This window comes from Theobroma cacao, chromosome 7, assembly GCF_053813885.1.
Source record: "Theobroma cacao isolate CCN51 chromosome 7, ASM5381388v1, whole genome shotgun sequence".
Classification (NCBI taxonomy): Eukaryota; Viridiplantae; Streptophyta; class Magnoliopsida; order Malvales; family Malvaceae; genus Theobroma; species Theobroma cacao.
In genome coordinates this window covers 30308453-30380541 of record NC_142645.1, presented here as the reverse complement: position 1 = coordinate 30380541, position 72089 = coordinate 30308453, and positions in this window count along the sequence as shown.

The following is a 72089-nucleotide window of genomic DNA, read 5'->3' as shown; positions in this document are numbered from 1 at the left end:
GAAATTTTTTGATTAAAACAGATTGTAATTGATTGTTTGCCTCGGGAAATATGGAGCGAAAGCCATCCATTGTCAAGAAAAGATCATTTATAGTCACTCATGCCTAGAAAAGCCTTATTACTCGGTTTAAATGCCTTTATAATCCCATTATTGAATTTATTTTGAATTTTTTTTACATTTTTTGATTAAAACATATCGTAATTGATTGTTTCCCTCGGTAAACATGGAGCAAAACCCATCCATTGTCAAGAATAGATCATTTCTAGTCACTTACGCCTAAAAAAGCCTTATTACTCGGTTTAAATGCTTTTTAAATCCCATTATTCAATTTATTTTGAATTGTTTTTACATTTTTTGATTAAAACAGATTGTAATTGATTGTTTGCCTCGGGAAACATGGAGCGAAAGCCATCCATTGTCAAGAAAAGATCATTTATAGCCACTCATGCCTAGAAAAGCCTTATTACTCGGTTTAAATGCCTTTATAATCCCATTATTGAATTTATTTTGAATTGTTTTTACATTTTTTGATTAAAACAGATTGTAATTGATTGTTTGCCTCGGGAAACATGGAGCGAAAGCCATCCATTGTCAAGAAAAGATCATTTATAGCCACTCATGCCTAGAAAAGCCTTATTACTCGGTTTAAATGCCTTTATAATCCCATTATTGAATTTATTTTGAATTGTTTTTATATTTTTTGATTAAAACAGATTGTAATTGATTGTTTGCCGTAGGAAAAATGGAGCGAAAGCCATCCATTGTCAAGAAAAGATCATTTATAGTCACTCATGCCTAGAAAAGCCTTATTACTCGGTTTAAATGCCTTTATAATCCCATTATTGAATTTATTTTGAATTTTTTTTACATTTTTTGAATAAAACATATTGTAATTGGTTGTTTGCCTCGGGAAACATGGAGCAAAACCCATCCATTGTCAAGAATAGATCATTTATAGTCACTTATGCCTAGAAAAGCCTTATTACTCGGTTTAAATGCCTTTATAATCCCATTATTGAATTTATTTTCAATTTTTTTTACATTTTTTGATTAAAACATATTGTAATTAATTGTTTGCCTCGGGAAACATGGAGCGAAAGCCATCCATTGTCAAGAAAAGATCATTTATAGTCACTCATGCCTAGAAAAGCCTTATTACTCGGTTTAAATGCCTTTATAATCCCATTATTGAATTTATTTTGACTTGTTTTTACATTTTTTGATTAAAACAGATTGTAATTGATTGTTTCCCTCGGAAAACATGGAGCGAAAGCCATCCATTGTCAAGAAAAGATAATTTATAGTCACTCATGCCTAGAAAAGCCTTATTACTCGGTTTAAATGCTTTTATAATCCCATTATTGAATTTATTTTGAATTGTTTTTACATTTTTTGATTAAAACAGATTGTAATTGATTGTTTGCCTCGGGAAACATGGAGCGAAAGCCATCCATTTTCAAGAAAAGATCATTTATAGTCACTCATGCCTAGAAAAGCCTTATTACTCTGTTTAAATGCCTTTATAATCCCATTATTGAATTTATTTTGAATTTTTTTTACATTTTTTGATTAAAACATATTGTAATTGATTGTTTGCCTCGGGAAACATGGAGCGAAAGCCATCCATTGTCAAGAAAAGATCATTTATAGTCACTCATGCCTAGAAAAGCCTTATTACTCGGTTTAAATGCCTTTATAATCCCATTATTGAATTTATTTTGACTTGTTTTTACATTTTTTGATTAAAACAGATTGTAATTGATTGTTTGCCTCGGAAAACATGGAGCGAAAGCCATCCATTGTCAAGAAAAGATAATTTATAGTCACTCATGCCTAGAAAAGCCTTATTACTCGGTTTAAATGCTTTTATAATCCCATTATTGAATTTATTTTGAATTGTTTTTACATTTTTTGATTAAAACAGATTGTAATTGATTGTTTGCCTCGGGAAACATGGAGCGAAAGCCATCCATTGTCAAGAAAAGATAATTTATAGTCAGTCATGCCTAGAAAAGCCTTATTACTCGGTTTAAATGCTTTTATAATCCCATTATTGAATTTATTTTGAATTGTTTTTACATTTTTTGATTAAAACAGATTGTAATTGATTGTTTGCCTCGGGAGACATGGAGCGAAAGCCATCCATTTTCAAGAAAAGATCATTTATAGTCACTCATGCCTAGAAAAGCCTTATTACTCGGTTTAAATGCCTTTATAATCCCATTATTGAATTTATTTTGAATTGTTTTTACATTTTTTGATTAAAACAGATTGTAATTGATTGTTTGCCTCGGGAAACATGGAGCGAAAGCCATCCATTGTCAAGAAAAGATCATTTATAGCCACTCATGCCTAGAAAAGCCTTATTACTCGGTTTAAATGCCTTTATAATCCCATTATTGAATTTATTTTGAATTGTTTTTATATTTTTTGATTAAAACAGATTGTAATTGATTGTTTGCCGTAGGAAAAATGGAGCGAAAGCCATCCATTGTCAAGAAAAGATCATTTATAGTCACTCATGCCTAGAAAAGCCTTATTACTCGGTTTAAATGCCTTTATAATCCCATTATTGAATTTATTTTGAATTTTTTTTACATTTTTTGAATAAAACATATTGTAATTGGTTGTTTGCCTCGGGAAAGATGGAGCAAAACCCATCCATTGTCAAGAATAGATCATTTATAGTCACTTATGCCTAGAAAAGCCTTATTACTCGGTTTAAATGCCTTTATAATCCCATTATTGAATTTATTTTGAATTTTTTTTACATTTTTTGATTAAAACATATTGTAATTGATTGTTTGCCTCGGGAAACATGCAGCGAAAGCCATCCATTGTCAAGAAAAGATCATTTATAGTCACTCATGCCTAGAAAAGCCTTATTACTCGGTTTAAATGCCTTTATAATCCCATTATTGAATTTATTTTGACTTGTTTTTACATTTTTTGATTAAAACAGATTGTAATTGATTGTTTGCCTCGGAAAACATGGAGCGAAAGCCATCCATTGTCAAGAAAAGATAATTTATAGTCACTCATGCCTAGAAAAGCCTTATTACTCGGTTTAAATGCTTTTATAATCCCATTATTGAATTTATTTTGAATTGTTTTTACATTTTTTGATTAAAACAGATTGTAATTGATTGTTTGCCTCGGGAAACATGGAGCGAAAGCCATCCATTTTCAAGAAAAGATCATTTATAGTCACTCATGCCTAGAAAAGCCTTATTACTCGGTTTAAATGCCTTTATAATCCCATTATTGAATTTATTTTGAATTTTTTTTACATTTTTTGATTAAAACATATTGTAATTGATTGTTTGCCTCGGGAAACATGGAGCGAAAGCCATCCATTGTCAAGAAAAGATCATTTATAGTCACTCATGCCTAGAAAAGCCTTATTACTCGGTTTAAATGCCTTTATAATCCCATTATTGAATTTATTTTGACTTGTTTTTACATTTTTTGATTAAAACAGATTGTAATTGATTGTTTGCCTCGGAAAACATGGAGCGAAAGCCATCCATTGTCAAGAAAAGATAATTTATAGTCACTCATGCCTAGAAAAGCCTTATTACTCGGTTTAAATGCTTTTATAATCCCATTATTGAATTTATTTTGAATTGTTTTTACATTTTTTGATTAAAACAGATTGTAATTGATTGTTTGCCTCGGGAAACATGGAGCGAAAGCCATCCATTGTCAAGAAAAGATAATTTATAGTCAGTCATGCCTAGAAAAGCCTTATTACTCGGTTTAAATGCTTTTATAATCCCATTATTGAATTTATTTTGAATTGTTTTTACATTTTTTGATTAAAACAGATTGTAATTGATTGTTTGCCTCGGGAGACATGGAGCGAAAGCCATCCATTTTCAAGAAAAGATCATTTATAGTCACTCATGCCTAGAAAAGCCTTATTACTCGGTTTAAATGCCTTTATAATCCCATTATTGAATTTATTTTGAATTGTTTTTACATTTTTTGATTAAAACAGATTGTAATTGATTGTTTGCCTCGGGAAACATGGAGCGAAAGCCATCCATTGTCAAGAAAAGATCATTTATAGCCACTCATGCCTAGAAAAGCCTTATTACTCGGTTTAAATGCCTTTATAATCCCATTATTGAATTTATTTTGAATTGTTTTTATATTTTTTGATTAAAACAGATTGTAATTGATTGTTTGCCGTAGGAAAAATGGAGCGAAAGCCATCCATTGTCAAGAAAAGATCATTTATAGTCACTCATGCCTAGAAAAGCCTTATTACTCGGTTTAAATGCCTTTATAATCCCATTATTGAATTTATTTTGAATTTTTTTTACATTTTTTGAATAAAACATATTGTAATTGGTTGTTTGCCTCGGGAAACATGGAGCAAAACCCATCCATTGTCAAGAATAGATCATTTATAGTCACTTATGCCTAGAAAAGCCTTATTACTCGGTTTAAATGCCTTTATAATCCCATTATTGAATTTATTTTGAATTTTTTTTACATTTTTTGATTAAAACATATTGTAATTCATTGTTTGCCTCGGGAAACATGGAGCGAAAGCCATCCATTGTCAAGAAAAGATCATTTATAGTCACTCATGCCTAGAAAAGCCTTATTACTCGGTTTAAATGCCTTTATAATCCCATTATTGAATTTATTTTGAATTTTTTTTACATTTTTTGATTAAAACATATTGTAATTGATTGTTTGCCTCGGGAAACATGGAGCGAAAGCCATCCATTGTCAAGAAAAGATCATTTATAGTCACTCATGCCTAGAAAAGCCTTATTACTCGGTTTAAATGCCTTTATAATCCCATTATTGAATTTATTTTGACTTGTTTTTACATTTTTTGATTAAAACAGATTGTAATTGATTGTTTGCCTCGGAAAACATGGAGCGAAAGCCATCCATTGTCAAGAAAAGATAATTTATAGTCACTCATGCCTAGAAAAGCCTTATTACTCGGTTTAAATGCTTTTATAATCCCATTATTGAATTTATTTTGAATTGTTTTTACATTTTTTGATTAAAACAGATTGTAATTGATTGTTTGCCTCGGGAAACATGAAGCGAAAGCCATCCATTGTCAAGAAAAGATAATTTATAGTCAGTCATGCCTAGAAAAGCCTTATTACTCGGTTTAAATGCTTTTATAATCCCATTATTGAATTTATTTTGAATTGTTTTTACATTTTTTGATTAAAACAGATTGTAATTGATTGTTTGCCTCGGGAGACATGGAGCGAAAGCCATCCATTTTCAAGAAAAGATCATTTATAGTCACTCATGCCTAGAAAAGCCTTATTACTCGGTTTAAATGCTTTTATAATCCCATTATTGAATTTATTTTGAATTGTTTTTACATTTTTTGATTAAAACAGATTGTAATTGATTGTTTGCCTCGGGAAACATGGAGCAAAAGCCATCCATTGTCAAGAAAAGATCATTTATAGTCACTCATGCCTAGAAAAGCCTTATTACTCGGTTTAAATGCCTTTATAATCCCATTATTGAATTTATTTTGACTTGTTTTTACATTTTTTGATTAAAACAGATTGTAATTGATTGTTTGCCTCGGAAAACATGGAGCGAAAGCCATCCATTTTGAAGAAAAGATCATTTATAGTCACTCATGCCTAGAAAAGCCTTATTACTCGGTTTAAATGCCTTTATAATCCCATTATTGAATTTATTTTGAATTGTTTTTACATTTTTTGATTAAAACAGATTGTAACTGATTGTTTGCCTCGGGAAACATGGAGCGAAATCCATCCATTGTCAAGAAAAGATCATTTATAGCCACTCATGCCTAGAAAAGCCTTATTACTCGGTTTAAATGCCTTTATAATCCCATTATTGAATTTATTTTGAATTGTTTTTATATTTTTTGATTAAAACAGATTGTAATTGACTGTTTGCCGTAGGAAAAATGGAGCGAAAGCCATCCATTGTCAAGAAAAGATCATTTATAGTCACTCATGCCTAGAAATGCCTTATTACTCGGTTTAAATGCCTTTATAATCCCATTATTGAATTTATTTTGAATTGTTTTTACATTTTTTGATTAAAACAGATTGTAATTGATTGTTTGCCTCGGGAAACATGGAGCGAAAGCCATCCATTTTCAAGAAAAGATCATTTATAGTCACTCATGCCTAGAAAAGCCTCATTTCTCGGTTTAAATGCCTTTATAATCCCAATATTGAATTTATTTTCAATTTTTTTTACATTTTTTGATTAAAACAAATTGTAATTGTTTGTTTGCCTCGGGAAACATGGAGCAAAACCCATCCATTGTCAAGAATAGATCATTTATAGTCACTTATGCCTAAAAAAGCCTTATTACTCGGTTTAAATGCCTTTATAATCCCATTATTGAATTTATTTTGAATTTTTTTTATATTTTTTGATTAAAACATATAGTAATTGATTGTTTGCCTCGGGAAACATGGAGCGAAAGCCATCCATTGTCAAGAAAAGATCATTTATAGTCACTCATGCCTAGAAAAGCCTTATTACTCGGTTTAAATGCCTTTATAATCCCATTATTGAATTTATTTTGACTTGTTTTTACATTTTTTGATTAAAACAGATTGTAATTGATTGTTTGCCTCGGAAAACATGGAGCGAAAGCCATCCATTGTCAAGAAAAGATAATTTATAGTCACTCATGCCTAGAAAAGCCTTATTACTCGGTTTAAATGCTTTTATAATCCCATTATTGAATTTATTTTGAATTGTTTTTACATTTTTTGATTAAAACAGATTGTAATTGATTGTTTGCCTCGGGAAACATGGAGCGAAAGCCATCCATTGTCAAGAAAAGATAATTTATAGTCAGTCATGCCTAGAAAAGCCTTATTACTCGGTTTAAATGCTTTTATAATCCCATTATTGAATTTATTTTGAATTGTTTTTACATTTTTTGATTAAAACAGATTGTAATTGATTGTTTGCCTCGGGAGACATGGAGCGAAAGCCATCCATTTTCAAGAAAAGATCATTTATAGTCACTCATGCCTAGAAAAGCCTTATTACTCGGTTTAAATGCTTTTATAATCCCATTATTGAATTTATTTTGAATTGTTTTTACATTTTTTGATTAAAACAGATTGTAATTGATTGTTTGCCTCGGGAAACATGGAGCGAAAGCCATCCATTTTGAAGAAAAGATCATTTATAGTCACTCATGCCTAGAAAAGCCATATTACTCGGTTTAAATGCCTTTATAATCCCATTATTGAATTTATTTTGAATTGTTTTTACATTTTTTGATTAAAACAGATTGTAATTGATTGTTTGCCTCGGGAAACATGGAGCGAAAGCCATCCATTGTCAAGAAAAGATCATTTATAGCCACTCATGCCTAGAAAAGCCTTATTACTCGGTTTAAATGCCTTTATAATCCCATTATTGAATTTATTTTCAATTGTTTTTATATTTTTTGATTAAAACAGATTGTAATTGATTGTTTGCCGTAGGAAAAATGGAGCGACAGCCATCCATTGTCAAGAAAAGATCATTTATAGTCACTCATGCCTAGAAAAGCCTTATTACTCGGTTTAAATGCCTTTATAATCCCATTATTGAATTTATTTTGAATTGTTTTTACATTTTTTGATTAAAACAGATTGTAACTGATTTTTTGCCTCGGGAAACATGGAGCGAAAGCCATCCATTGTCAAGAAAAGATCATTTATAGTCACTCATGCCTAGAAAAGCCTTATTACTCGGTTTAAATGCCTTTATAATCCCATTATTGAATTTATTTTGACTTGTTTTTACATTTTTTGATTAAAACAGATTGTAATTGATTGTTTGCCTCGGAAAACATGGAGCGAAAGCCATCCATTGTCAAGAAAAGATAATTTATAGTCACTCATGCCTAGAAAAGCCTTATTACTCGGTTTAAATGCTTTTATAATCCCATTATTGAATTTATTTTGAATTGTTTTTACATTTTTTGATTAAAACAGATTGTAATTGATTGTTTGCCTCGGGAAACATGGAGCGAAAGCCATCCATTTTGAAGAAAAGATCATTTATAGTCACTCATGCCTAGAAAAGCCTTATTACTCGGTTTAAATGCCTTTATAATCCCATTATTGAATTTATTTTGAATTGTTTTTACATTTTTTGATTAAAACAGATTGTAACTGATTGTTTGCCTCGGGAAACATGGAGCGAAATCCATCCATTGTCAAGAAAAGATCATTTATAGCCACTCATGCCTAGAAAAGCCTTATTACTCGGTTTAAATGCCTTTATAATCCCATTATTGAATTTATTTTGAATTGTTTTTATATTTTTTGATTAAAACAGATTGTAATTGACTGTTTGCCGTAGGAAAAATGGAGCGAAAGCCATCCATTGTCAAGAAAAGATCATTTATAGTCACTCATGCCTAGAAATGCCTTATTACTCGGTTTAAATGCCTTTATAATCCCATTATTGAATTTATTTTGAATTGTTTTTACATTTTTTGATTAAAACAGATTGTAATTGATTGTTTGCCTCGGGAAACATGGAGCGAAAGCCATCCATTTTCAAGAAAAGATCATTTATAGTCACTCATGCCTAGAAAAGCCTCATTTCTCGGTTTAAATGCCTTTATAATCCCAATATTGAATTTATTTTCAATTTTTTTTACATTTTTTGATTAAAACAAATTGTAATTGTTTGTTTGCCTCGGGAAACATGGAGCAAAACCCATCCATTGTCAAGAATAGATCATTTATAGTCACTTATGCCTAAAAAAGCCTTATTACTCGGTTTAAATGCCTTTATAATCCCATTATTGAATTTATTTTGAATTTTTTTTACATTTTTTGATTAAAACATATAGTAATTGATTGTTTGCCTCGGGAAACATGGAGCGAAAGCCATCCATTGTCAAGAAAAGATCATTTATAGTCACTCATGCCTAGAAAAGCCTTATTACTCGGTTTAAATGACTTTATAATCTCATTATTGAATTTATTTTGAATTTTTTTTACATTTTTTGATTAAAACATATTGTAATTGATTGTTTGCCTCGGGAAACATGGAGCCAAACCCATCCATTGTCAAGAATAGATCATTTATAGTCACTTATGCCTAGAAAAGCCTTATTGCTAGGTTTAAATGCTTTTATAATCCCATTATTGAATTTATTTGGAATTGTTTTTACATTTTTTGATTAAAACAGATCTTAATTGATTGTTTGCCTCGGGAAACATGGAGCGAAAGCCATCCATTGTCAAGAAAAGATCATTTATAGTCACTCATGCCTCGAAAAGCCTTATTACTTAGTTTAAATGCCTTTATAATCCCATTATTGAATTTATTTTGAATTGTTTTTACATTTTTTGATTAAAACAGATTGTAATTGACTGTTTGCCTCGGGAAATATGGAGCGAATGCCATCCATTGTCAAGAAAAGATCATTTATAGTCACTCATGCCTAGAAAAGCCTTATTACTCGGTTTAAATGCCTTTATAATCCCATTATTGAATTTATTTTGAATTGTTTTTACATTTTTGATTAAAACAGATTGTAATTGATTGTTTGCCTCGGGAAACATGGAGCGAAAGCCATCCATTGTCAAGAAAAGATCATTTATAGTCACTCATGCCTAGAAAAGCCTTATTACTCGGTTTAAATGCCTTTATAATCCCATTATTGAATTTATTTTGAATTTTTTTTACATTTTTTTTACATTTTTTGAATAAAACATATTGTAATTGGTTGTTTGCCTCGGGAAACATGGAGCAAAACCCATCCATTGTCAAGAATAGATCATTTATAGTCAGTTATGCCTAGAAAAGCCTTATTACTCGGTTTAAATGCTTTTATAATCCCATTATTGAATTTATTTTGAATTGTTTTTCAATTTTATGATTAAAACAAATTGTAATTGATTGTTTGCCTCGGGAAACATGGAGCTAAAGCCATCCATTGTCAAGAAAAGATCATTTATAGTCACTCATGCCTAGAAAAGCCTTATTACTTAGTTTAAATGCCTTTATAATCCCATTATTGAATTTATTTTGAATTGTTTTTACATTTTTGATTAAAACAGATTGTAATTGATTGTTTGCCTCGGGAAATACGGAGCGAAAGCCATCCATTGTTAAGAAAAGATCATTTATAGGCACTCATGCCTAGAAAAGCCTTATTTCTCGGTTTAAATGCTTTTATAATCCCATTATTGAATTTATTTTGAATTGTTTTTACATTTTTTGATTAAAACATATTGTAATTGATTGTTTGCCTCGGGAAACATGGAGCGAAAGCCATCCATTGTCAAGAAAAGATCATTTATAGCCACTCATGCCTAGAAAAGCCTTATTACTCGGTTTAAATGCCTTTATAATCCCATTATTGAATTTATTTTGAATTGTTTTTATATTTTTTGATTAAAACAGATTGTAATTGATTGTTTGCCGTGGGAAACATGGAGCGAAAGCCATCCATTGTCAAGAAAAGATCATTTATAGTCACTCATGCCTAGATAAGCCTTATTACTCGGTTTAAATGCCTTTATAATCCCATTATTGAATTTATTTTGAATTGTTTTTAAATTTTTTGATTAAAACATATTGTAATTGATTGTTTGCCTCGGGAAATATGGAGCGAAAGCCATCCATTGTCAAGAAAAGATCATTTATAGTCACTCATGCCTAGAAAAGCCTTATTACTCGGTTTAAATGCCTTTATAATCCCATTATTGAATTTATTTTGAATTTTTTTTACATTTTTTGATTAAAACATATCGTAATTGATTGTTTCCCTCGGTAAACATGGAGCAAAACCCATCCATTGTCAAGAATAGATCATTTCTAGTCACTTATGCCTCAAAAAGCCTTATTACTCGGTTTAAATGCTTTTTAAATCCCATTATTCAATTTATTTTGAATTGTTTTTACATTTTTTGATTAAAACAGATTGTAATTGATTGTTTGCCTCGGGAAACATGGAGCGAAAGCCATCCATTGTCAAGAAATGATCATTTACAGTCACTCATGCCTAGAAAAGCCTTATTACTTAGTTTAAATGCCTTTATAATCCCATTATTGAGTTTATTTTGAATTGTTTTTACATTTTTTGATTAAAACATATTGTAATTGATTGTTTGCCTCGGGAAATATGGAGCGAAAGCCATCCATTGTCAAGAAAAGATCATTTAGAGTCACTCATGCCTAGATAAGCCTTATTACTTAGTTTAAATGCCTTTATAATCCCATTATTGAGTTTATTTTGAATTGTTTTTACATTTTTTGATTAAAACAGATTGTAATTGATTGTTTGCCTCGGGAAATATGGAGCGAAAGCCATCCATTGTCAAGAAAAGATCATTTATAGTCACTCATGCCTAGATAAGCGTTATTACTCGGTTTAAATGCCTTTATAATCCCATTATTGAATTTATTTTGAATTGTTTTTACATTTTTTGATTAAAACAAATTGTAATTGATTGTTTGCCTCGGGAAACATGGAGCGAAAGCCATCCATTTTCAAGAAAAGATCATTTATAGTCACTCATGCCTAGAAAAGCCTTATTTCTCGGTTTAAATGCCTTTATCATCCCAATATTGAATTTGTTTTGAATTTTTTTTACATTTTTTGATTAAGACATATTGTAATTCTTTGTTTGCCTCGGCAAACATGGAGCAAAACCCATCCATTGTCAAGAATATATCATTTATAGTCACTTATGCCTAAAAAAGCCTTATTACTCGGTTTAAATGCCTTTATAATCCCATTATTGAATTTATTTTGAATTTTTTTTACATTTTTTGATTAAAACATATTGTAATTGATTGTTTGCCTCGGGAAACATGGAGCGAAAGCCATCCATTGTCAAGAAAAGATCATTTATAGTCACTCATGCCTAGAAAAGCCTTATTACTCGGTTTAAATGCCTTTATAATCTCATTATTGAATTTATTTTGAATTTTTTTTACATTTTTTGATTAAAACATATTGTAATTGATTGTTTGCCTCGGGAAACATGGAGCAAAACCCATCCATTGTCAAGAATAGATCATTTACAGTCACTCATGCCTAGAAAAGCCTTATTACTTAGTTTAAATGCCTTTATAATCCCATTATTGAGTTTATTTTGAATTGTTTTTTACATTTTTTGATTAAAACATATCGTAATTGATTGTTTCCCTCGGTAAACATGGAGCAAAACCCATCCATTGTCAAGAATAGATCATTTATAGTCACTTATGCCTAGAAAAGCCTTATTACTCGGTTTAAATGCTTTTATAATCCCATTATTGAATTTATTTGGAATTGTTTTTACATTTTTTGATTAAAACAGATCTTAATTGATTGTTTGCCTCAGGAAACATGGAGCGAAAGCCATCCATTGTCAAGAAAAGATCATTTATAGTCACTCATGCCTCGAAAAGCCTTATTACATAGTTTAAATGCCTTTATAATCCCATTATTGAATTTATTTTGAATTGTTTTTACATTTTTTGATTAAAACAGATTGTAATTGATTGTTTGCCTCGGGAAATATGGAGCGAAAGCCATCCATTGTCAAGAAAAGATCATTTATAGTCACTCATGCCTAGAAAAGCCTTATTACTCGGTTTAAATGCCTTTATAATCCCATTATTGAATTTATTTTGAATTGTTTTTATATTTTTTGATTAAAACAGATTGTAATTGATTGTTTGCCGTAGGAAAAATGGAGCGAAAGCCATCCATTGTCAAGAAAAGATCATTTATAGTCACTCATGCCTAGAAAAGCCTTATTACTCGGTTTAAATGCCTTTATAATCCCATTATTGAATTTATTTTGAATTTTTTTTACATTTTTTGAATAAAACATATTGTAATTGGTTGTTTGCCTCGGGAAAGATGGAGCAAAACCCATCCATTGTCAAGAATAGATCATTTATAGTCACTTATGCCTAGAAAAGCCTTATTACTCGGTTTAAATGCCTTTATAATCCCATTATTGAATTTATTTTGAATTTTTTTTACATTTTTTGATTAAAACATATTGTAATTGATTGTTTGCCTCGGGAAACATGGAGCGAAAGCCATCCATTGTCAAGAAAAGATCATTTATAGTCACTCATGCCTAGAAAAGCCTTATTACTCGGTTTAAATGCCTTTATAATCCCATTATTGAATTTATTTTGAATTTTTTTTAAATTTTTTGAATAAAACATATTGTAATTGATTGTTTGCCTCGGGAAACATGGAGCAAAACCCATCCATTGTCAAGAATAGATCATTTATAGTCACTTATGCCTAGAAAAGCCTTATTACTCGGTTTAAATGCTTTTATAATCCCATTATTGAAATTATTTTGAATTGTTTTTCAATTTTATGATTAAAACAAAATGTAATTGATTGTTTGCCTCGGGAAACATGGAGCAAAAGCCATCCATTGTCAAGAAAAGATCATTTATAGTCACTCATGCCTAGAAAAGCCTTATTACTTAGTTTAAATGCCTTTATAATCCCATTATTGAATTTATTTTGAATTGTTTTTACATTTTTGATTAAAACAGATTGTAATTGATTGTTTGCCTCGGGAAATATGGAGCGAAAGCCATCCATTGTCAAGAAAAGATCATTTATAGGCACTCATGGCTAGAAAAGCCTTATTTCTCGGTTTAAATGCTTTTATAATCCCATTATTGAATTTATTTTGAAATGTTTTTACATTTTTTGATTAAAACAGATTGTAATTGATTGTTTGCCTCGGGAAACATGGAGCGAAAGCCATCCATTGTCAAGAAAAGATCATTTATAGCCACTCATGCCTAGAAAAGCCTTATTACTCGGTTTAAATGCCTTTATAATCACATTATTGAATTTATTTTGAATTGTTTTTATATTTTTTGATTAAAACAGATTGTAATTGATTGTTTGCCGTGGGAAACATGGAGCGAAAGCCATCCATTGTCAAGAAAAGATCATTTATAGTCACTCATGCCTAGAAAAGCCTTATTACTCGGTTTAAATGCCTTTATAATCCCATTATTGAATTTATTTTGAATTTTTTTTACATTTTTTGATTAAAACATATTGTAATTCATTGTTTCCCTCGGGAAACATGGAGCGAAAGCCATCCATTTTCAAGAAAAGATCATTTATAGTCACTCATGCCTAGAAAAGCCTCATTTCTCAGTTTAAATGCCTTTATAATCCCTTTATTGAATTTATTTTCAATTTTTTTTACATTTTTTGATTAAAACATATTGTAATTGTTTGTTTGCCTCGGGAAACATGGAGCAAAACCCATCCATTGTCAAGAATAGATCATTTATAGTCACTTATGCCTAAAAAAGCCTTATTACTCGGTTTAAATGCCTTTATAATCCCATTATTGAATTTATTTTGAATTTTTTTTACATTTTTTGATTAAAACATATTGTAATTGATTGTTTGCCTCGGGAAACATGGAGCGAAAGCCATCCATTGTCAAGAAAAGATCATTTATAGTCACTCATGCCTAGAAAAGCCTTATTACTCGGTTTAAATGCCTTTATAATCTCATTATTGAATTTATTTTCAATTTTTTTTACATTTTTTGAATAAAATAAATTGTAATTGATTGTTTGCCTCGGGAAACATGGAGCCAAACCCATCCATTGTCAAGAATAGATCATTTACAGTCACTCATGCCTAGAAAAGCCTTATTACTTAGTTTAAATGCCTTTATAATCCCATTATTGAGTTTATTTTGAATTGTTTTTACATTTTTTGATTAAAACAGATTGTAATTGATTGTTTGCCTCGGGAAATATGGAGCGAAAGCCATCCATTGTAAAGAAAAGATCATTTATAGTCCCTCATGCCTAGATAAGCCTTATTACTCGGTTTAAATGCCTTTATATCCCATTACTGAATTTATTTTGTATTGTTTTTAAATTTTTTGATTAAAACAGATTGTAATTGATTGTTTGCCTCGGGAAACATGGAGCGAAAGCCATCCATTGTCAAGAAAAGATCATTTATAGTCACTCATGCCTAGAAAAACCTTATTACTCAGTTTAAATGCCTTTATAATCCCATTATTGAATTTATTTTGAATTTTGTTTACATTTTTTGATTAAAACATATTGTAATTGATTGTTTGCCTCGGGAAACATGGAGCAAAACCCATCCATTGTCAAGAATAGATCATTTATAGTCACTTATGCCTAGAAAAGCCTTATTGCTAGGTTTAAATGCTTTTATAATCCCATTATTGAATTTATTTGGAATTGTTTTTACATTTTTTGATTAAAACAGATCTTAATTGATTGTTTGCCTCGGGAAACATGGAGCGAAAGCCATCCATTGTCAAGAAAAGATCATTTATAGTCACTCATGCCTCGAAAAGCCTTATTACTTAGTTTAAATGCCTTTATAATCCCATTATTGAGTTTATTTTGAATTGTTTTTACATTTTTTGATTAAAACAGATTGTAATTGATTGTTTGCCTTGGGAAATATGGAGCGAAAGCCATCCATTGTCAAGAAAAGATCATTTATAGTCACTCAAGCCTAGATAAGCGTTATTACTCGGTTTAAATGCCTTTATAATCCCATTATTGAATTTATTTTGAATTGTTTTTACATTTTTTGATTAAAACAAATTGTAATTGATTGTTTGCCTCGGGAAACATGGAGCGAAAGCCATCCATTTTCAAGAAAAGATCATTTATAGTCACTCATGCCTAGAAAAGCCTTATTTCTCGGTTTAAATGCCTTTATCATCCCAATATTGAATTTGTTTTGAATTTTTTTTACATTTTTTGATTAAAACATATTGTAATTGTTTTTTTGCCTCGGGAAACATGGAGCAAAACCCATCCATTGTCAAGAATAGATCATTTATAGTCACTTATGCCTAAAAAAGCCTTATTACTCGGTTTAAATGCCTTTATAATCCCATTATTGAATTTATTTTGAATTTTTTTTACATTTTTTGATTAAAACATATTGTAATTGATTGTTTGCCTCGGGAAACATGGAGCGAAAGCCATCCATTGTCAAGAAAAGATCATTTATAGTCACTCATGCCTAGAAAAGCCTTATTACTCGGTTTAAATGCCTTTATAATCTCATTATTGAATTTATTTTGAATTTTTTTTACATTTTTTGATTAAAACATAATGTAATTGATTGTTTGCCTCGGGAAACATGGAGCAAAACCCATCCATTGTCAAGAATAGATCATTTACAGTCACTCATGCCTAGAAAAGCCTTATTACTTAGTTTAAATGCCTTTATAATCCCATTATTGAGTTTATTTTGAATTGTTTTTACATTTTTTGATTAAAACATATCGTAATTGATTGTTTCCCTCGGTAAACATGGAGCAAAACCCATCCATTGTCAAGAATAGATCATTTATAGTCACTTATGCCTAGAAAAGCCTTATTACTCGGTTTAAATGCTTTTATAATCCCATTATTGAATTTATTTGGAATTGTTTTTACATTTTTTGATTAAAACAGATCTTAATTGATTGTTTGCCTCAGGAAACATGGAGCGAAAGCCATCCATTGTCAAGAAAAGATCATTTATAGTCACTCATGCCTCGAAAAGCCTTATTACTTAGTTTAAATGCCTTTATAATCCCATTATTGAATTTATTTTGAATTGTTTTTACATTTTTTGATTAAAACAGATTGTAATTGATTGTTTGCCTCGGGAAATATGGAGCGAAAGCCATCCATTGTCAAGAAAAGATCATTTATAGTCACTCATGCCTAGAAAAGCCTTATTACTCGGTTTAAATGCCTTTATAATCCCATTATTGAATTTATTTTGAATTGTTTTTCCATTTTTTGATTAAAACATATTGTAATTGATTGTTTGCCTCGGGAAACATGGAGCGAAAGCCATCCATTGTCAAGAAAAGATCATTTATAGTCACTCATGCCTAGAAAAGCCTTATTACTCGGTTTAAATGCCTTTATAATCCCATTATTGAATTTATTTTGAATTTTTTTTAAATTTTTTGAATAAAACATATTGTAATTGATTGTTTGCCTCGGGAAACATGGAGCAAAACCCGTCCATTGTCAAGAATAGATCATTTATAGTCACTTATGCCTAGAAAAGCCTTATTACTCGGTTTAAATGCTTTTATAATCCCATTATTGAAATTATTTTGAATTGTTTTTCAATTTTATGATTAAAACAAAATGTAATTGATTGTTTGCCTCGGGAAACATGGAGCAAAAGCCATCCATTGTCAAGAAAAGATCATTTATAGTCACTCATGCCTAGAAAAGCCTTATTACTTAGTTTAAATGCCTTTATAATCCCATTATTGAATTTATTTTGAATTGTTTTTACATTTTTGATTAAAACAGATTGTAATTCATTGTTTGCCTCGGGAAATATGGAGCGAAAGCCATCCATTGTCAAGAAAAGATCATTTATAGTCACTCATGCCTAGAAAAGCCTTATTACTCGGTTTAAATGCCTTTATAATCCCATTATTGAATTTATTTTGAATTATTTTTACATTTTTTGATTAAAACATATTGTAATTGATTGTTTGCCTCGGGAAACATGGAGCGAAAGCCATCCATTTTCAAGAAAAGATCATTTATAGTCACTCATGCCTAGAAAAGCCTCATTTCTCAGTTTAAATGCCTTTATAATCCCATTATTGAATTTATTTTGAATTGTTTTTACATTTTTTGATTAAAACAGATCGTAATTGATTGTTTGCCTCGGGAAACATGGAGCTTAAGCCATCCATTGTCAAGAAAAGATCATTTATAGTCACTCATGCCTAGAAAAGCCTTATTACTTAGTTTGAATGCCTTTATAATCCCATTATTGAATTTATTTTGAATTGTTTTTACATTTTTGATTAAAACAGATTGTAATTCATTGTTTGCCTCGGGAAATATGGAGCGAAAGCCATCCATTGTCAAGAAAAGATCATTTATAGTCACTCATGCCTAGAAAAGCCTTATTACTCGGTTTAAATGCCTTTATAATCCCATTATTGAATTTATTTTGAATTATTTTTACATTTTTTGATTAAAACATATTGTAATTGATTGTTTGCCTCGGGAAACATGGAGCGAAAGCCATCCATTGTCAAGAAAAGATCATTTATAGTCACTCATGCCTAGAAAAGCCTTATTACTCAGTTTAAATGCCTTTATAATCCCATTATTGAATTTATTTTGAATTTTGTTTACATTTTTTGATTAAAACATATTGTAATTGATTGTTTGCCTCGGGAAACATGGAGCAAAACCCATCCATTGTCAAGAATAGATCATTTATAGTCACTTATGCCTAGAAAAGCCTTATTGCTAGGTTTAAATGCTTTTATAATCCCATTATTGAATTTATTTGGAATTGTTTTTACATTTTTTGATTAAAACAGATCTTAATTGATTGTTTGCCTCGGGAAACATGGAGCGAAAGCCATCCATTGTCAAGAAAAGATCATTTATAGTCACTCATGCCTCGAAAAGCCTTATTACTTAGTTTAAATGCCTTTATAATCCCATTATTGAGTTTATTTTGAATTGTTTTTACATTTTTTGATTAAAACAGATTGTAATTGATTGTTTTCCTTGGGAAATATGGAGCGAAAGCCATCCATTGTCAAGAAAAGATCATTTATAGTCACTCAAGCCTAGATAAGCGTTATTACTCGGTTTAAATGCCTTTATAATCCCATTATTGAATTTATTTTGAATTGTTTTTACATTTTTTGATTAAAACAAATTGTAATTGATTGTTTGCCTCGGGAAACATGGAGCGAAAGCCATCCATTTTCAAGAAAAGATCATTTATAGTCACTCATGCCTAGAAAAGCCTTATTTCTCGGTTTAAATGCCTTTATCATCCCAATATTGAATTTGTTTTGAATTTTTTTTACATTTTTTGATTAAAACATATTGTAATTGTTTGTTTGCCTCGGGAAACATGGAGCAAAACCCATCCATTGTCAAGAATAGATCATTTATAGTCACTTATGCCTAAAAAAGCCTTATTACTCGGTTTAAATGCCTTTATAATCCCATTATTGAATTTATTTTGAATTTTTTTTACATTTTTTGATTAAAACATATTGTAATTGATTGTTTGCCTCGGGAAACATGGAGCGAAAGCCATCCATTGTCAAGAAAAGATCATTTATAGTCACTCATGCCTAGAAAAGCCTTATTACTCGGTTTAAATGCCTTTATAATCTCATTATTGAATTTATTTTGAATTTTTTTTACATTTTTTGATTAAAACATAATGTAATTGATTGTTTGCCTCGGGAAACATGGAGCAAAACCCATCCATTGTCAAGAATAGATCATTTACAGTCACTCATGCCTAGAAAAGCCTTATTACTTAGTTTAAATGCCTTTATAATCCCATTATTGAGTTTATTTTGAATTGTTTTTACATTTTTTGATTAAAACATATCGTAATTGATTGTTTCCCTCGGTAAACATGGAGCAAAACCCATCCATTGTCAAGAATAGATCATTTATAGTCACTTATGCCTAGAAAAGCCTTATTACTCGGTTTAAATGCTTTTATAATCCCATTATTGAATTTATTTGGAATTGTTTTTACATTTTTTGATTAAAACAGATCTTAATTGATTGTTTGCCTCAGGAAACATGGAGCGAAAGCCATCCATTGTCAAGAAAAGATCATTTATAGTCACTCATGCCTCGAAAAGCCTTATTACTTAGTTTAAATGCCTTTATAATCCCATTATTGAATTTATTTTGAATTGTTTTTACATTTTTTGATTAAAACAGATTGTAATTGATTGTTTGCCTCGGGAAATATGGAGCGAAAGCCATCCATTGTCAAGAAAAGATCATTTATAGTCACTCATGCCTAGAAAAGCCTTATTACTCGGTTTAAATGCCTTTATAATCCCATTATTGAATTTATTTTGAATTGTTTTTCCATTTTTTGATTAAAACATATTGTAATTGATTGTTTGCCTCGGGAAACATGGAGCGAAAGCCATCCATTGTCAAGAAAAGATCATTTATAGTCACTCATGCCTAGAAAAGCCTTATTACTCGGTTTAAATGCCTTTATAATCCCATTATTGAATTTATTTTGAATTTTTTTTAAATTTTTTGAATAAAACATATTGTAATTGATTGTTTGCCTCGGGAAACATGGAGCAAAACCCGTCCATTGTCAAGAATAGATCATTTATAGTCACTTATGCCTAGAAAAGCCTTATTACTCGGTTTAAATGCTTTTATAATCCCATTATTGAAATTATTTTGAATTGTTTTTCAATTTTATGATTAAAACAAAATGTAATTGATTGTTTGCCTCGGGAAACATGGAGCAAAAGCCATCCATTGTCAAGAAAAGATCATTTATAGTCACTCATGCCTAGAAAAGCCTTATTACTTAGTTTAAATGCCTTTATAATCCCATTATTGAATTTATTTTGAATTGTTTTTACATTTTTGATTAAAACAGATTGTAATTCATTGTTTGCCTCGGGAAATATGGAGCGAAAGCCATCCATTGTCAAGAAAAGATCATTTATAGTCACTCATGCCTAGAAAAGCCTTATTACTCGGTTTAAATGCCTTTATAATCCCATTATTGAATTTATTTTGAATTATTTTTACTTTTTTTGATTAAAACATATTGTAATTGATTGTTTGCCTCGGGAAACATGGAGCGAAAGCCATCCATTTTCAAGAAAAGATCATTTATAGTCACTCATGCCTAGAAAAGCCTCATTTCTCAGTTTAAATGCCTTTATAATCCCATTATTGAATTTATTTTGAATTGTTTTTACATTTTTTGATTAAAACAGATTGTAATTGATTGTTTGCCTCGGGAAACATGGAGCTTAAGCCATCCATTGTCAAGAAAAGATCATTTATAGTCACTCATGCCTCGAAAAGCCTTATTACTTAGTTTAAATGCCTTTATAATCCCATTATTGAATTTATTTTGAATTGTTTTTACATTTTTTGATTAAAACAGATTGTAATTGATTGTTTGCCTCGGGAAATATGGAGCGAAAGCCATCCATTGTCAAGAAAAGATCATTTATAGTCACTCATGCCTAGAAAAGCCTTATTACTCGGTTTAAATGCCTTTATAATCCCATTATTGAATTTATTTTGAATTATTTTTACATTTTTGATTAAAACAGATTGTAATTGATTGTTTGCCTCGGGAAACATGGAGCGAAAGCCATCCATTGTCAAGAAAAGATCATTTATAGCCAGTCATGCCTAGAAAAGCCTTATTACTCGGTTTAAATGCCTTTATAATCCCATTATTGAATTTATTTTGAATTGTTTTTATATTTTTTGATTAAAACAGATTGTAATTGATTGTTTGCCGTGGGAAACATGGAGCGAAAGCCATCCATTGTCAAGAAAAGATCATTTATAGTCACTCATGCCTAGAAAAGCCTTATTACTCGGTTTAAATGCCTTTATAATCTCATTATTGAATTTATTTTGAATTTTTTTACATTTTTTGATTAAAACATATTGTAATTGATTGTTTGCCTCGGGAAACATGGAGCAAAACCCATCCATTGTCAAGAATAGATCATTTATAGTCACTTATGCCTACAAAAGCCTTATTACTCGGTTTAAATGCTTTTATAATCCCATTATTGAATTTATTTGGAATTGTTTTTACATTTTTTGATTAAAACAGATCCTAATTGATTGTTTGCCTCGGGAAACATGGAGCGAAAGCCATCCATTGTCAAGAAAAGATCATTTATAGTCACTCATGCCTCGAAAAGCCTTATTACTTAGTTTAAATGCCTTTATAATCCCATTATTGAATTTATTTTGAATTGTTTTTGCATTTTTTGATTAAAACAGATTGTAATTGATTGTTTGCCTCGGGAAACATGGAGCGAAAGCCATCCATTGTCAAGAAAAGATCATTTATAGTCACTCATGCCTAGAAAAGCCTTATTACTCGGTTTAAATGCCTTTATAATCTCATTATTGAATTTATTTTGAATTTTTTTACATTTTTTGATTAAAACATATTGTAATTGATTGTTTGCCTCGGGAAACATGGAGCAAAACCCATCCATTGTCAAGAATAGATCATTTATAGTCACTTATGCCTAGAAAAGCCTTATTACTCGGTTTAAATGCTTTTATAATCCCATTATTGAATTTATTTGGAATTGTTTTTACATTTTTTGATTAAAACAGATCCTAATTGATTGTTTGCCCCGGGAAACATGGAGCGAAAGCCATCCATTGTCAAGAAAAGATCATTTATAGTCACTCATGCCTCGAAAAGCCTTATTACTTAGTTTAAATGCCTTTATAATCCCATTATTGAATTTATTTTGAATTGTTTTTACATTTTTTGATTAAAACAGATTGTAATTGATTGTTTGCCTCGGGAAATATGGAGCGAAAGCCATCCATTGTCAAGAAAAGATCATTTATAGTCACTCATGCCTAGAAAAGCCTTATTACTCGGTTTAAATGCCTTTATAATCCCATTATTGAATTTATTTTGAATTGTTTTTACATTTTTGATTAAAACAGATTGTAATTGATTGTTTGCCTCGGGAAACATAGAGCGAAAGCCATCCATTGTCAAGAAAAGATCATTTATAGCCAGTCATGCCTAGAAAATCCTTATTACTCGGTTTAAATGCCTTTATAATGCCATTATTGAATTTATTTTGAATTGTTTTTATATTTTTTGATTAAAACAGATTGTAATTGATTGTTTGCCGTGGGAAACATGGAGCGAAAGCCATCCATTGTCAAGAAAAGATCATTTATAGTCACTCATGCCTAGATAAGCCTTATTACTCGGTTTAAATGCCTTTATAATCCCATTATTGAATTTATTTTGAATTGTTTTTAAATTTTTTGATTAAAACAGATTGTAATTGATTGTTTGCCTCGGGAAACATGGAGCGAAAGCCATCCATTGTCAAGAAAAGATCATTTATAGTCACTCATGCCTAGAAAAGCCTTATTACTCGGTTTAAATGCCTTTATAATCTCATTATTGAATTTATTTTGAATTTTTTTACATTTTTTGATTAAAACATATTGTAATTGATTGTTTGCCTCGGGAAACATGGAGCAAAATCCATCCATTGTCAAGAATAGATCATTTATAGTCACTTATGCCTAGAAAAGCCTTATTACTCGGTTTAAATGCTTTTATAATCCCATTATTGAATTTATTTGGAATTGTTTTTACATTTTTTGATTAAAACAGATCCTAATTGATTGTTTGCCTCGGGAAACATGGAGCGAAAGCCATCCATTGTCAAGAAAAGATAATTTATAGTCACTCATGCCTCGAAGAGCCTTATTACTTAGTTTAAATGCCTTTATAATCCCATTATTGAATTTATTTTGAATTGTTTTTACATTTTTTGATTAAAACAGATTGTAATTGATTGTTTGCCTCGGGAAATATGGAGCGAAAGCCATCCATTGTCAAGAAAAGATCATTTATAGTCACTCATGCCTAGAAAAGCCTTATTACTCGGTTTAAATGCCTTCATAATCCCATTATTGAATTTATTTTCAATTGTTTTTACATTTTTGATTAAAACAGATTGTAATTGATTGTTTGCCTCGGGAAACATGGAGCGAAAGCCATCCATTGTCAAGAAAAGATCATTTATAGCTAGTCATGCCTAGAAAAGCCTTATTACTCGGTTTAAATGCCTTTATAATCCCATTATTGAATTTATTTTGAATTGTTTTTATATTTTTTGATTAAAACAGATTGTAATTGATTGTTTGCCGTGGGAAACATGGAGCGAAAGCCATCCATTGTCAAGAAAAGATCATTTATAGTCACTCATGCCTAGATAAGCCTTATTACTCGGTTTAAATGCCTTTATAATCCCATTATTTAATTTATTTTGAATTGTTTTTAAATTTTTTGATTAAAACAGATTGTAATTGATTGTTTGCCTCGGGAAACATGGAGCGAAAGCCATCCATTGTCAAGAAAAGATCATTTATAGTCACTCATGCCTAGAAAAGCCTTATTACTCGGTTTAAATGCCTTTATAATCCCATTATTGAATTTATTTTGAATTTTTTTTACATTTTTTGATTAAAACATATCGTAATTGATTGTTTCCCTCGGTAAACATGGAGCAAAACCCATCCATTGTCAAGAATAGATCATTTATAGTCACTTATGCCTAAAAAAGCCTTATTACTCGGTTTAAATGCTTTTTAAATCCCATTATTCAATTTATTTTGAATTGTTTTTACATTTTTTGATTAAAACAGATTGTAATTGATTGTTTGCCTCGGGAAACATGGAGCGAAAGCCATCCATTGTCAAGAAATGATCATTTACAGTCACTCATGCCTAGAAAAGCCTTATTACTTAGTTTAAATGCCTTTATAATCCCATTATTGAGTTTATTTTGAATTGTTTTTACATTTTTTGATTAAAACAGATTGTAATTGATTGTTTGCCTCGGGAAATATGGAGCGAAAGCCATCCATTGTCAAGAAAAGATCATTTAGAGTCACTCATGCCTAGATAAGCCTTATTACTTAGTTTAAATGCCTTTATAATCCCATTATTGAGTTTATTTTGAATTGTTTTTACATTTTTTGATTAAAACAGATTGTAACTGATTGTTTGCCTCGGGAAATATGGAGCGAAAGCCATCCATTGTCAAGAAAAGATCATTTATAGTCACTCATGCCTAGATAAGCATTATTACTCGGTTTAAATGCCTTTATAATCCCATTATTGAATTTATTTTGAATTGTTTTTACATTTTTTGATTAAAACAGATTGTAATTGATTGTTTGCCTTGGGAAACATGGAGCGAAAGCCATCCATTTTCAAGAAAAGATCATTTATAGTCACTCATGCCTAGAAAAGCCTTATTTCTCGGTTTAAGTGCCTTTATCATCCCAATATTGAATTTGTTTTGAATTTTTTTTACATTTTTTGATTAAAACATATTGTAATTGTTTGTTTGCCTCGGGAAACATGGAGCAAAACCCATCCATTGTCAAGAATAGATCATTTATAGTCACTTATGCCTAGAAAAGCCTTATTACTCGGTTTAAATGCTTTTATAATCCCATTATTGAATTTATTTTGAATTGTTTTTCAATTTTATGATTAAAACAAAATGTAATTGATTGTTTGCCTCGGGAAACATGGAGCAAAAGCCATCCATTGTCAAGAAAAGATCATTTATAGGCACTCATTCCTAGAAAAGCCTTATTTCTCGGTTTAAATGCTTTTATAATCCCATTATTGAATTTATTTTGAATTGTTTTTACATTTTTTGATTAAAACAGATTGTAATTGATTGTTTGCCTCGGGAAACATGGAGCGAAAGCCATCCATTGTCAAGAAAAGATCATTTATAGCCACTCTTGCCTAGAAAAGCCTTATTACTCGGTTTAAATGCCTTTATAATCCCATTATTGTATTTATTTTGAATTGTTTTTATATTTTTTGATTAAAACAGATTGTAATTGATTGTTTGCCGTGGGAAACATGGAGCGAAAGCCATCCATTGTCAAGAAAAGATCATTTATAGTCACTCATGCCTAGATAAGCCTTATTACTCGGTTTAAATGCCTTTATAATCCCATTATTAAATTTATTTTGAATTGTTTTTAAATTTTTTGATTAAAACAGATTGTAATTGATTGTTTGCCTCGGGAAACATGGAGCGAAAGCCATCCATTGTCAAGAAAAGATCATTTATAGTCACTCATGCCTAGAAAAGCCTTATTACTCGGTTTAAATGCCTTTATAATCCCATTATTGAATTTATTTTGAATTTTTTTTACATTTTTTGATTAAAACATATTGTAATTCATTGTTTCCCTCGGTAAACATGGAGCAAAACCCATCCATTGTCAAGAATAGATCATTTATAGTCACTTATGCCTAGAAAAGCCTTATTACTCGGTTTAAATGCTTTTATAATCCCATTATTGAATTTATTTTGAATTGTTTTTCAATTTTATGATTAAAACAAAATGTAATTGATTGTTTGCCTCGGGAAACATGGAGCAAAAGCCATCCATTGTCAAGAAAAGATCATTTATAGGCACTCATTCCTAGAAAAGCCTTATTTCTCGGTTTAAATGCTTTTATAATCCCATTATTGAATTTATTTTGAATTGTTTTTACATTTTTTGATTAAAACAGATTGTAATTGATTGTTTGCCTCGGGAAACATGGAGCGAAAGCCATCCATTGTCAAGAAAAGATCATTTATAGCCACTCTTGCCTAGAAAAGCCTTATTACTCGGTTTAAATGCCTTTATAATCCCATTATTGTATTTATTTTGAATTGTTTTTATATTTTTTGATTAAAACAGATTGTAATTGATTGTTTGCCGTGGGAAACATGGAGCGAAAGCCATCCATTGTCAAGAAAAGATCATTTATAGTCACTCATGCCTAGATAAGCCTTATTACTCGGTTTAAATGCCTTTATAATCCCATTATTGAATTTATTTTGAATTGTTTTTAAATTTTTTGATTAAAACAGATTGTAATTGATTGTTTGCCTCGGGAAACATGGAGCGAAAGCCATCCATTGTCAAGAAAAGATCATTTATAGTCACTCATGCCTAGAAAAGCCTTATTACTCGGTTTAAATGCCTTTATAATCCCATTATTGAATTTATTTTGAATTTTTTTTACATTTTTTGATTAAAACATATTGTAATTCATTGTTTCCCTCGGTAAACATGGAGCAAAACCCATCCATTGTCAAGAATAGATCATTTATAGTCACTTATGCCTAAAAAAGCCTTATTACTCGGTTTAAATGCTTTTTAAATCCCATTATTCAATTTATTTTGAATTGTTTTTACATTTTTTGATTAAAACAGATTGTAATTGATTGTTTTCCTCGGGAAACATGGAGCGAAAGCCATCCATTGTCAAGAAATGATCATTTACAGTCACTCATGCCTAGAAAAGCCTTATTACTTAGTTTAAATGCCTTTATAATCCCATTATTGAGTTTATTTTGAATTGTTTTTACATTTTTTGATTAAAACAGATTGCAATTGATTGTTTGCCTCGGGAAATATGGAGCGAAAGCCATCCATTGTCAAGAAAAGATCATTTATAGTCACTCATGCCTAGATAAGCCTTATTACTTAGTTTAAATGCCTTTATAATCCCATTATTGAGTGTATTTTGAATTGTTTTTACATTTTTTGATTAAAACAGATTGTAATTGATTGTTTGCCTCGGGAAATATGGAGCGAAAGCCATCCATTGTCAAGAAAAGATCATTTATAGTCACTCATGCCTAGATAAGCGTTATTACTCGGTTTAAATGCCTTTATAATCCCATTATTGAATTTATTTTGAATTGTTTTTACATTTTTTGATTAAAACATATTGTAATTGATTGTTTGCCTCGGGAAACATGGAGCGAAAGCCATCCATTTTCAAGAAAAGATCATTTACAGTCACTCATGCCTAGAAAAGCCTTATTTCTCGATTTAAATGCCTTTATCATCCCAATATTGAATTTGTTTTGAATTTTTTTTACATTTTTTGATTAAAACATATTGTAATTGTTTGTTTGCCTCGGGAAACATGGAGCAAAACCCATCCATTGTCAAGAATAGATCATTTACAGTCACTCATGCCTAGAAAAGCCTTATTACTTAGTTTAAATGCCTTTATAATCCCATTATTGAGTTTATTTTGAATTGTTTTTACATTTTTTGATTAAAACAGATTGTAATTGATTGTTTGCCTCGGGAAATATGGAGCGAAAGCCATCCATTGTCAAGAAAAGATCATTTATAGTCACTCATGCCTAGATAAGCCTTATTACTCGGTTTAAATGCCTTTATAATCCCATTATTTAATTTATTTTGAATTGTTTTTACATTTTTTGATTAAAACAGATTGTAATTGATTGTTTGCCTCGGGAAACATGGAGCGAAAGCCATCCATTTTCAAGAAAAGATCATTTGTAGTCACTCATGCCTAGAAAAGCCTTATTTCTCGGTTTAAATGCCTTTATAATCCCATTATTGAATTTATTTTGAATTTTTTTTACATTTTTTGATTAAAACATATTGTAATTGTTTGTTTGCCTCGGGAAACATGGAGCAAAAACCATCCATTGTCAAGAAAAGATCATTTATAGTCACTCATGCCTAGATAAGCCTTATTACTCGGTTTAATGGCCTTTATAATCCCATTATTGAATTTATTTTGAATTGTTTTCACATTTTTTGATTAAAACAGATTGTAATTGATTGTTTGCCTCGGGAAACATGGAGCGAAAGCCATCCATTTTTAAGAAAAGATCATTTATAGGCACTCATGCCTAGAAAAGCCTTATTTCTCGGTTTAATGGCCTTTATAATCCCATTATTGAATTTATTTTGAATTGTTTTTACATTTTTTGATTAAAACAGATTGTAATTGATTGTTTGCCTCGGGAAACATGGAGCGAAAGCCATCCATTGTCAAGAAAAGATCATTTATAGCCACTCATGCCTAGAAAAGCCTTATTACTCGGTTTAAATGCCTTTATAATCCCATTATTGAATTTATTTTGAATTGTTTTTATATTTTTTGATTAAAACAGATTGTAATTGATTGTTTGCCGTGGGAAACATGGAGCGAAAGCCATCCATTGTCAAGAAAAGATCAATTATAGTCACTCATGCCTAGAAAAGCCTTATTACTCGGTTTAAATGCCTTTATAATCCCATTATTGAATTTATTTTGAATTGTTTTTACATTTTTTGATTAAAACATATTGTAATTGATTGTTTGCCTCGGGAAACATGGAGCGAAAGCCATCCATTTTCAAGAAAAGATCATTTATAGTCACTCATACCTAGAAAAGCCTCATTTCTCGGTTTAAATGCCTTTATAATCCCATTATTGAATTTATTTTCAATTTTTTTTACATTTTTTGATTAAAACATATTGTAATTGATTGTTTGCCTCGGGAAACATGGAGCAAAACCCATCCATTGTCAAGAATAGATCATTTATAGTCACTTATGCCTAGAAAAGCCTTATTACTCGGTTTAAATGCTTTTATAATCCCATTATTGAATTTATTTGGAATTGTTTTTACATTTTTTTATTAAAACAGATCTTAATTGATTGTTTGCCTCGGGAAACATGGAGCGAAAGCCATCCATTGTCAAGAAAAGATCATTTATAGTCACTCATGCCTCGAAAAGCCTTATTACTTAGTTTAAATGCCTTTATAATCCCATTATTGAATTTATTTTGAATTGTTTTTACATTTTTTGATTAAAACAGATTGTAATTGATTGTTTGCCTCGAGAAACATGGAGCGAAAGCCATCCATTGTCAAGAAAAGATCATTTATAGTCACTCATGCCTAGAAAAGCCTTATTACTCGGTTTAAATGCCTTTATAATCCCATTATTGAATTTATTTTGAATTTTTTTTTACATTTTTTGAATAAAACATATTGTAATTGATTGTTTGCCTCGGGAAACATGGAGCAAAACCCATCCATTGTCAAGAATAGATCATTTATAGTCACTTATGCCTAAAAAAGCCTTATTACTCGGTTTAAATGCTTTTATAATCCCATCATTGAATTTATTTTGAATTGTTTTTCAATTTTATGATTAAAACAAATTGTAATTGATTGTTTGCCTCGGGAAACATGGAGCTAAAGCCATCCATTGTCAAGAAAAGATCATTTATAGTCACTCATGCCTAGAAAAGCCTTATTACTTAGTTTAAATGCTTTATAATCCCATTATTGAATTTATTTTGAATTGTTTTTACATTTTTGATTAAAACAGATTGTAATTGATTGTTTGCCTCGGGAAACATGGAGCGAAAGCCATCCATTGTCAAGAAAAGATCATTTATAGTCACTCATGCCTAGAAAAGCCTTATTACTCGGTTTAAATGCCTTTATAATCCCATTATTGAATTTATTTTGAATTTTTTTTACATTTTTCGAATAAAACATATTGTAATTGATTGTTTGCCTCGGGAAACATGGAGCAAAACCCATCCATTGTCAAGAATAGATCATTTATAGTCACTTATGCCTAAAAAAGCCTTATTACTCGGTTTAAATGCTTTTATAATCCCATCATTGAATTTATTTTGAATTGTTTTTCAATTTTATGATTAAAACAAATTGTAATTGATTGTTTGCCTCAGGAAACATGGAGCTAAAGCCATCAATTGTCAAGAAAAGATCATTTATAGTCACTCATGCCTAGAAAAGCCTTATTACTTAGTTTAAATGCCTTTATAATCCCATTATTGAATTTATTTTGAATTTTTTTTACATTTTTTGAATAAAACATATTGTAATTGATTGTTTGCCTCGGGAAACATGGAGCAAAACCCATCCATTGTCAAGAATAGATCATTTATAGTCACTTATGCCTAAAAAAGCCTTATTACTCGGTTTAAATGCTTTTATAATCCCATCATTGAATTTATTTTGAATTGTTTTTCAATTTTATGATTAAAACAAATTGTAATTGATTGTTTGCCTCGGGAAACATGGAGCTAAAGCCATCCATTGTCAAGAAAAGATCATTTATAGTCACTCATGCCTAGAAAAGCCTTATTACTTAGTTTAAATGCCTTTATAATCCCATTATTGAATTTATTTTGAATTGTTTTTACATTTTTTGATTAAAACAGATTGTAATTGATTGTTTGCCTCGGGAAACATGGAGCGAAAGCCATCCATTGTCAAGAAAAGATCATTTATAGCCACTCATGCCTAGAAAAGCCTTATTACTCGGTTTAAATGCCTTTATAATCCCATTATTGAATTTATTTTGAATTGTTTTTATATTTTTTGCTTAAAACAGATTGTAATTGATTGTTTGCCGTGGGAAACATGGAGCGAAAGCCATCCATTGTCAAGAAAAGATCATTTATAGTCACTCATGCCTAGAAAAGCCTTATTACTCAGTTTAAATGCCTTTATAATCCCATTATTGAATTTATGTTGAATTTTTTTTCAATTTTTTGATTAAAACAGATTGTAATTTATTATTTACCTCGGGAAACATGGAGCGAAAGCCATCCATAGTCAAGAAAAGTTCATTTATTGTCACTTATGCCTAGCAAAGCCTTATTACTCGGTTTAAAGGCCTTTATAATCCCATTATTGAATTTATTTTGAATTGTTTTTATATTTTTAGATTAAAACAGATTGTAATTGATTGTTTGCCATGGGAAACATGGAGCGAAAGCCATCCATTGTCAAGAAAACATCATTTATAGCCACTCATGCCTAGAAAAGCGTTATTACTCGGTTTAAATGCCTTTATAACCCCATTATTGAATTTATTTTGAATTTTTTTTACATTTTTTGATTAAAACATATTGTAATTGATTGTTTGCCTCGGAAAACATGGAGCAAAAGCCATCCATTGTCAAGAATAGATCATTTATAGTCACTCATACCTAGAAAAGCCTTATTACTCGGTTTAAATGCTTTTATAATCCCATTATTGAATTTATTTTGAATTGTTACTACATTTTTTGATTAAAACAGATTGTAATTGATTGTTTGCCTCGGGAAACAAGGAGCGAAAGCCATCCATTGTCAAGAAAAGTTCATTTATAGTCACTCATGCCTAGAAAAGCCTTATTACTCGGTTTAAATGCCTTTATAATCCCATTAATGAAGTTATTTTGAATTGTTTTTATATTTTTTTATTAAAACTGATTGTAATTGATTGTTTGCCTTGGGAAACATGGAGCGAAAGCCATCCATCGTCAAGAAAAGTTCATTTATAGTCTCTCATGCCTAGAAAAGCCTTAATACTCGTTTTAAATGATTTTATAATCCCATAATTGAATTTAATTTTAATATTTTTACATTTTTTGATTAAAACAGATTCTAATTGATTGTTTGTATCGGGAAACGTGGAGTGAAAGCCGTCCATTGTCAAGAAAAGATCATTTATAGTCACTCATGCCTAGAAAAGCCTTATTACTCGGTTTAAATGCCTTTATAATCCCATTATTGAATTTATTTTGAATTTTTTTTACATTTTTTGAGTAAAACAGATTGTACTTGATTGTTTGCCTCGGGAAACATGGAGCGAAAGCCATCCATAGTGAAGAAAAGTTCATTTATAGTCACTTATGCCTAGCAAAGCCTTATTACTCGGTTTAAATGCCTTTACAATCCCATTATTGAATTTATTTTGAATTGTTTTTACATTTTTTGATTAAAACAGATTGTAATTGATTGTTTGCCTCGGGAAACATGGAGCGAAAGCCATCCATAGTGAAGAAAAGTTCATTTATAGTCACTTATGCCTAGCAAAGCCTTATTACTCGGTTTAAATGCCTTTATAATCCCATTACTGAATTTATTTTGAATTGTTTTTACATTTTTTGATTAAAACAGATTGTAATTGATTGTTTGCCTCGGGAAACATGGAGCGAAAGCCATCCATTGTCAAGAAAAGATCATTTATAGTCACTCATGCCTAGAAAAGCCTTATTACTCGGTTTAAATGCCTTTATAATCCCATTATTGAATTTATTTTGAATTGTTTTTATATTTTTTGATTAGAACAGATTGTAATTGATTGTTTGCCTCGGGAAACATGGAGCCAAAGCCATCCATAGTGAAGAAAAGTTCATTTATAGTCACTTATGCCTAGCAAAGCCTTATTACTCGGTTTAAATGCCTTTATAATCCCATTATTGAATTTATTTTGAATTGTTTTTACATTTTTTGATTAAAACAGATTGTAATTGATTGTTTGCCTCGGGAAACATGGAGCGAAAGCCATCCATTTTCAAGAAAAGATCATTTATAGTCACTCATGCCTAGAAAAGCCTTATTACTCAGTTTAAATGCCTTTATAATCCCATTATTGAATTTATGTTGAATTTTTTTTCAATTTTTTGATTAAAACAGATTGTAATTTATTATTTACCTCGGGAAACATGGAGCGAAAGCCATCCATAGTCAAGAAAAGTTCATTTATTGTCACTTATGCCTAGCAAAGCCTTATTACTCGGTTTAAAGGCCTTTATAATCCCATTATTGAATTTATTTTGAATTGTTTTTATATTTTTAGATTAAAACAGATTGTAATTGATTGTTTGCCATGGGAAACATGGAGCGAAAGCCATCCATTGTCAAGAAAACATCATTTATAGCCACTCATGCCTAGAAAAGCGTTATTACTCGGTTTAAATGCCTTTATAACCCCATTATTGAATTTATTTTGAATTTTTTTTACATTTTTTGATTAAAACATATTGTAATTGATTGTTTGCCTCGGAAAACATGGAGCAAAAGCCATCCATTGTCAAGAATAGATCATTTATAGTCACTCATACCTAGAAAAGCCTTATTACTCGGTTTAAATGCTTTTATAATCCCATTATTGAATTTATTTTGAATTGTTACTACATTTTTTGATTAAAACAGATTGTAATTGATTGTTTGCCTCGGGAAACAAGGAGCGAAAGCCATCCATTGTCAAGAAAAGTTCATTTATAGTCACTCATGCCTAGAAAAGCCTTATTACTCGGTTTAAATGCCTTTATAATCCCATTAATGAAGTTATTTTGAATTGTTTTTATATTTTTTTATTAAAACTGATTGTAATTGATTGTTTGCCTTGGGAAACATGGAGCGAAAGCCATCCATCGTCAAGAAAAGTTCATTTATAGTCTCTCATGCCTAGAAAAGCCTTAATACTCGTTTTAAATGATTTTATAATCCCATAATTGAATTTAATTTTAATATTTTTACATTTTTTGATTAAAACAGATTCTAATTGATTGTTTGTATCGGGAAACGTGGAGTGAAAGCCGTCCATTGTCAAGAAAAGATCATTTATAGTCACTCATGCCTAGAAAAGCCTTATTACTCGGTTTAAATGCCTTTATAATCCCATTATTGAATTTATTTTGAATTTTTTTTACATTTTTTGAGTAAAACAGATTGTACTTGATTGTTTGCCTCGGGAAACATGGAGCGAAAGCCATCCATAGTGAAGAAAAGTTCATTTATAGTCACTTATGCCTAGCAAAGCCTTATTACTCGGTTTAAATGCCTTTACAATCCCATTATTGAATTTATTTTGAATTGTTTTTACATTTTTTGATTAAAACAGATTGTAATTGATTGTTTGCCTCGGGAAACATGGAGCGAAAGCCATCCATAGTGAAGAAAAGTTCATTTATAGTCACTTATGCCTAGCAAAGCCTTATTACTCGGTTTAAATGCCTTTATAATCCCATTACTGAATTTATTTTGAATTGTTTTTACATTTTTTGATTAAAACAGATTGTAATTGATTGTTTGCCTCGGGAAACATGGAGCGAAAGCCATCCATTGTCAAGAAAAGATCATTTATAGTCACTCATGCCTAGAAAAGCCTTATTACTCGGTTTAAATGCCTTTATAATCCCATTATTGAATTTATTTTGAATTGTTTTTATATTTTTTGATTAGAACAGATTGTAATTGATTGTTTGCCTCGGGAAACATGGAGCCAAAGCCATCCATAGTGAAGAAAAGTTCATTTATAGTCACTTATGCCTAGCAAAGCCTTATTACTCGGTTTAAATGCCTTTATAATCCCATTATTGAATTTATTTTGAATTGTTTTTACATTTTTTGATTAAAACAGATTGTAATTGATTGTTTGCCTCGGGAAACATGGAGCGAAAGCCATCCATTTTCAAGAAAAGATCATTTATAGTCACTCATTCCTAGAAAAGCCTCATTTCTCGGTTTTAATGCCGTTATAATCCCATTATTGAATTTATTTTCAATTTTTTTTACATTTTTTGATTAAAACAGATTGTAATTGATTGTTTGCCTCGGGAAACATGGAGCGAAAGCCATCCATAGTGAAGAAAAGTTCATTTATAGTCACTTATGCCTAGCAAAGCCTTATTACTCGGTTTAAATGCCTTTATAATCCCATTATTGAATTTATTTTGAATTGTTTTTACATTTTTTGATTAAAACAGATTGTAATTGATTGTTTGCCTCGGGAAACATGGAGCGAAAGCCATCCATTTTCAAGAAAAGATCATTTATAGTCACTCATGCCTAGAAAAGCCTCATTTCTCGGTTTAAATGCCTTTATAATCCCATTATTGAATTTATTTTCAATTTTTTTTACATTTTTTGATTAAAACAGATTGTAATTGATTGTTTGCCTCGGGAAACATGGAGCGAAAGCCATCCATAGTGAAGAAAAGTTCATTTATAGTCACTTATGCCTAGCAAAGCCTTATTACTCGGTTTAAATGCCTTTATAATCCCATTATTGAATTTATTTTGAATTGTTTTTACATTTTTTGATTAAAACATATTGTAATTGATTGTTTGCCTCGGGAAACATGGAGCGAAAGCCATCCATTTTCAAGAAAAGATCATTTATAGTCACTCATGCCTAGAAAAGCCTCATTTCTCGGTTTTAATGCCTTTATAATCCCATTATTGAATATATTTTCAATTTTTTTTACATTTTTTTATTAAAACATATTGTAATTGTTTGTTTGCCTCGGGAAACATGGAGCAAAACCCATCCATTGTCAAGAATAGATCATTTATAGTCACTTATGCCTAAAAAAGCCTTATTACTCGGTTTAAATGCCTTTATAATCCAATTATTGAATTTTTTTTGAATTTTTTTTACATTTTTTGATTAAAACATATTGTAATTGATTGTTTGCCTCGGGAAACATGGAGCGAAAGCCATCCATTGTCAAGAAAAGATCATTTATAGTCACTCATGCCTAGAAAAGCCTTATTACTCGGTTTAAATGCCTTTATAATCCCATTATTGAATTTATTTTGAATTGTTTTTACATTTTTTGATTAAAACAGATTGTAATTGATTGTTTGCCTCGGGAAATATGGAGCGAAAGCCATCCATTGTCAAGAAAAGATCATTTACAGTCACTCATGCCTAGAAAAGCCTTATTACTTAGTTTAAATGCCTTTATAATCCCATTATTCAGTTTATTTTGAATTGTTTTTACATTTTTTGATTAAAACATATTGTAATTGATTGTTTGCCGTGGGAAACATGGAGCGAAAGCCATCCATTGTCAAGAAAAGATCATTTATAGTCACTCATGCCTAGAAAAGCCTTATTACTCGGTTTAAATGCCTTTATAATCCCATTATTGAATTTATTTTGAATTTTTTTTACATTTTTTGATTAAAAAAGATTGTAATTGATTGTTTACCTCGGGAAATATGGAGCGAAAGCCATCCATTGCCAAGAAAAGATCATTTATAGTCACTCATGCCTAGAAAAGCCTCATTACTCGGTTTAAATGCCATTATAATCCCATTATTGAATTTATTTTGAATTGTTTTTATATTTTTTGATTAGAACAGATTGTAATTGATTGTTTGCCTCGGGAAACATGGAGCGAAAGCCATCCATAGTCAAGAAAAGTTCATTTATAGTCACTTATGCCTAGCAAAGCCTTATTACTCGGTTTAAATGCCATTATAATCCCATTATTGAATTTATTTTGAATTGTTTTTATATTTTTTGATTAAAACAGATTGTAATTGATTGTTTGCCGTGGGAAAGATGGAGCGAAAGCCATCCATTGTCAAGAAAAGATCATTTATAGTCACTCATGCCTAGAAAAGCCTTATTACTCGGTTTAAATGCCTTTATAATCCCATTATTGAATTTATTTTGAATTGTTTTTACATTTTTTGATTAAAACAGATTGTAATTGATTGTTTGCCTCGGGAAACATGGAGCGAAAGCCATCCATTTTCAAGAAAAGATCATTTATAGTAACTCATGCCTAGAAAAGCCTCATTTCTCGGTTTTAATGCCTTTATAATCCCATTATTGAATTTATTTTCAATTTTTTTTACATTTTTTGATTAAAACATATTGTAATTGTTTGTTTGCCTCGGGAAACATGGAGCAAAACCCATCCATTGTCAAGAATAGATCATTTATAGTCACTTATGCCTAAAAAAGCCTTATTACTCGGTTTAAATGCCTTTATAATCCCATTATTGAATTTATTTTGAATTTTTTTTACATTTTTTGATTAAAACATATTGTAATTGATTGTTTGCCTTGGGAAACATGGAGCGAAAGCCATCCATTGTCAAGAAAAGATCATTTATAGTCACTCATGCCTAGAAAAGCCTTATTACTCGGTTTAAATGCCTTTATAATCCCATTATTGAATTTATTTTGAATTTTTTTTACATTTTTTGATTAAAACATATTGTAATTGATTGTTTGCCTCGGGAAACATGGAGCGAAAGCCATCCATAGTGAAGAAAAGTTCATTTATAGTCACTTATGCCTAGCAAAGCCTTATTACTCGGTTTAAATGCCTTTATAATCCCATTATTGAATTTATTTTGAATTGTTTTTACATTTTTTGATTAAAACAGATTGTAATTGATTGTTTGCCTCGGGAAACATGGAGCGAAAGCCATCCATTGTCAAGAAAAGATCATTTATAGTCACTCATGCCTAGAAAAGCCTTATTACTCGGTTTAAATGCCTTTATAATCCCATTATTGAATTTATTTTGAATTGTTTTTATATTTTTTGATTAGAACAGATTGTAATTGATTGTTTGCCTCGGGAAACATGGAGCGAAAGCCATCCATAGTCAAGAAAAGTTCATTTATAGTAACTCATGCCTAGCAAAGCCTTATTACTCGGTTTAAATGCCTTTATAATCCCATTATTGAATTTATTTTGAATTGTTTTTACATTTTTTGATTAAAACAGATTGTAATTGATTGTTTGCCTCGAGAAACATGGAGCGAAAGCCATCCATTGTCAAGAAAAGATCATTTATAGTCACTTATACCTAGCAAAGCCTTATTACTCGATTTAAATGCCTTTATAATCCCATTATTGAATTTATTTTGAATTGTTTTTACATTTTTTGATTAAAACAGATTGTAATTGATTGTTTGCCTCGGGAAACATGGAGCGAAATGCATCCATTGTCAAGAAAAGATCATTTATAGCCACTCATGCCTAGAAAAGCCTTATTACTCGGTTTAAATGCCTTTATAATCCCATTATTGAATTTATTTTGAATTGTTTTTACATTTTTTGATTAAAACAGATTGTAATTGATTGTTTGCCGTGGGAAACATGGAGCGAAAGCCATCCATTGTCAAGAAAAGATCATTTATAGTCACTCATGCCTAGAAAAGCCTTATTACTCGGTTTAAATGCCTTTATAATCCCATTATTGAATTTATTTTGAATTGTTTTTACATTTTTTGATTAAAACAGATTGTAATTGATTGTTTGCCTCGGGAAACATGGAGCGAAAGCCATCCATTTTCAAGAAAAGATCATTTATAGTCACTCATGCTTAGAAAAGCCTCATTTCTCGGTTTAAATGCCTTTATAATCCCATTATTGAATTTATTTTCAATTTTTTTTACATTTTTTGATTAAAACATATTGTAATTGTTTGTTTGCCTCGGGAAACATGGAGCAAAACCCATCCATTGTCAAGAATAGATCATTTATAGTCACTTATGCCTAAAAAAGCCTTATTACTCGGTTTAAATGCCTTTATAATCCCATTATTGAATTTATTTTGAATTTTTTTTACATTTTTTGATTAAAACATATTGTAATTGATTGTTTGCCTTGGGAAACATGGAGCGAAAGCCATCCATTGTCAAGAAAAGATCATTTATAGTCACTCATGCCTAGAAAAGCCTTATTACTCGGTTTAAATGCCTTTATAATCCCATTATTGAATTTATTTTGAATTTTTTTTACATTTTTTGATTAAAACAGATTGTAATTGATTGTTTGCCTCGGGAAACATGGAGCGAAAGCCATCCATAGTCAAGAAAAGTTCATTTATAGTCACTTATGCCTAGCAAAGCCTTATTACTCGGTTTAAATGCCTTTATAATCCCATTATTGAATTTATTTTGAATTGTTTTTACATTTTTTGATTAAAACAGATTGTAATTGATTGTTTGCCTCGGGAAACATGGAGCGAAAGCCATCCATTTTCAAGAAAAGATCATTTATAGTCACTCATTCCTAGAAAAGCCTCATTTCTCGGTTTTAATGCCGTTATAATCCCATTATTGAATTTATTTTCAATTTTTTTTACATTTTTTGATTAAAACAGATTGTAATTGATTGTTTGCCTCGGGAAACATGGAGCGAAAGCCATCCATAGTGAAGAAAAGTTCATTTATAGTCACTTATGCCTAGCAAAGCCTTATTACTCGGTTTAAATGCCTTTATAATCCCATTATTGAATTTATTTTGAATTGTTTTTACATTTTTTGATTAAAACAGATTGTAATTGATTGTTTGCCTCGGGAAACATGGAGCGAAAGCCATCCATTTTCAAGAAAAGATCATTTATAGTCACTCATGCCTAGAAAAGCCTCATTTCTCGGTTTAAATGCCTTTATAATCCCATTATTGAATTTATTTTCAATTTTTTTTACATTTTTTGATTAAAACAGATTGTAATTGATTGTTTGCCTCGGGAAACATGGAGCGAAAGCCATCCATAGTGAAGAAAAGTTCATTTATAGTCACTTATGCCTAGCAAAGCCTTATTACTCGGTTTAAATGCCTTTATAATCCCATTATTGAATTTATTTTGAATTGTTTTTACATTTTTTGATTAAAACATATTGTAATTGATTGTTTGCCTCGGGAAACATGGAGCGAAAGCCATCCATTTTCAAGAAAAGATCATTTATAGTCACTCATGCCTAGAAAAGCCTCATTTCTCGGTTTTAATGCCTTTATAATCCCATTATTGAATATATTTTCAATTTTTTTTACATTTTTTTATTAAAACATATTGTAATTGTTTGTTTGCCTCGGGAAACATGGAGCAAAACCCATCCATTGTCAAGAATAGATCATTTATAGTCACTTATGCCTAAAAAAGCCTTATTACTCGGTTTAAATGCCTTTATAATCCAATTATTGAATTTTTTTTGAATTTTTTTTACATTTTTTGATTAAAACATATTGTAATTGATTGTTTGCCTCGGGAAACATGGAGCGAAAGCCATCCATTGTCAAGAAAAGATCATTTATAGTCACTCATGCCTAGAAAAGCCTTATTACTCGGTTTAAATGCCTTTATAATCCCATTATTGAATTTATTTTGAATTGTTTTTATATTTTTTGATTAGAACAGATTGTAATTGATTGTTTGCCTCGGGAAACATGGAGCGAAAGCCATCCATAGTCAAGAAAAGTTCATTTATAGTCACTTATGCCTAGCAAAGCCTTATTACTCGGTTTAAATGCCATTATAATCCCATTATTGAATTTATTTTGAATTGTTTTTATATTTTTTGATTAAAACAGATTGTAATTGATTGTTTGCCGTGGGAAAGATGGAGCGAAAGCCATCCATTGTCAAGAAAAGATCATTTATAGTCACTCATGCCTAGAAAAGCCTTATTACTCGGTTTAAATGCCTTTATAATCCCATTATTGAATTTATTTTGAATTGTTTTTACATTTTTTGATTAAAACAGATTGTAATTGATTGTTTGCCTCGGGAAACATGGAGCGAAAGCCATCCATTTTCAAGAAAAGATCATTTATAGTAACTCATGCCTAGAAAAGCCTCATTTCTCGGTTTTAATGCCTTTATAATCCCATTATTGAATTTATTTTCAATTTTTATTACATTTTTTGATTAAAACATATTGTAATTGTTTGTTTGCCTCGGGAAACATGGAGCAAAACCCATCCATTGTCAAGAATAGATCATTTATAGTCACTTATGCCTAAAAAAGCCTTATTACTCGGTTTAAATGCCTTTATAATCCCATTATTGAATTTATTTTGAATTTTTTTTACATTTTTTGATTAAAACATATTGTAATTGATTGTTTGCCTTGGGAAACATGGAGCGAAAGCCATCCATTGTCAAGAAAAGATCATTTATAGTCACTCATGCCTAGAAAAGCCTTATTACTCGGTTTAAATGCCTTTATAATCCCATTATTGAATTTATTTTGAATTTTTTTTACATTTTTTGATTAAAACATATTGTAATTGATTGTTTGCCTCGGGAAACATGGAGCGAAAGCCATCCATAGTGAAGAAAAGTTCATTTATAGTCACTTATGCCTAGCAAAGCCTTATTACTCGGTTTAAATGCCTTTATAATCCCATTATTGAATTTATTTTGAATTGTTTTGACATTTTTTGATTAAAACAGATTGTAATTGATTGTTTGCCTCGGGAAACATGGAGCGAAAGCCATCCATTGTCAAGAAAAGATCATTTATAGTCACTCATGGCTAGAAAAGCCTTATTACTCGGTTTAAATGCCTTTATAATCCCATTATTGAATTTATTTTGAATTGTTTTTATATTTTTTGATTAGAACAGATTGTAATTGATTGTTTGCCTCGGGAAACATGGAGCGAAAGCCATCCATAGTCAAGAAAAGTTCATTTATAGTAACTCATGCCTAGCAAAGCCTTATTACTCGGTTTAAATGCCTTTATAATCCCATTATTGAATTTATTTTGAATTGTTTTTACATTTTTTGATTAAAACAGATTGTAATTGATTGTTTGCCTCGGGAAACATGGAGCGAAAGCCATCCATTGTCAAGAAAAGATCATTTATAGTCACTTATACCTAGCAAAGCCTTATTACTCGATTTAAATGCCTTTATAATCCCATTATTGAATTTATTTTGAATTGTTTTTACATTTTTTGATTAAAACAGATTGTAATTGATTGTTTGCCTCGGGAAACATGGAGCGAAATGCATCCATTGTCAAGAAAAGATCATTTATAGCCACTCATGCCTAGAAAAGCCTTATTACTCGGTTTAAATGCCTTTATAATCCCATTATTGAATTTATTTTGAATTGTTTTTACATTTTTTGATTAAAACAGATTGTAATTGATTGTTTGCCGTGGGAAACATGGAGCGAAAGCCATCCATTGTCAAGAAAAGATCATTTATAGTCACTCATGCCTAGAAAAGCCTTATTACTCGGTTTAAATGCCTTTATAATCCCATTATTGAATTTATTTTGAATTGTTTTTACATTTTTTGATTAAAACAGATTGTAATTGATTGTTTGCCTCGGGAAACATGGAGCGAAAGCCATCCATTTTCAAGAAAAGATCATTTATAGTCACTCATGCTTAGAAAAGCCTCATTTCTCGGTTTAAATGCCTTTATAATCCCATTATTGAATTTATTTTCAATTTTTTTTACATTTTTTGATTAAAACATATTGTAATTGTTTGTTTGCCTCGGGAAACATGGAGCAAAACCCATCCATTGTCAAGAATAGATCATTTATAGTCACTTATGCCTAAAAAAGCCTTATTACTCGGTTTAAATGCCTTTATAATCCCATTATTGAATTTATTTTGAATTTTTTTTACATTTTTTGATTAAAACATATTGTAATTGATTGTTTGCCTTGGGAAACATGGAGCGAAAGCCATCCATTGTCAAGAAAAGATCATTTATAGTCACTCATGCCTAGAAAAGCCTTATTACTCGGTTTAAATGCCTTTATAATCCCATTATTGAATTTATTTTGAATTTTTTTTACATTTTTTGATTAAAACAGATTGTAATTGATTGTTTGCCTCGGGAAACATGGAGCGAAAGCCATCCATAGTCAAGAAAAGTTCATTTATAGTCACTTATGCCTAGCAAAGCCTTATTACTCGGTTTAAATGCCTTTATAATCCCATTATTGAATTTATTTTGAATTGTTTTTACATTTTTTGATTAAAACAGATTGTAATTGATTGTTTGCCTCGGGAAACATGGAGCGAAAGCCATCCATTGTCAAGAAAAGATCATTTATAGTTACTCATGCCTAGAAAAGCCTTATTACTCGGTTTAAATGCCTTTATAATCCCATTATTGAATTTATTTTGAATTGTTTTTACATTTTTTGATTAAAACAGATTGTGATTGATTGTTTGCCGTGGGAAACATGGAGCAAAAGCCATCCATTGTCAAGAAAAGATCATTTATAGTCACTCATGCCTAGAAAAGCCTTATTACTCGGTTTAAATGCCTTTATAATCCCATTATTGAATTTATTTTGAATTTTTTTTACATTTTTTGATTAAAAAAGATTGTAATTGATTGTTTACCTCGGGAAATATGGAGCGAAAGCCATCCATTGCCAAGAAAAGATCATTTATAGTCACTCATGCCTAGAAAAGCCTTATTACTCGGTTTAAATGCCATTATAATCCCATTATTGAATTTATTTTGAATTGTTTTTATATTTTTTGATTAGAACAGATTGTAATTGATTGTTTGCCTCGGGAAACATGGAGCGAAAGCCATCCATAGTCAAGAAAAGTTCATTTATAGTCACTTATGCCTAGCAAAGCCTTATTACTCGGTTTAAATGCCATTATAATCCCATTATTGAATTTATTTTGAATTGTTTTTATATTTTTTGATTAAAACAGATTGTAATTGATTGTTTGCCGTGGGAAAGATGGAGCGAAAGCCATCCATTGTCAAGAAAAGATCATTTATAGTCACTCATGCCTAGAAAAGCCTTATTACTCGGTTTAAATGCCTTTATAATCCCATTATTGAATTTATTTTGAATTGTTTTTACATTTTTTGATTAAAACAGATTGTAATTGATTGTTTGCCTCAGGAAACATGGAGCGAAAGCCATCCATTTTCAAGTAAAGATCATTTATAGTAACTCATGCCTAGAAAAGCCTCATTTCTCGGTTTTAATGCCTTTATAATCCCATTATTGAATTTATTTTCAATTTTTTTTACATTTTTTGATTAAAACATATTGTAATTGTTTGTTTGCCTCGGGAAACATGGAGCAAAACCCATCCATTGTCAAGAATAGATCATTTATAGTCACTTATGCCTAAAAAAGCCTTATTACTCGGTTTAAATGCCTTTATAATCCCATTATTGAATTTATTTTGAATTTTTTTTACATTTTTTGATTAAAACATATTGTAATTGATTGTTTGCCTTGGGAAACATGGAGCGAAAGCCATCCATTGTCAAGAAAAGATCATTTATAGTCACTCATGCCTAGAAAAGCCTTATTACTCGGTTTAAATGCCTTTATAATCCCATTATTGAATTTATTTTGAATTTTTTTTACATTTTTTGATTAAAACATATTGTAATTGATTGTTTGCCTCGGGAAACATGGAGCGAAAGCCATCCATAGTGAAGAAAAGTTCATTTATAGTCACTTATGCCTAGCAAAGCCTTATTACTCGGTTTAAATGCCTTTATAATCCCATTATTGAATTTATTTTGAATTGTTTTTACATTTTTTGATTAAAACAGATTGTAATTGATTGTTTGCCTCGGGAAACATGGAGCGAAAGCCATCCATTGTCAAGAAAAGATCATTTATAGTCACTCATGCCTAGAAAAGCCTTATTACTCGGTTTAAATGCCTTTATAATCCCATTATTGAATTTATTTTGAATTGTTTTTATATTTTTTGATTAGAACAGATTGTAATTGATTGTTTGCCTCGGGAAACATGGAGCGAAAGCCATCCATAGTCAAGAAAAGTTCATTTATAGTAACTCATGCCTAGCAAAGCCTTATTACTCGGTTTAAATGCCTTTATAATCCCATTATTGAATTTATTTTGAATTGTTTTTACATTTTTTGATTAAAACAGATTGTAATTGATTGTTTGCCTCGGGAAACATGGAGCGAAAGCCATCCATTGTCAAGAAAAGATCATTTATCTTCACTTATACCTAGCAAAGCCTTATTACTCGATTTAAATGCCTTTATAATCCCATTATTGAATTTATTTTGAATTGTTTTTACATTTTTTGATTAAAACAGATTGTAATTGATTGTTTGCCTCGGGAAACATGGAGCGAAATGGATCCATTGTCAAGAAAAGATCATTTATAGCCACTCATGCCTAGAAAAGCCTTATTACTCGGTTTAAATGCCTTTATAATCCCATTATTGAATTTATTTTGAATTGTTTTTACATTTTTTGATTAAAACAGATTGTAATTGATTGTTTGCCGTGGGAAACATGGAGCGAAAGCCATCCATTGTCAAGAAAAGATCATTTATAGTCACTCATGCCTAGAAAAGCCTTATTACTCGGTTTAAATGCCTTTATAATCCCATTATTGAATTTATTTTGAATTGTTTTTACATTTTTTGATTAAAACAGATTGTAATTGATTGTTTGCCTCGGGAAACATGGAGCGAAAGCCATCCATTTTCAAGAAAAGATCATTTATAGTCACTCATGCTTAGAAAAGCCTCATTTCTCGGTTTAAATGCCTTTATAATCCCATTATTGAATTTATTTTCAATTTTTTTTACATTTTTTGATTAAAACATATTGTAATTGTTTGTTTGCCTCGGGAAACATGGAGCAAAACCCATCCATTGTCAAGAATAGATCATTTATAGTCACTTATGCCTAAAAAAGCCTTATTACTCGGTTTAAATGCCTTTATAATCCCATTATTGAATTTATTTTGAATTTTTTTTACATTTTTTGATTAAAACATATTGTAATTGATTGTTTGCCTTGGGAAACATGGAGCGAAAGCCATCCATTGTCAAGAAAAGATCATTTATAGTCACTCATGCCTAGAAAAGCCTTATTACTCGGTTTAAATGCCTTTATAATCCCATTATTGAATTTATTTTGAATTTTTTTTACATTTTTTGATTAAAACAGATTGTAATTGATTGTTTGCCTCGGGAAACATGGAGCGAAAGCCATCCATAGTCAAGAAAAGTTCATTTATAGTCACTTATGCCTAGCAAAGCCTTATTACTCGGTTTAAATGCCTTTATAATCCCATTATTGAATTTATTTTGAATTGTTTTTACATTTTTTGATTAAAACAGATTGTAATTGATTGTTTGCCTCGGGAAACATGGAGCGAAAGCCATCCATTGTCAAGAAAAGATCATTTATAGTTACTCATGCCTAGAAAAGCCTTATTACTCGGTTTAAATGCCTTTATAATCCCATTATTGAATTTATTTTGAATTGTTTTTATATTTTTTGATTAAAACAGATTGTGATTGATTGTTTGCCGTGGGAAACATGGAGCAAAAGCCATCCATTGTCAAGAAAAGATCATTTATAGTCACTCATGCCTAGAAAAGCCTTATTACTCGGTTTAAATGCCTTTATAATCCCATTATTGAATTTATTTTGAATTTTTTTTACATTTTTTGGTTAAAACAGATTGTAATTGATTGTTTGCCTCGGGAAACATGGAGCGAAAGCCATCCATAGTCAAGAAAAGTTCATTTATAGTCACTTATACCTAGCAAAGCCTTATTACTCGATTTAAATGCCTTTATAATCCCATTATTGAATTTATTTTGAATTGTTTTTACATTTTTTGATTAAAACAGATTGTAATTGATTGTTTGCCTCGGGAAACATGGAGCGAAATCCATCCATTGTCAAGAAAAGATCATTTATAGCCACTCATGCCTAGAAAAGCCTTATTACTCGGTTTAAATGCCTTTATAATCCCATTATTGAATTTATTTTGAATTGTTTTTACATTTTTTGATTAAAACAGATTGTAATTGATTGTTTGCCGTGGGAAACATGGAGCGAAAGCCATCCATTGTCAAGAAAAGATCATTTATAGTCACTCATGCCTAGAAAAGCCTTATTACTCGGTTTAAATGCCTTTATAATCCCATTATTGAATTTATTTTGAATTGTTTTTACATTTTTTGATTAAAACAGATTGTAATTGATTGTTTGCCTCGGGAAACATGGAGCGAAAGCCATCCATTTTCAAGAAAAGATCATTTATAGTCACTCATGCTTAGAAAAGCCTCATTTCTCGGTTTAAATGCCTTTATAATCCCATTATTGAATTTATTTTCAATTTTTTTTACATTTTTTGATTAAAACATATTGTAATTGTTTGTTTGCCTCGGGAAACATGGAGCAAAACCCATCCATTGTCAAGAATAGATCATTTATAGTCACTTATGCCTAAAAAAGCCTTATTACTCGGTTTAAATGTCTTTATAATCCCATTATTGAATTTTTTTTGAATTTTTTTTACATTTTTTGATTAAAACAGATTGTAATTGATTGTTTGCCTTGGGAAACATGGAGCGAAAGCCATCCATCGTCAAGAAAAGATCATTTATAGTCACTCATGCCTAGAAAAGCCTTATTACTCGGTTTAAATGCCTTTATAATCCCATTATTGAATTTATTTTGAATTTTTTTTACATTTTTTGATTAAAACATATTGTAATTGATTGTTTGCCTCGGGAAACATGGAGCGAAAGCCATCCATAGTGAAGAAAAGTTCATTTATAGTCACTTATGCCTAGCAAAGCCTTATTACTCGGTTTAAATGCCTTTATAATCCCATTATTGAATTTATTTTGAATTGTTTTTACATTTTTTGATTAAAACAGATTGTAATTGATTGTTTGCCTCGGGAAACATGGAGCGAAAGCCATCCATTGTCAAGAAAAGATCATTTATAGTCACTCATGCCTAGAAAAGCCTTATTACTCGGTTTAAATGCCTTTATAATCCCATTATTGAATTTATTTTGAATTGTTTTTATATTTTTTGATTAGAACAGATTGTAATTGATTGTTTGCCTCGGGAAACATGGAGCGAAAGCCATCCATAGTCAAGAAAAGTTCATTTATAGTAACTCATGCCTAGCAAAGCCTTATTACTCGGTTTAAATGCCTTTATAATCCCATTATTGAATTTATTTTGAATTGTTTTTACATTTTTTGATTAAAACAGATTGTAATTGATTGTTTGCCTCGGGAAACATGGAGCGAAAGCCATCCATTGTCAAGAAAAGATCATTTATAGTCACTTATACCTAGCAAAGCCTTATTACTCGATTTAAATGCCTTTATAATCCCATTATTGAATTTATTTTGAATTGTTTTTACATTTTTTGATTAAAACAGATTGTAATTGATTGTTTGCCTCGGGAAACATGGAGCGAAATGCATCCATTGTCAAGAAAAGATCATTTATAGCCACTCATGCCTAGAAAAGCCTTATTTCTCGGTTTAAATGCCTTTATAATCCCATTATTGAATTTATTTTGAATTGTTTTTACATTTTTTGATTAAAACAGATTGTAATTGATTGTTTGCCGTGGGAAACATGGAGCGAAAACCATCCATTGTCAAGAAAAGATCATTTATAGTCACTTATGCCTAGAAAAGCCTTATTACTCGGTTTAAATGCCTTTATAATCCCATTATTGAATTTATTTTGAATTGTTTTTACATTTTTTGATTAAAACATATTGTAATTGATTGTTTGCCTCGGGAAACATGGAGCGAAAGCCATCCATTTTCAAGAAAAGATCATTTATAGTCACTCATGCTTAGAAAAGCCTCATTTCTCGGTTTAAATGCCTTTATAATCCCATTATTGAATTTATTTTCAATTTTTTTTACATTTTTTGATTAAAACATATTGTAATTGTTTGTTTGCCTCGGGAAACATGGAGCAAAACCCATCCATTGTCAAGAATAGATCATTTATAGTCACTTATGCCTAAAAAAGCCTTATTACTCGGTTTAAATGCCTTTATAATCCCATTATTGAATTTATTTTGAATTTTTTTTACATTTTTTGATTAAAACATATTGTAATTGATTGTTTGCCTTGGGAAACATGGAGCGAAAGCCATCCATTGTCAAGAAAAGATCATTTATAGTCACTCATGCCTAGAAAAGCCTTATTACTCGGTTTAAATGCCTTTATAATCCCATTATTGAATTTATTTTGAATTTTTTTTACATTTTTTGATTAAAACAGATTGTAATTGATTGTTTGCCTCAGGAAACATGGAGCGAAAGCCATCCATAGTCAAGAAAAGTTCATTTATAGTCACTTATGCCTAGCAAAGCCTTATTACTCGGTTTAAATGCCTTTATAATCCCATTATTGAATTTATTTTGAATTGTTTTTACATTTTTTGATTAAAACAGATTGTAATTGATTGTTTGCCTCGGGAAACATGGAGCGAAAGCCATCCATTGTCAAGAAAAGATCATTTATAGTTACTCATGCCTAGAAAAGCCTTATTACTCGGTTTAAATGCCTTTATAATCCCATTATTGAATTTATTTTGAATTGTTTTTATATTTTTTGATTAAAACAGATTGTGATTGATTGTTTGCCGTGGGAAACATGGAGCAAAAGCCATCCATTGTCAAGAAAAGATCATTTATAGTCACTCATGCCTAGAAAAGCCTTATTACTCGGTTTAAATGCCTTTATAATCCCATTATTGAATTTATTTTGAATTTTTTTTACATTTTTTGATTAAAACAGATTGTAATTGATTGTTTGCCTCGGGAAACATGGAGCGAAAGCCATCCATAGTCAAGAAAAGTTCATTTATAGTCACTTATACCTAGCAAAGCCTTATTACTCGATTTAAATGCCTTTATAATCCCATTATTGAATTTATTTTGAATTGTTTTTACATTTTTTGATTAAAACATATTGTAATTGATTGTTTGCCTCGGGAAACATGGAGCGAAATCCATCCATTGTCAAGAAAAGATCATTTATAGCCACTCATGCCTAGAAAAGCCTTATTACTCGGTTTAAATGCCTTTATAATCCCATTATTGAATTTATTTTGAATTGTTTTTACATTTTTTGATTAAAACAGATTGTAATTGATTGTTTGCCGTGGGAAACATGGAGCGAAAGCCATCCATTGTCAAGAAAAGACCATTTATAGTCACTCATGCCTAGAAAAGCCTTATTACTCGGTTTAAATGCCTTTATAACCCCATTATTGAATTTATTTTGAATTTTTTTTACATTTTTTGATTAAAACATATTGTAATTGATTGTTTGCCTCGGGAAACATGGAGCAAAACCCATCCATTGTCAAGAATAGATCATTTATAGTCACTCATGCCTAGAAAAGCCTTGTTACTCGGTTTAAATGCTTTTATAATCCCATTATTGAATTTTTTTTGAATTTTTTTTACATTTTTTGATTAAAACAGATTGTAATTGATTGTTTGCCTCGGGAAACATGGAGCGAAAGCCATCCATAGTCAAGAAAAGTTCATTTATAGTCACTTATACCTAGCAAAGCCTTATTACTCGATTTAAATGCCTTTATAATCCCATTATTGAATTTATTTTGAATTGTTTTTACATTTTTTGATTAAAACAGATTGTAATTGATTGTTTGACTCGGGCAACATGGAGCGAAATCCATCCATTGTCAAGAAAAGATCATTTATAGCCACTCATGCCTAGAAAAGCCTTATTACTCGGTTTAAATGCCTTGATAATCCCATTATTGAATTTATTTTGAATTGTTTTTACATTTTTTGATTAAAACAGATTGTAATTGATTGTTTGCCGTGGGAAACATGGAGCGAAAGCCATCCATTGTCATGAAAATATCATTTATAGTCACTCATGCCTAGAAAAGCCTTATTACTCGGTTTAAATGCCTTTATAATCCCATTATTGAATTTATTTTGAATTGTTTTTACATTTTTTGATTAAAACAGATCGTAATTGATTGTTTGCCTCGGGCAACATGGAGCGAAAGCCATCCATTTTCAAGAAAAGATCATTTATAGTCACTCATGCCTAGAAAAGCCTCATTTCTCGGTTTAAATGCCTTTATAATCCCATTATTGAATTTATTTTCAATTTTTTTTACATTTTTTGATTAAAACATATTGTAATTGTTTGTTTGCCTCGGGAAACATGGAGCAAAACCCATCCATTGTCAAGAATAGATCATTTATAGTCACTTATGCCTAAAAAAGCCTTATTACTCGGTTTAAATGCCTTTATAATCCCATTATTGAATTTTTTTTGAATTTTTTTTACATTTTTTGATTAAAACAGATTGTAATTGATTGTTTGCCTTGGGAAACATGGAGCGAAAGCCATCCATTGTCAAGAAAAGATCATTTATAGTCACTCATGCCTAGAAAAGCCTTATTACTCGGTTTAAATGCCTTTATAATCCCATTATTGAATTTATTTTGAATTTTTTTTACATTTTTTGATTAAAACAGATTGTAATTGATTGTTTGCCTCGGGAAACATGGAGCGAAAGCCATCCATAGTCAAGAAAAGTTCATTTATAGCCACTTATGCCTAGCAAAGCCTTATTACTCGGTTTAAATGCCTTTATAATCCCATTATTGAATTTATTTTGAATTGTTTTTACATTTTTTGATTAAAACAGATTGTAATTGATTGTTTGCCTCGGGAAACATGGAGCGAAAGCCATCCATTGTCAAGAAAAGATCATTTATAGTCACTCATGCCTAGAAAAGCCTTATTACTCGGTTTAAATGCCTTTATAATCCCATTATTGAATTTATTTTGAATTGTTTTTATATTTTTTGATTAAAACAGATTGTAATTGATTGTTTGTCGTGGGAAACATGGAGCCAAAGCCATCCATTGTCAAGAAAAGATCATTTATAGTCACTCATGCCTAGAAAAGCCTTATTACTCGGTTTAAATGCCTTTATAATCCCATTATTGAATTTATTTGGAATTTTTTTTACATTTTTTGATTAAAACAGATTGTAATTGATTGTTTACCTCAGGAAATATGGAGCGAAAGCCATCCATTGCCAAGAAAAGATCATTTATAGTCACTCATGCCTAGAAAAGCCTTATTACTCGGTTTAAATGCCTTTATAATCCCATTATTGAATTTATTTTGAATTGTTTTTACATTTTTTGATTAAAACAGATTGTAATTGATTGTTTACCTCGGGAAACATGGAGCGAAAGCCATCCATTGTCAAGAAAAGATCATTTATAGTAACTCATGCTTAGAAAAGCCCTATTACTCGGTTTAAATGCCTTTATAATCCCATTATTGAATTTATTTTGAATTGTTTTTATATTTTTTGATTAAAACAGATTGTAATTGATTGTTTGCCGTGGGAAACATGGAGCGAAAGCCATCCATTGTCAAGAAAAGATCATTTATAGTCACTCATGCCTAGAAAAGCCTTATTACTCGGTTTAAATGCCTTTATAACCCCATTATTGAATTTATTTTGAATTTTTTTTACATTTTTTGATTAAAACATATTGTAATTGATTGTTTGCCTCGGGAAACATGGAGCAAAACCCATCCATTGTCAAGAATAGATCATTTATAGTCACTCATGCCTAGAAAAGCCTTGTTACTCGGTTTAAATGCATTTATAATCCCATTATTGAATTTTTTTTGAATTTTTTTTACATTTTTTGATTAAAACAGATTGTAATTGATTGTTTGCCTCGGGAAACATGGAGCGAAAGCCATCCATAGTCAAGAAAAGTTCATTTATAGTCACTTATACCTAGCAAAGCCTTATTACTCGATTTAAATGCCTTTATAATCCCATTATTGAATTTATTTTGAATTGTTTTTACATTTTTTGATTAAAACAGATTGTAATTGATTGTTTGACTCGGGAAACATGGAGCGAAATCCATCCATTGTCAAGAAAAGATCATTTATAGCCACTCATGCCTAGAAAAGCCTTATTACTCGGTTTAAATGCCTTTATAATCCCATTATTGAATTTATTTTGAATTGTTTTTACATTTTTTGATTAAAACAGATTGTAATTGATTGTTTGCCGTGGGAAACATGGAGCGAAAGCCATCCATTGTCATGAAAATATCATTTATAGTCACTCATGCCTAGAAAAGCCTTATTACTCGGTTTAAATGCCTTTATAATCCTATTATTGAATTTATTTTGAATTGTTTTTTCATTTTTTGATTAAAACAGATCGTAATTGATTGTTTGCCTCGGGAAACATGGAGCGAAAGCCATCCATTTTCAAGAAAAGATCATTTATAGTCACTCATGCCTAGAAAAGCCTCATTTCTCGGTTTAAATGCCTTTATAATCCCATTATTGAATTTATTTTCAATTTTTTTTACATTTTTTGATTAAAACATATTGTAATTGTTTGTTTGCCTCGGGAAACATGGAGCAAAACCCATCCATTGTCAAGAATAGATCATTTATAGTCACTTATGCCTAAAAAAGCCTTATTACTCGGTTTAAATGCCTTTATAATCCCATTATTGAATTTATTTTGAATTTTTTTTACATTTTTTGATTAAAACATATTGTAATTGATTGTTTGCCTCGGGAAACATGGAGCGAAAGCCATCCATTGTCAAGAAAAGATCATTTATAGTCACTCATGCCTAGAAAAGCCTTATTACTCGGTTTAAATGCCTTTATAATCCCATTATTGAATTTATTTTGAATTTTTTTTACATTTTTTGATTAAAACAGATTGTAATTGATTGTTTGCCTCGGGAAACATGGAGCGAAATCCATCCATTTTCAAGAATAGATCATTTATAGCCACTCATGCCTAGAAAAGCCTTATTACTCGGTTTAAATGCTTTTATAATCCCATTATTGAATTTATTTTGAATTGTTTTTCAATTTTTTGATTAAAACAGATTGTAATTGATTGTTTGCCTCGGGAAACATGGAGCGAAAGCCATCCATAGTCAAGAAACGTTCATTTATAGTCACTTATGCCTAGCAAAGCCTTATTACTCGGTTTAAATGCCTTTATAATCCCATTATTGAATTTATTTTGAATTGTTTTTACATTTTTTGATTAAAACAGATTGTAATTGATTGTTTTCCTCTGGAAACATGGAGCGAAAGCCATCCATAGTGAAGAAAAGTTCATTTATAGTCACTTATGCCTAGCAAAGCCTTATTACTCGGTTTAAATGCCTTTATAATCCCATTATTGAATTTATTTTGAATTGTTTTTACATTTTTTGATTAAAACATATTGTAATTGATTGTTTGCCTCCGGAAACATGGAGCGAAAGCCATCCATAGTGAAGAAAAGTTCATTTATAGTCACTTATGCCTAGCAAAGCCTTATTACTCGGTTTAAATGCCTTTATAATCCCATTATTGAATTTATTTTGAATTGTTTTTATATTTTTTGATTAAAACAGATTGTAATTGATTGTTTGCCTCGGGAAACATGGAGCGAAAGCCATCCATTGTCAAGAAAAGATCATTTATAGTCACTCATGCCTAGAAAAGCCTTATTACTCGGTTTAAATGCCTTTATAATCCCATTATTGAATTTATTTTGAATTTTTTTTACATTTTTTGATTAAAACAGATTGTAATTGATTGTTTGCCTCGGGAAACATGGAGCGAAAGCCATCCATAGTGAAGAAAAGTTCATTTATAGTCACTTATGCCTAGCAAAGCCTTATTACTCGGTTTAAATGCCTTTATAATCCCATTATTGAATTTATTTTGAATTGTTTTTACATTTTTTGATTAAAACATATTGTAATTGATTGTTTGCCTCGGGAAACATGGAGCGAAAGCCATCCATTGTCAAGAAAAGATCATTTATAGTCACTCATGCCTAGAAAAGCCTTATTACTCGGTTTAAATGCCTTTATAATCCCATTATTGAATTTATTTTGAATTGTTTTTATATTTTTTGATTAAAACAGATTGTAATTGATTGTTTACCGTGGGAAACATGGAGCGAAAGCCATCCATTGTCAAGAAAAGATCATTTATAGTCACTCATGCCTAGAAAAGCCTTATTACTCGGTTTAAATGCTTTTAGAATCCCATTATTGAATTTATTTTGAATTTTTTTTTACATTTTTTGATTAAAACAGATTGTAATTGATTGTTTACCTCGGGAAATATGGTGCGAAAGCCATCCATTGCCAAGAAAAGATCATTTATAGTCACTCATGCCTAGAAAAGCCTTATTACTCGGTTTAAATCCCTTTATAATCCCATTATTGAATTTATTTTGAACTGTTTTTATATTTTTTGATTAAAACAGATTGTAATTGATTGTTTGCCTCGGGAAACATGGAGCGAAAGCCATCCATAGTCAAGAAAAGTTCATTTATAGTCACTTATGCCTAGCAAAGCCTTATTACTCGGTTTAAATGCTTTTATAATCCCATTATTGAATTTATTTTGAATTATTTTTACATTTTTTGATTAAAACAGATTGTAATTGATTGTTTGCCTCGGGAAACATGGAGCGAAAGCCATCCATTGTCAAGAAAAGATCATTTATAGCCACTCATGCCTAGAAAAGCTTTATTACTTGGTTTAAATGCCTTTATAATCCCATTATTGAATTTATTTTGAATTGTTTTTATATTTTTTGATTAAAACAGATTGCAATTGATTGTTTGCCGTGGGAAACATGGAGCGAAAGCCATCCATTGTCAAGAAAAGATCATTTATAGTCACTCATGCCTAGAAAAGCCTTATTACTCGGTTTAAATGCCTTTATAATCCCATTATTGAATTTATTTTGAATTGTTTTTACATTTTTTGATTAAAACAGATTGTAATTGATTGTTTACCTCGGGAAACATGGAGCGAAAGCCATCCATTGTCAAGAAAAGATCATTTATAGTAACTCATGCTTAGAAAAGCCCTATTACTCGGTTTAAATGCCTTTATAATCCCATTATTGAATTTATTTTGAATTGTTTTTATATTTTTTGATTAAAACAGATTGTAATTGATTGTTTGCCGTGGGAAACATGGAGCGAAAGCCATCCATTGTCAAGAAAAGATCATTTATAGTCACTCATGCCTAGAAAAGCCTTATTACTCGGTTTAAATGCCTTTATAACCCCATTATTGAATTTATTTTGAATTTTTTTTACATTTTTTGATTAAAACATATTGTAATTGATTGTTTGCCTCGGGAAACATGGAGCAAAACCCATCCATTGTCAAGAATAGATCATTTATAGTCACTCATGCCTAGAAAAGCCTTGTTACTCGGTTTAAATGCATTTATAATCCCATTATTGAATTTTTTTTGAATTTTTTTTACATTTTTTGATTAAAACAGATTGTAATTGATTGTTTGCCTCGGGAAACATGGAGCGAAAGCCATCCATAGTCAAGAAAAGTTCATTTATAGTCACTTATACCTAGCAAAGCCTTATTACTCGATTTAAATGCCTTTATAATCCCATTATTGAATTTATTTTGAATTGTTTTTACATTTTTTGATTAAAACAGATTGTAATTGATTGTTTGACTCGGGAAACATGGAGCGAAATCCATCCATTGTCAAGAAAAGATCATTTATAGCCACTCATGCCTAGAAAAGCCTTATTACTCGGTTTAAATGCCTTTATAATCCCATTATTGAATTTATTTTGAATTGTTTTTACATTTTTTGATTAAAACAGATTGTAATTGATTGTTTGCCGTGGGAAACATGGAGCGAAAGCCATCCATTGTCATGAAAATATCATTTATAGTCACTCATGCCTAGAAAAGCCTTATTACTCGGTTTAAATGCCTTTATAATCCCATTATTGAATTTATTTTGAATTGTTTTTTCATTTTTTGATTAAAACAGATCGTAATTGATTGTTTGCCTCGGGAAACATGGAGCGAAAGCCATCCATTTTCAAGAAAAGATCATTTATAGTCACTCATGCCTAGAAAAGCCTCATTTCTCGGTTTAAATGCCTTTATAATCCCATTATTGAATTTATTTTCAATTTTTTTTACATTTTTTGATTAAAACATATTGTAATTGTTTGTTTGCCTCGGGAAACATGGAGCAAAACCCATCCATTGTCAAGAATAGATCATTTATAGTCACTTATGCCTAAAAAAGACTTATTACTCGGTTTAAATGCCTTTATAATCCCATTATTGAATTTATTTTGAATTTTTTTTACATTTTTTGATTAAAACATATTGTAATTGATTGTTTGCCTCGGGAAACATGGAGCGAAAGCCATCCATTGTCAAGAAAAGATCATTTATAGTCACTCATGCCTAGAAAAGCCTTATTACTCGGTTTAAATGCCTTTATAATCCCATTATTGAATTTATTTTGAATTTTTTTTACATTTTTTGATTAAAACAGATTGTAATTGATTGTTTGCCTCGGGAAACATGGAGCGAAATCCATCCATTTTCAAGAATAGATCATTTATAGCCACTCATGCCTAGAAAAGCCTTATTACTCGGTTTAAATGCTTTTATAATCCCATTATTGAATTTATTTTGAATTGTTTTTCAATTTTTTGATTAAAACAGATTGTAATTGATTGTTTGCCTCGGGAAACATGGAGCGAAAGCCATCCATAGTCAAGAAAAGTTCATTTATAGTCACTTATGCCTAGCAAAGCCTTATTACTCGGTTTAAATGCCTTTATAATCCCATTATTGAATTTATTTTGAATTGTTTTTACATTTTTTGACTAAAACAGATTGTAATTGATTGTTTTCCTCTGGAAACATGGAGCGAAAGCCATCCATAGTGAAGAAAAGTTCATTTATAGTCACTTATGCCTAGCAAAGCCTTATTACTCGGTTTAAATGCCTTTATAATCCCATTATTGAATTTATTTTGAATTGTTTTTACATTTTTTGATTAAAACAGATTGTAATTGATTGTTTGCCTCCGGAAACATGGAGCGAAACCCATCCATAGTGAAGAAAAGTTCATTTATAGTCACTTATGCCTAGCAAAGCCTTATTACTCGGTTTAAATGCCTTTATAATCCCATTATTGAATTTATTTTGAATTGTTTTTATATTTTTTGATTAAAACAGATTGTAATTGATTGTTTGCCTCGGGAAACATGGAGCGAAAGCCATCCATTGTCAAGAAAAGATCATTTATAGTCACTCATGCCTAGAAAAGCCTTATTACTCGGTTTAAATGCCTTTATAATCCCATTATTGAATTTATTTTGAATTTTTTTTACATTTTTTGATTAAAACAGATTGTAATTGATTGTTTGCCTCGGGAAACATGGAGCGAAAGCCATCCATAGTGAAGAAAAGTTCATTTATAGTCACTTATGCCTAGCAAAGCCTTATTACTCGGTTTAAATGCCTTTATAATCCCATTATTGAATTTATTTTGAATTGTTTTTACATTTTTTGATTAAAACATATTGTAATTGATTGTTTGCCTCGGGAAACATGGAGCGAAAGCCATCCATTGTCAAGAAAAGATCATTTATAGTCACTCGTGCCTAGAAAAGCCTTATTACTCGGTTTAAATGCCTTTATAATCCCATTATTGAATTTATTTTGAATTGTTTTTATATTTTTTGATTAAAACAGATTGTAATTGATTGTTTACCGTGGGAAACATGGAGCGAAAGCCATCCATTGTCAAGAAAAGATCATTTATAGTCACTCATGCCTAGAAAAGCCTTATTACTCGGTTTAAATGCTTTTAGAATCCCATTATTGAATTTATTTTGAATTTTTTTTTACATTTTTTGATTAAAACAGATTGTAATTGATTGTTTACCTCGGGAAATATGGTGCGAAAGCCATCCATTGCCAAGAAAAGATCATTTATAGTCACTCATGCCTAGAAAAGCCTTATTACTCGGTTTAAATCCCTTTATAATCCCATTATTGAATTTATTTTGAACTGTTTTTATATTTTTTGATTAAAACAGATTGTAATTGATTGTTTGCCTCGGGAAACATGGAGCGAAAGCCATCCATAGTCAAGAAAAGTTCATTTATAGTCACTTATGCCTAGCAAAGCCTTATTACTCGGTTTAAATGCTTTTATAATCCCATTATTGAATTTATTTTGAATTATTTTTACATTTTTTGATTAAAACAGATTGTAATTGATTGTTTGCCTCGGGAAACATGGAGCGAAAGCCATCCATTGTCAAGAAAAGATCATTTATAGCCACTCATGCCTAGAAAAGCTTTATTACTTGGTTTAAATGCCTTTATAATCCCATTATTGAATTTATTTTGAATTGTTTTTATATTTTTTGATTAAAACAGATTGCAATTGATTGTTTGCCGTGGGAAACATGGAGCGAAAGCCATCCATTGTCAAGAAAAGATCATTTATAGTCACTCATGCCTAGAAAAGCCTTATTACTCGGTTTAAATGCCTTTATAATCCCATTATTGAATTTATTTTGAATTTTTTTTACATTTTTTGATTAAAACAGATTGTAATTGATTGTTTTCCTCGGGAAACATGGAGCGAAAGCCATCCATTTTCAAGAAAAGATCATTTATAGTCACTCATGCCTAGAAAAGCCTCATTTCTCGGTTTAAATGCCTTTATAATCCCATTATTGAAATTATTTTCAATTTTTTTTTACATTTTTTGATTAAAACATATTGTAATTGTTTGTTTGCCTCGGGAAATATGGAGCAAAACCCATCCATTGTCAAGAATAGAACATTTATAGTCACTTATGCCTAAAAAAGCCTTATTACTCGGTTTAAATGCCTTTATAATCCCATTATTGAATTTATTTTGAATTTTTTTTACATTTTTTGATTAAAACATATTGTAATTGATTGTTTGCCTCGGGAAACATGGAGCGAAAGCCATCCATTGTCAAGAAAAGATCATTTATAGTCACTCATGCCTAGAAAAGCCTTATTACTCGGTTTAAATGCCTTTATAATCCCATTATTGAATTTATTTTGAATTGTTTTTACATTTTTTGATTAAAACAGATTGTAATTGATTGTTTACCTCGGGAAACATGGAGCGAAAGCCATCCATTGTCAAGAAAAGATCATTTATAGCCACTCATGCCTAGAAAAGCCTTATTACTCGGTTTAAATGCCTTTATAATCCCATTATTGAATTTATTTTGAATTGTTTTTATATTTTTTTATTAAAACAGATTGTAATTGATTGTTTACCTCGGGAAACATGGAGCGAAAGCCATCCATAGTCAAAAAAGGTTCATTTATGGTCACTTATGCCTAGCAAAGCCTTATTACTCGGTTTAAATGCCTTTATAATCCCATTATTGAATTTATTTTGAATTTTTTTTACATTTTTTGATTAAAACATATTGTAATGGATTGTTTGCCTCGGGAAACATGGAGCAAAACCCATCCATTGTCAAGAATAGATCATTTATAGTCACTCATGCCTAGAAAAGCCTTATTACTCGGTTTAAATGATTTTATAATCCCATTATTGAATTTATTTTGAATTGTTTTTACATTTTTTGATTAAAACAGATTGTAATTGATTGTTTTCCTCGGGAAACATGGAGCGAAAGCCATCCATTTTCAAGAAAAGATCATTTATAGTCACTCATGCCTAGAAAAGCCTCATTTCTCGGTTTAAATGCCTTTATAATCCCATTATTGAAATTATTTTCAATTTTTTTTTACATTTTTTGATTAAAACATATTGTAATTGTTTGTTTGCCTCGGGAAATATGGAGCAAAACCCATCCATTGTCAAGAATAGATCATTTATAGTCACTTATGCCTAAAAAAGCCTTATTACTCGGTTTAAATGCCTTTATAATCCCATTATTGAATTTATTTTGAATTTATTTTGCATTTTTTGATTAAAACATATTGTAATTAATTGTTTGCCTCGGGAAACATGGAGCGAAAGCCATCCATTGTCAAGAAAAGATCATTTATAGTCACTCATGCCTAGAAAAGCCTTATTACTCGGTTTAAATGCCTTTATAATCCCATTATTGAATTTATTTTGAATTGTTTTTACATTTTTTGATTAAAACAGATTGTAATTGATTGTTTGCCTCGGGAAACTTGGAGCGAAAGCCATCCATTGTCAAGAAAAGATCATTTATAGCCACTCATGCCTAGAAAAGCCTTATTACTCGGTTTAAATGCCTTTATAATCCCATTATTGAATTTATTTTGAATTGTTTTTATATTTTTTTATTAAAACAGATTGTAATTGATTGTTTACCTCGGGAAACATGGAGCGAAAGCCATCCATAGTCAAAAAAGGTTCATTTATGGTCACTTATGCCTAGCAAAGCCTTATTACTCGGTTTAAATGCCTTTATAATCCCATTATTGAATTTATTTTGAATTTTTTTTACATTTTTTGATTAAAACATATTGTAATGGATTGTTTGCCTCGGGAAACATGGAGCAAAACCCATCCATTGTCAAGAATAGATCATTTATAGCCACTCATGCCTAGAAAAGCCTTATTACTCGGTTTAAATGCTTTTATAATCCCATTATTGAATTTATTTTGAATTGTTTTTACATTTTTTGATTAAAACAGATTGTAATTGATTGTTTGCCTCAGGAAACATGGAGCGAAAGCCATCCATAGTCAAGAAAAGTTCATTTATAGTCACTTATGCCTAGCAAAGCCTTATTACTCGGTTTAAATGCCTTTATAATCCCATTATTGAATTTATTTTGAATTGTTTTTACATTTTTTGATTAAAACAGATTGTAATTGATTGTTTTCCTCGGGAAACATGGAGCGAAAGCCATCCATTGTCAAGAAAAGATCATTTATAGTCACTTATGCCTAGCAAAGCCTTATTACTCGGTTTAAATGCCTTTATAATCCCATTATTGAATTTATTTTGAATTGTTTTTACATTTTTTGATTAAAACAGATTGTAATTGATTGTTTGCCTCCGGAAACATGGAGCGAAAGCCATCCATAGTGAAGAAAAGTTCATTTATAGTCACTTATGCCTAGCAAAGCCTTATTACTCGGTTTAAATGCCTTTATAATCCCATTATTGAATTTATTTTGAATTGTTTTTATATTTTTTGATTAAAACAGATTGTAATTGATTGTTTGCCTCGGGAAACATGGAGCGAAAGCCATCCATTGTCAAGAAAAGATCATTTATAGTCACTCATGCCTAGAAAAGCCTTATTACTCGGTTTAAATGCCTTTATAATCCCATTATTGAATTTATTTTGAATTTTTTTTACATTTTTTGATTAAAACAGATTCTAATTGATTGTTTGCCTCGGGAAACATGGAGCGAAAGCCATCCATAGTGAAGAAAAGTTCATTTATAGTCACTTATGCCTAGCAAAGCCTTATTACTCGGTTTAAATGCCTTTATAATCCCATTATTGAATTTATTTTGAATTGTTTTTACATTTTTTGATTAAAACAGATTGTAATTGATTGTTTGCCTCGTGAAATATGGAGCGAAAGCCATCCATTGTCAAGAAAAGATTATTTATAGTCACTCATGCCTAGAAAAGCCTTATTACTCGGTTTAAATGCCTTTATAATCCCATTATTGAATTTATTTTGAATTGTTTTTACATTTTTTGATTAAAACAGATTGTAATTGATTGTTTGCCTCGGGAAATATGGAGCGAAAGCCATCCATTGTCAAGAAAAGATTATTTATAGTCACTCATGCCTAGAAAAGCCTTATTACTCGGTTTAAATGCCTTTATAATCCCATTATTGAATTTATTTTGAATTGTTTTTACATTTTTTGATTAAAACAGATTGTAATTGATTGTTTGCCTCGGGAAACATGGAGCGAAAGCCATCCATTGTCAAGAAAAGATCATTTATAGCCACTCATGCCTAGAAAAGCCTTATTACTCGGTTTAAATGCCTTTATAATCCCATTATTGAATTTATTTTGAATTGTTTTTATATTTTTTTATTAAAACAGATTGTAATTGATTGTTTACCTCGGGAAACAAGGAGCGAAAGCCATCCATAGTCAAAAAAGGTTCATTTATAGTCACTTATGCCTAGCAAAGCCTTATTACTCGGTTTAAATGCCTTTATAATCCCATTATTGAATTTATTTTGAATTTTTTTTACATTTTTTGATTAAAACATATTGTAATTGATTGTTTGCCTCGGGAAACATAGAGCAAATCCCATCCATTGTCAAGAATAGATCATTTATAGTCACTCATGCCTAGAAAAGCCTTATTACTCGGTTTAAATGCTTTTATAATCCCATTATTGAATTTATTTTGAATTGTTTTTACATTTTTTGATTAAAAAAGATTGTAATTGATTGTTTGCCTCGGGAAACATGGAGCGAGAGCCATCCATTGTCAAGAAAAGATCATTTATAGCCACTCATGCCTAGAAAAACCTTATTACTCGGTTTAAATGCCTTTATAATCCCATTATTGAATTTATTTTGAATTGTTTTTATATTTTTTGATTAAAACAGATTGTAATTGTTTGTTTGCCGTGGGAAACATGGAGCGAAAGCCATCCATTGTCAAGAAAAGATCATTTATAGTCACTCATGCCTAGAAAAGCCTTATTACTCGGTTTAAATGCCTTTTTAATCCCATTATTGAATTTATTTTGAATTTTTTTTACATTTTTTGATTAAAACAGATTGTAATTGATTGTTTACCTCGGGAAACATGGAGCGAAACCCATCCATAGTCAAGAAAAGTTCATTTATAGTCACTTATGCCTAGCAAAGATTTATTACTCGGTTTAAATACCTTTATAATCCCATTATTAAATTTATTTTGTATTTTTTTTACATTTTTTGATTAAAACAGATTGTAATTGATTGTTTACCTCGGGAAACTTGGAGCGAAAGCCATCCATTGTCAAGAAAAGATCATTTATAGTCACTCATCCCTAGAAAAGCCTTATTACTCGGTTTAAATGCCTTTATAATCCCATTATTGAATTTATTTTGAATTCTTTTTACATTTTTTGATTAAAACAGATTGTAATTGATTGTTTGCCTCGGGAACCATGGAGCGAAAGCCATCCATTTTCAAGAAAAGATCATTTATAGTCACTCATGCCTAGAAAAGCCTCATTTCTCGGTTTAAATGCCTTTATAATCCCATTATTGAATTTATTTTCAATTTTTTTTACATTTTTTTATTAAAACATATTGTAATGTTTGTTTGCCTCGGGAAACATGGAGCAAAACCCATCCATTGTCAAGAATAGATCATTTATAGCACTTATGCCTAAAAAAGCCTTATTACTCGGTTTAAATGCCTTTATAATCCCATTATTGAATTTATTTTGAATTTTTTTTACATTTTTTGATTAAAACATATTGTAATTGATTGTTTGCCTCGGGAAACATGGAGCGAAAGCCATCCATTGTCAAGAAAATATCATTTATAGTCACTCATGCCTAGAAAAGCCTTATTACTCGGTTTAAATGCCTTTATAATCCCATTATTGAATTTATTTTGAATTGTTTTTACATTTTTTGATTAAAACAGATTGTAATTGATTGTTTGCCTCGGGAAACATGGAGCGAAAGCCATCCATTGTCAAGAAAAGATCATTTATAGCCACTCATGCCTAGAAAAGCCTTATTACTCGGTTTAAATGCCTTTATAATCCCATTATTGAATTTATTTTGAATTGTTTTTATATTTTTTTATTAAAACAGATTGTAATTGATTGTTTACCTCGGAAAACATGGAGCGAAAGCCATCCATAGTCAAAAAAGGTTCATGTATAGTCACTTATGCCTAGCAAAGCCTTATTACTCGGTTTAAATGCCTTTATAATCCCATTATTGAATTTATTTTGAATTTTTTTTACATTTTTTGATTAAAACATATTGTAATTGATTGTTTGCCTCGGGAAACATGGAGCAAAACCCATCCATTGTCAAGAATAGATCATTTATAGTCACTCATGCCTAGAAAAGCCTTATTACTCGGTTTAAATGCTTTTATAATCCCATTATTGAATTTATTTTGAATTTTTTTTACATTTTTTGATTAAAACAGATTGTAATTGATTGTTTGCCTTGGGAAACATGGAGTGAAAGCCATCCATAGTCAAGAAAAGTTCATTTATAGTCACTTATACCTAGCAAAGCCTTATTACTCGATTTAAATGCCTTTATAATCCCATTATTGAATTTATTTTGAATTGTTTTTACATTTTTTGATTAAAACATATTGTAATTGATTGTTTGCCTCGGGAAATATGGAGCGAAAGCCATCCATTGTCAAGAAAAGATCATTTATAGGCACTCATGCCTAGAAAAGCCTTATTTCTCGGTTTAATGGCCTTTATAATCCCATTATTGAATTTATTTTGAATTGTTTTTACATTTTTTGATTAAAACATATTGTAATTGATTGTTTGCCTCGGGAAACATGGAGCGAAAGCCATCCATTGTCAAGAAAAGATCATTTATAGCCACTCATGCCTAGAAAAACCTTATTACTCGGTTTAAATGCCTTTATAATCCCATTATTGAATTTATTTTGAATTGTTTTTATATTTTTTGATTAAAACATATTGTAATTGATTGTTTGCCTCGGGAAACATGGAGCGAAAGCCATCCATTGTCAAGAAAAGATCATTTATAGTCACTCATGCCTAGAAAAGCCTTATTACTCGGTTTAAATGCCTTTATAATCCCATTATTGAATTTATTTTGAATTTTTTTTACATTTTTTGATTAAAACAGATTGTAATTGATTGTTTGCCTCGGGAAACATGGAGCGAAAGCCATCCATAGCGAAGAAAAGTTCATTTATAGTCACTTATGCCTAGCAAAGCCTTATTACTCGGTTTAAATGCCTTTATAATCCCATTATTGAATATATTTTGAATTGTTTTTACATTTTTTGATTAAAACAGATTGTAATTGATTGTTTGCCTCGGGAAACATGGAGCGAAAGCCATCCATTGTCAAGAAAAGATCATTTATAGTCACTCATGCCTAGAAAAGCCTCATTACTCGGTTTAAATGCCTTTATAATCCCATTATTGAATTTATTTTGAATTGTTTTTATATTTTTTTATTAAAACAGATTGTAATTGATTGTTTACCTCGGAAAACATGGAGCGAAAGCCATCCATAGTCAAAAAAGGTTCATTTATAGTCACTTATGCCTAGCAAAGCCTTATTACTCGGTTTAAATGCCTTTATAATCCCATTATTGAATTTATTTTGAATTTTTTTTACATTTTTTGATTAAAACATATTGTAATTGATTGTTTGCCTCGGGAAACATGGAGCAAAACCCATCCATTGACAAGAATAGATCATTTATAGTCACTCATGCCTAGAAAAGCCTTATTACTCGGTTTAAATGCTTTTATCATCCCATTATTGAATTTATTTTGAATTTTTTTTACATTTTTTGATTAAAACAGATTGTAATTGATTGTTTGCCTTGGGAAACATGGAGTGAAAGCCATCCATAGTCAAGAAAAGTTCATTTATAGTCACTTATACCTAGCAAAGCCTTATTACTCGATTTAAATGCCTTTATAATCCCATTATTGAATTTATTTTGAATTGTTTTTACATTTTTTGATTAAAACATATTGTAATTGATTGTTTGCCTCGGGAAATATGGAGCGAAAGCCATCCATTGTCAAGAAAAGATCATTTATAGGCACTCATGCCTAGAAAAGCCTTATTTCTCGGTTTAATGGCCTTTATAATCCCATTATTGAATTTATTTTGATTTGTTTTTACATTTTTTGATTAAAACAGATTGTAATTGATTGTTTGCCTCGGGAAACATGGAGCGAAAGCCATCCATTGTCAAGAAAAGATCATTTATAGCCACTCATGCCTAGAAAAGCCTCATTTCTCGGTTTAAATGCCTTTATAATCCCATTATTGAAATTATTTTCAATTTTTTTTACATTTTTTGATTAAAACATATTGTAATTGTTTGTTTGCCTCGGGAAACATGGAGCAAAACCCATCCATTGTCAAGAATAGATCATTTATAGTCACTTATGCCTAAAAAAGCCTTATTACTCGGTTTAAATGCCTTTATAATCCCATTATTGAATTTATTTTGAATTTTTTTTATATTTTTTGATTAAAACATATTGTAATTGATTGTTTGCCTCGGGAAACATGGAGCGAAAGCCATCCATTGTCAAGAAAAGATCATTTATAGTCACTCATGCCTAGAAAAGCCTTATTACTCGGTTTAAATGCCTTTATAATCCCATTATTGAATTTATTTTGAATTTATTTTATATTTTTTTATTAAAACAGATTGTCAAGAAAATTGTTTACCTCGGAAAACATGGAGCGAAAGCCATCCATAGTCAAAAAAGGTTCATTTATAGTCACTTATGCCTAGCAAAGCCTTATTACTCGGTTTAAATGCCTTTATAATCCCATTATTGAATTTATTTTGAATTTTTTTTACATTTTTTGATTAAAACATATTGTAATTTGTTGTTTGCCTTGGGAAACATGGAGCGAAAGCCATCCATTGTCAAGAAAAGATCATTTATAGCCACTCATGCCTAGAAAAGCCTTATTACTTGGTTTAAATGCCTTTATAATCCCATTATTGAATTTATTTTGAATTGTTCTTATATTTTTTGATTAAAACAGATTGTAATTGATTGTTTGCCGTGGGAAACATGGAGCGAAAGCCATCCATTGTCAAGAAAAGATCATTTATAGTCACTCATGCCTAGAAAAGCCTTATTACTCGGTTTAAATGCCTTTATAATCCCATTATTGAATTTATTTTGAATTGTTTTTATATTTTTTGATTAAAACAGATTGTAATTGATTGTTTGCCGTGGGAAACATGGAGCGAAAGCCATCCATAGTCAAAAAAGGTTCATTTATAGTCACTTATGCCTAGCAAAGCCTTATTACTCGGTTTAAATGCCTTTATAATCCCATTATTGAATTTATTTTGAATTTTTTTTACATTTTTTGATTAAAACATATTGTAATTGATTGTTTGCCTCGGGAAACATGGAGCAAAACCCATCCATTGACAAGAATAGATCATTTATAGTCACTCATGCCTAGAAAAGCCTTATTACTCGGTTTAAATGCTTTTATCATCCCATTATTGAATTTATTTTGAATTTTTTTTACATTTTTTGATTAAAACAGATTGTAATTGATTGTTTGCCTTGGGAAACATGGAGTGAAAGCCATCCATAGTCAAGAAAAGTTCATTTATAGTCACTTATACCTAGCAAAGCCTTATTACTCGATTTAAATGCCTTTATAATCCCATTATTGAATTTATTTTGAATTGTTTTTACATTTTTTGATTAAAACATATTGTAATTGATTGTTTGCCTCGGGAAATATGGAGCGAAAGCCATCCATTGTCAAGAAAAGATCATTTATAGGCACTCATGCCTAGAAAAGCCTTATTTCTCGGTTTAATGGCCTTTATAATCCCATTATTGAATTTATTTTGATTTGTTTTTACATTTTTTGATTAAAACAGATTGTAATTGATTGTTTGCCTCGGGAAACATGGAGCGAAAGCCATCCATTGTCAAGAAAAGATCATTTATAGCCACTCATGCCTAGAAAAGCCTCATTTCTCGGTTTAAATGCCTTTATAATCCCATTATTGAAATTATTTTCAATTTTTTTTTACATTTTTTGATTAAAACATATTGTAATTGTTTGTTTGCCTCGGGAAACATGGAGCAAAACCCATCCATTGTCAAGAATAGATCATTTATAGTCACTTATGCCTAAAAAAGCCTTATTACTCGGTTTAAATGCCTTTATAATCCCATTATTGAATTTATTTTGAATTTTTTTTATATTTTTTGATTAAAACATATTGTAATTGATTGTTTGCCTCGGGAAACATGGAGCGAAAGCCATCCATTGTCAAGAAAAGATCATTTATAGTCACTCATGCCTAGAAAAGCCTTATTACTCGGTTTAAATGCCTTTATAATCCCATTATTGAATTTATTTTGAATTTTTTTTATATTTTTTTATTAAAACAGATTGTCAAGAAAATTGTTTACCTCGGAAAACATGGAGCGAAAGCCATCCATAGTCAAAAAAGGTTCATTTATAGTCACTTATGCCTAGCAAAGCCTTATTACTCGGTTTAAATGCCTTTATAATCCCATTATTGAATTTATTTTGAATTTTTTTTACATTTTTTGATTAAAACATATTGTAATTTGTTGTTTGCCTTGGGAAACATGGAGCGAAAGCCATCCATTGTCAAGAAAAGATCATTTATAGCCACTCATGCCTAGAAAAGCCTTATTACTCGGTTTAAATGCCTTTATAATCCCATTATTGAATTTATTTTGAATTGTTTTTATATTTTTTGATTAAAACAGATTGTAATTGATTGTTTGCCGTGGGAAACATGGAGCGAAAGCCATCCATTGTCAAGAAAAGATCATTTATAGTCACTCATGCCTAGAAAAGCCTTATTACTCGGTTTAAATGCCTTTATAATCCCATTATTGAATTTATTTTGAATTGTTTTTACATTTTTTGATTAAAACAGATTGTAATTGATTGTTTGCCTCGGGAAACATGGAGCGAAAGCCATCCATTTTCAAGAAAAGATCATTTATAGTCACTCATGCCTAGAAAAGCCTCATTTCTCGGTTTAAATGCCTTTATAATCCCATTATTGAATTTATTTTCAATTTTTTTTACATTTTTTGATTAAAACATATTGTAATTGTTTGTTTTCCTCGGGACACATGGAGCAAAACCCATCCATTGTCAAGAATAGATCATTTATAGTCACTTATGCCTAAAAAAGCTTTATTACTCGGTTTAAATGCCTTTATAATCCCATTATTGAATTTATTTTGAATTTTTTTTACATTTTTTGATTAAAACAAATTGTAATTGATTGTTTGCCTCGGGAAACATGGAGCGAAAGCCATCCATTGTCAAGAAAAGATCATTTATAGTCACTCATGCCTAGAAAAGCCTTATTACTCGGTTTAAATGCCTTTATAATCCCATTATTGAATTTATTTTGAATTGTTTTTACATTTTTTGATTAAAACAGATTGTAATTGATTGTTTGCCTCGGGAAACATGGAGCGAAAGCCATCCATTGTCAAGAAAATATCATTTGTAGTAACTCATGCCTAGAAAAGCCTTATTACACGGTTTAAATGCCTTTATAATCTCATTATTGAATTTATTTTGAATTTTTTTTACATTTTTTGATTAAAACATATTGTAATTGATTGTTTGCCTCGGGAAACATGGAGCAAAACCCATCCATTGTCAAAAATAGATCATTTATAGTCACTTATGCCTAGAAAAGCCTTATTACTCGGTTTAAATGCTTTTATAATTCCATTATTGAATTTATTTTGAATTGTTTTAACATTTTTTGATTAAAACAGATCTTAATTGATTGTTTGCCTCGGGTAACATGGAGCGAAAGCCATCCATTGTCAAGAAAAGATCATTTATAGTCACTCATGCCTCGAAAAGCCTTATTACTTAGTTTAAATGCCTTTATAATCCCATTATTGAATTTATTTTGAATTGTTTTTACATTTTTTGATTAAAACAGATTGGAATTGATTGTTTGCCTCGGGAAACATGGAGCGAAAGCCATCCATTTTCAAGAAAAGATCATTTATAGTCACTCATGCCTAGAAAAGCCTCATTTCTCGGTTTAAATGCCTTTATAATCCCATTATTGAATTTATTTTCAATTTTTTTTACATTTTTTGATTAAAACATATTCTAATTGTTTGTTTGCCTCGGGAAACATGGAGCAAAACCCATCCATTGTCAAGAATAGATCATTTATAGTCACTTATGCCTAAAAAAGCCTTATTACTCGGTTTCAATGCCTTTATAATCCCATTATTGAATTTATTTTGAATTTTTTTTACATTTTTTGATTAAAACATATTGTAATTGATTGTTTGCCTCGGGAAACATGGAGCGAAAGCCATCCATTGTCAAGAAAAGATCATTTATAGTCACTCATGCCTAGAAAAGCCTTATTACTCGGTTTAAATGCCTTTATAATCCCATTATTGAATTTATTTTGAATTTTTTTTACATTTTTTGATTAAAACAGATTGTAATTGATTGTTTACCTCGGGAAACATGGAGCGAAAGCCATCCATAGTCAAGAAAAGTTCATTTATAGTCACTTATGCCTAGCAAAGCCTTATTACTCGGTTTAAATGCCTTTATAATCCCATTATTGAATTTATTTTGAATTTTTTTTACATTTTTTGACTAAAACATATTGTAATTGATTGTTTGCCTCGGGAAACATGGAGCAAAACCCATCCATTGTCAAGAATAGATCATTTATAGTCACTCATGCCTAGAAAAGCCTTATTACTCGGTTTAAATGCTTTTATAATCCCATTATTGAATTTATTTTGAATTTTTTTTACATTTTTTGATTAAAACATATTGTAATTGATTGTTTCCCTCGGGAAACATGGAGCGAAAGCCATCCATAGTCAAGAAAAGTTCATTTATAGTCACTTATACCTAGCAAAGCCTTATTACTCGATTTAAATGCCTTTATAATCCCATTATTGAATTTATTTTGAATTGTTTTTATATTTTCTGATTAAAACAGATTGTAATTGATTGTTTGCCTCGGGAAACATGGAGCGAAATCCATCCATTGTCAAGAAAAGATCATTTATAGCCACTCATGCCTAGAAAAGCCTTATTACTAGGTTTAAATGCCTTTATAATCCCATTATTGAATTTATTTTGAATTGTTTTTACATTTTTTGATTAAAACAGATTGTAATTCATTGTTTGCCTCGGGAAACATGGAGCGAAAGCCATCTATAGTCAAGAAAAGTTCATTTATAGTCACTTATGCCTAGCAAAGCCTTATTACTCGGTTTAAATGCCTTTATAATCCCATTATTGAATTTTTTTTGATTTTTTTTTACATTTTTTGATTAAAACAGATTGTAATTGATTGTTTGCCTCGGGAAACATGGAGCGAAAGCCATCCATAGTCAAGAAAAGTTCATTTATAGTCACTTATGCCTAGCAAAGCCTTATTACTCGGTTTAAATGCCTTCATAATCCCATTATTGAATTTATTTTGAATTGTTTTTACATTTTTTGATTAAAACAGATTGTAATTTGTTGTTTGCCTTGGGAAACATGGAGCGAAAGCCATCCATTGTCAAGAAAAGATCATTTATAGCCACTCATGCCTAGAAAAGCCTTATTACTCGGTTTAAATGCCTTTATAATCCCATTATTGAATTTATTTAGAATTTTTTTTACATTTTTTGATTAAAACAGATTGTAATTGATTGTTTGCCTCGGGAAACATGGAGCGAAAGCCATCCATAGTCAAGAAAAGTTCATTTATAGTCACTTATGCCTAGCAAAGCCTTATTACTCGGTTTAAATGCCTTTATAATCCCATTATTGAATTTATTTTGAATTGTTTTTACATTTTTTGATTAAAACAGATTGTAATTTGTTGTTTGCCTTGGGAAACATGGAGCGAAAGCCATCCATTGTCAAGAAAAGATCATTTATAGCCACTCATGCCTAGAAAAGCCTTAT